The 72,089-nt window shown below is 41.9% G+C and overlaps 1 protein-coding gene across 1 annotated transcript; it reads left to right on the top strand.

Moving 5' to 3' along the window:
* The first annotated feature begins 209 nt into the window (after positions 1-209).
* TAFA4 (TAFA chemokine like family member 4) lies at positions 210-40,677 on the top strand. The gene is made up of 4 exons (XM_041462154.1): positions 210-332; positions 3,269-3,384; positions 37,338-37,493; positions 40,526-40,677. Exons 1-4 carry the CDS (start codon positions 253-255, stop codon positions 40,675-40,677), a joined length of 504 nt encoding a protein of 167 aa, XP_041318088.1. The 5' UTR covers positions 210-252.
* The last annotated feature ends 31,412 nt before the right edge of the window (positions 40,678-72,089 follow it).

Raw genomic sequence — 72,089 nt, forward strand, 5'->3', positions numbered from 1 at the left:
GGTTAATGCAGTGATACCTCAGGGTGCCTCACCACAGCCTCTCTGTGATCTCAGGAAGAAAAGAGAAATAAAACTGCTGCCTTTTGCCTCGGATTGCACTGTAGATGGCACTGTGAAACTAAGGTTTTGGTAACAAAGATGTGTTTTACAGCACCTTGCAGACATTAATTGCAGTGTAATGTGGTTTTCTTTCTAGGTCCCCAAAGTGAAGGAAAAATTCTGAGATGCAGAAAGGCTTATTTGCTGCTGCAAATGGGAATCTGGAATAACTATGAAAAACACACTGAAATAATTGTGTTTGACTGGAACAAAATTCTTGCAAAGTCCCCAAGGTAAGAGCACTTTTTATCTTTCAAATGACACTGAAGATTCTCTGTTCTGGTTAGCAACAATATCCAGTTGAATCCAATAGAGAATGAAGGCTTGACATTTCTGAAAGCAGCAGCCCACTGACGCTGAAGGGCTTGGCACCCCTTGCTGCATCTGTCTGCCAAATTTCATTTTTTCTCTGCCTTTTCAGAGATCCTCTTGTATTTCTTTACATTAGCAGGCTGAAAACTTGTGTCCTGTCTACCTGCAAGGCAGACTAAAGCCTGCAGATGTGTCCCTTGGATGGTACTGGATGCTTTTAGCATCCTTTCAGTTTGGATGTGACCAAGTGGATGCTTTGTGGTGATACACTTATGCCTGGAATTTAATGTCCTTACACAGGGCTGAGGTTACCCTGTTAACCTGATGAGCCCAGGTTTCACATTCCTCGTTTAATGACTCAAAAGAGTCAAGCTCAGCTGGGGAAAACTTTTGAAAATAGGTCAGTACAAGACTATTTCCATGGAGACCAGTTTTGCTGCTGCAAAATGGTGGGAACACCTGGGTCCACTAAAGTGCTGAAAGAGCAGCTGTTGAGCACATGATGCATGATCTGGGACCTGTCCATCATCACACCTGCCCCTTCCACCAAATCCCACCAGAAATGGCATGTCCAGAATGCCTGAGCTGGGGTATTTAATTCCACAGGAAAGCTGGAGGAACGTTTGTGCCTTCATGGTGATTCACCAGAGTGACACCAGAGCTGGGGTGATGCTTGGATCAGATCTGAGTGTTTGCATTTACAGCAGCAGAAAGATGGGATTGGAAGCTGAGCAGATGATGGCATCCTATTCATGAGCTCTAACCTGTGTGTTTCTCATGGAGAAGCCAAGAAAACTAAGGTTAAATTCAGCTCTCTCCTAAAAAAAAATGATAAAAAACAAGTTCAGTCACCTAGGAAAGATTGAGATGACCAAAATCAGAAATGGTACAGTGATTTTAGAACTTACCAGGCAGTTTTCTTAGGCTAATACTGGACTAACAGCAATAGTGACATTTAAGCTGGTTTCACAGTGACTCAATCCCATTAGCTGCAGTGACATTATGGGTTCAGCTGCATGCAAGAGGTGAATTTGGTTCAGCTGCTCTGAATTAACCTGGGAGAGCTCCAGAAGAGGGTACTTAGAGGGTGGGTGAGGAGCAGTGATGTCTTTATCTCTGGGCCTGGTTCATGCTCAGCTGTGAAAGGCCAGCAGGGTGTTTGTTCCTGCATTCAGGGTGGAAACAGATTGGGCTCAAAACAGAGCATCTTCTTAAAGCCAGAAAAGGTACCCTCTTGCCAAATCAGTGCTTAAAGCGTGGCTTCTTTACATATTATTTTCATTCTCTGAAATCTGTAGACATGGTGAGATTTTTTTTTTTTTTTTTTGCAATATTTATGTAATTAAAAAAAAAAAAAGTAGGCTGAAGGTGCTGGGGTTTTCACTAATGCATTTCTTTGTACAGTGTAAACAAGAATTTGTTGCTAAAATATATTTACATGTAGCAGGCTTCTGGTCTTTTAAATTTTGTTATTAATAAGCACATTTTTTATTTGTTTGGGATTTATCAACATTTGCAATTAGAGAAAAAATATTGTTCTGCAAAGTCTGAAAAGGGAAATTGTGTGAGCAATTTTGAGTGAGAAACCATGGCCTCTGTTTTGGTTTCATTGGTAGATGTTTATAAAATTTAAACAGTGTCCAAGTGTGTCACCTGGTTGTGACAGTAGAGTTGTTTCAGGCATGTGTTTCTTGGGATTTCTTTTTTAAATTTGTCTCTTCAGCACTTGAACATTGGATTAGCTGAATAGTCTTAGGTATTTTGAAGATATACAGATAATTTTGCTTTAGAAAATTCTTGGAAGGCTCAGAGCTGGACTCTGCAGAGGGAAAGCAGTTCCCAAAGGACCTTCTGGTGCAAATAAACTTGTGGTAGGCTTGCCCAAATCCCTGCGTGCTGATTAACTGCAGACTAATGTCACTGCCATGAAAACAGAATTTGATTCAATTTATGCAAATCTATAAATTGCCTTTAATTAATTTGATGTATTCCTGCTTGCAGAATTTGCTGAAATTGTGGAACACAGGGTTCAAGTTCATAATGCCCATTTATGTATCCTGCAAGCAATAAATCATCATAACCAAGTTTAAAAAGATGATTAGATTCTCTTTCTATATGATGAATGGCATAACATAAGCTATTGAGGGATTTAATTCTAGATATGTGCAGAAAAATTATGGAGGATTTGGGATTTTATTTCTAAGAATAACACAAATAGGAGTAACAACATCTTCTTTCGAGCAAATGTTTTCTGAAATGCAGTTTTCAACACACTGGCAGAGAAGTGAGTCCTTGCATGTTTGGCTGAGGTGCTGTTTCATGAATGTTTTACCCTCAGTAAACCAGGTGATCTCCAGGAAATCTCCCAAATATTGTGTGTTTGGGAGACCCAGCCGAGTCCTGTGCAAGGCTACAGGGGAGTTGGTAGCTTTAGTAAATATGTCCTGAAAAGTGTTAAGTAAAAATGACATTTTTTTTCTGTCACTGGGGGAGGTGCAGTTTAAAAATAATAGCAACAACTCATGAATATGTATATTTAAATTTAAATGTGGCTGGATCTTGATAAAAGACAAAAGAACCCATCCCTTCTCTCAGATTCATAGAATGGTATTGCACTCATAATGTGTTATTGTAAACACGTGTTTGTGGGTAATGTGATGTGTGATAGACATTGCTTCTAATTATAAAGTGTCCTTAACAAAGAATTGATCCCATCCAAGTAATGAATCTGTTTTTATGAGTGTTGCCTTGCAATAACCCACATCAGTTATTCTTCAGCTTTCCCTTCCCCACATTGTTTTCGTTACTCCCTACTTGCGTTGTTCTTTCACTCAACTGCTTCCTTTTCTGCCTCCAGGATGAGATTCTGTGCCAAATCAATGCTTCTGTCTGACTGGCTCTTTCTGCTCTATGTGTTAATGGTCTGCTGTAAATTGTTGTCCGCCTCTAGTCACCATCCCCGGGGGCACACAGGTAGGAGCTTTTAAACTCATTATGTGCTACTGAGACCAATTAATACCACTTGCAGCATGTGAGAGCCCACTTTCTAGCAATGGATAATTGATGAGGCTGTTGACAGTATGTTATAATCAGTGCAATAGGTTAAAAATACACCACCAACAAGGAAAAAAACAAAAAGAGTTATTGTACATTTTCATGGCTTTTCTCTAGTTATTTATGTACTGAAGCTTGCCAGGAGGTTTTTGGAGCGACTTCATGACTGCTAGGTCTTTGGCATTTGTTTGTGTCATTTTGCTTTATCCTTATCCAAAAGCATTCTGAGATGTATCTTTATCTTCACCCTCTTAATCCTGTTGTTATCAACTGACTTTACAGCGGTGGTGGGCAATAAATCGAAGCCCTCAGACTCATGTTAGCCAGTTCTTTCACTGACTGACACAAATTCTGACCTGTGCTTAGATCAGCCTCTGATACTCTCCTCCTTTTCCTAACTGGCATAATGAGAAAACAAAGACCTTGCATTTAAGGGGAAGTACTATTGTAGTAGGGAAATATCTACCAGGCATGATGTGTTATCATTATTATAAATGTCAGAAAAACTCAGAACGAGCTGGATTGACTTCCAGACTGGATTTTTGTAGCAACATCTCTGTTAGGATCATGCAGACATCGGCTTGAAAGCAGAAAGAGATGAAGATGTACCAGTGCTAATGTGAAGGTATCTGTGCAAGTCCTAAATAAAATGGGATAGCTGTGCTAAGACTGTGCCACCTTTGATCCCACTAGAGAGAGAGATGAGGTAACAAAATACCCTTGTCAGTGCTGCTTTTCAGGAGAGGACAAAAAGTCTGCCTGCAAACCCCACAATGGGTCTGTTCTCAGCACCACAGTCAGCAGCATGCTGTCTTGGGGACTTCTGCAAGTGTTGCTCTCTGTGATGTGCCCCTAAATCAGGTGTTACTCCTCAAATCCATATGCAATGTTCTTAGCTCTGAGCCAGACTCTTGTGGGTCCAGGTCTAATGTTAGCATCCACTCCCCTCAGGGCTGGGAAGTGAGGATGCATTTGGTAGAGGCTCCATCCTCCATAAGAGACAAACTATTGATCTCTTTCCTGGCTGCTTCCAGTGGTTGTCTAGGTGGGAGCTGAGGGCTCCTCCCGTGCTCACCAAAATACCTCCAGAACTGGCAAGCAGGACTGACTGACCTGCACGTAGCTGCTGTGTCTCTGAGAGCTACAAAACCTCCTCCTTGCCTTCCCCCATCACCAACTCTGCTTTCCCTGGCTGTGCAGCACTTGTGTTTGTTGTAAAACACAGCCACACTTTGCTGCTCTGGGAATTAGTTTGATGCTCTGGGAATTAGTTGCATCCCTTCCACGAGGAAGGAGGTCTGTGCACAGTCCCAAGTTAATAGCAGAGCATTGCAGAGCTGACTCTGCAGACAAACCTGGAGAAGAGCAGCTTTTGTCATCTGGGGTGTGGTCTTGTCAGAAGAAATGTTATTTTTGTCCTTTCAAGATGCACTTTGCCTGTGTACCTAAGGGAAATACCCGTAGTAAGGCAGCAGTGATCTTGTCTTGTGAGTTTGTATGATGAACACAGTATATTCTGTAAATCATGACCATATTTTTTACATAAAATTCCAGAATGATTGAGAGCATACCTTAAATTGACACACGGAATTCCTTCCACCCTGTCAAAGAGGTACCACAACCACAGTCAAGTGTCTTGACTTTGAGTATGTGCTGTGATTTCTCTGGTGAGCTAAAAGAAGGTTCTGCTCCTCATCAATAGCTTGGTCCAACTATGGACTTGGTTCAATAGCTTGGACCAAGCTATTTTCAAATGACACCCTTGAAGCTGGAGACTTCATGTACTTTTTTTAGACTGTGGTGCCCCCTTCTTCCCCAAATGTGAGTTTCCCTCCTTTGTACACTGAAGTGAGCCCCATCCCACTTTGATTCCATGTGGTAGATTGTCACCATGCTGTTTTCTGAAAAATCCCTTTGCCAGGATTCCTTCTCCTGGGAAGTTGAGAAGCCTCAGCATCTGTTTTTGCTGCTTTGGAATGTGGTCTGGAGAATATTTATCCAACATGTGAATTGTTTTAATTTAATGACCAATCATAGTCCAGCTGTTTTGAGGTTCTGAGCAGTCAAGGGTTTTTATTATGCATTCTTCTGAAGCCTTCTGATGTATCCTTCTCTTTCTTTAGTTTTAGTATAGTATTCTTTTAATATTATTATTATAGTTTTAGTATAGTATTCTTTTAATATAATATCAGGAGATAATAAATCAGCCTTCTGAGAACATGGAGTCAGATTCATCTCTTCCCTTGTCCTGGAGACCCTCACAAACACCCCAGTAGATGAAGCAGTGATCCCATTTTTGATTCTCCAGCTCCCTACATCTGACTCTTGGCACCACAGAGGGTTTAGGGGTCTGTCCTCAAGGGGCCTGCATTTCCCAGCCTCATCTTATCTTTGCTGCCTGACACAACACATAGATTGACCTTCTAATGGAAAATCAAATCTCTGATGGAATCTATTATGTGAGCAAGGTGCTGCCTTGTTCATCAGGAAAACAAATAATTCAGAGCTTTTAGCAGAGCCTGTTTTGTGGAAAGCAAATAATTAGCCTCATTTATTTCATACAAATTAGCATGTTCTTGGATAGCAATTGAGACAAAATTTTTTGCAGTCAATAGGCAGCATTCCCATTTTTCAAAGTAGAATGTCCTGAAGCACATTAGAGGGATGAATCCAAGCTTTGGGTTCAGCAAAGGCTTTGTCCTTTAGGTCCAGCAGCTGCCATCTGACAGGTACCTGCTGAGGTGGGAGGCAGTACCTGCTGCCCAGCCTGGGATGCTTTGAGAGGAGCTGGTTTTTAAGGGCAGGTTGCGTCTGCTCCTGACAATCAGTGTGTTTCAAATGATTTACTTGACATCATCAGCACCTTTAAATAAATGTGTGCTTGCTACAGCCAAGAAACTTTATTAACTAAGAGCAGACAAGAGAATTTAAGATGAAAAGTGGGAATTGACTTCTTCTTTTCAAAATACTGCCATTTTAAAGGAGCCTAGTCTGGGAAAAGACAATTATTGACCTAGGTGATGCTAGATGGTGCCTGAAAAAAAGACATTTGTCAGCTGTCTGCCCTATTCAGGCAGGGACAGAGCCTGGATCTTATGGACCAACCTGCCCCTGAAAAGTGGGAGAGAATGGCATTGAGAAATCCCTTTGACAATGGAGGCCTCTTCCCTGTAATGAAGTGTAAGACAGACCTGGTTCTTTCTTTTGCTCTGTGAAATATTAATCACAAATATCCCCTGAAATACCTGTCAGAGGAGAGGTGTTCAATCCTGCCTTGCTTTGGAGCAGTTTGGATTTGAATCCAGCTTGGAGACTGCAGTCTGTTTTTCATTGGAGCAGTGATTGCCCTGACTGACCGAGGCAAAAGGCAGAGGAGGAAATTTCCTTCTCATTACCATTAGATCATTAAAGATGCTGCTTGTGCAGATTATTTTAGCAGCCTCCTTGTACATCTATGTGGAGAAGAAACATGAGAATGTTCATCTGACTTTGTTGCTGTGAATGCCCTTCTCAAGAGTTTCCCTTTTGCCCTGACAATAACTAAGGGAAGCATAAGCACCAATTTATTTTTTTTTTTTAATGGGCAGTATTTCAGGCTCTTGAGTGCCTAACACCAATACAATGATCAATTCCATGCTGTGCTGGATGGAACAACATACATTTAGTACCAGAAAAGCTTTGTTTCCACCTCACTGCTCAAAGTCACAAATGAAGAAGCATTGAAAAGTCATTTTGTCAGGTCAGCTCGTGTGGGGGCTGGCCCTGCAGCCCTGAGCTGGCACAGCCAGCTGAGCAGTTTCTGCCATGAATTACTGGTGCAGCCTGGCTTTTTTGAGGCTGTTTTGTGTGATGGTGCTCACCTACAATGCTTCCAGCTTCGCTGAGGGATCTAAATTTTTGGGCAGAATGTTCCACATCAACTGCAGTTTTTCACAGCTTTAAGGATTTCTTTTCTCTACTTTCAGGTCTTTATGGACAGACTCTGCTCCCACTGGAGTCAGAGGAAAAATTCCTTACTTACATGGCTCCAGGATTTAATCTCCTTAAAGGAGAGCTGAAAAATGAAGCTTTATATTAAAAGTATTGCTGCTTTTAAGAAAACAGGGAAAACCCGTGCTGCTTGTTCTCCCTTTATTTTGGGGTTGGAGCATCATTTTTCCTGGCAGCGTTGTTGGGCAGCCATGAGATGGATTCCTGTTTCCACCAGAGGGCCCTGCAAGGCTGTGGAAGAGGCTCCAGCACTCAACCACCATTGGCTTCCTCCTGATTTAAATCCCAACTCTGCATTTTGCTAACTAGAATTATGGGTCCTTTGTATTTCCACGGGTCAGGCATGGTTATTGCACAATAAGCTTTAGCCCTTTGTTCTATTTAACTCCGTTTATGTCTTAATGTTTTATTCAGTGTGCTATTTATGTGGTTTATTACCCAGCTTCTAAATACAGGGTAGCTACAATATACAACCCTGACTGTAATCTCTTCAAGTAATAAGGTAGGGAAGGCAATTCACTTGAGAAATAGGTTCCCTTTAAGACAAAAAGGAGCAGAATTCTGTGTGAAGTTTGCTGGTGCACTTATTTTTGTGGAGAAAAAAGTATAGTAAATATCTATTTTCCTTTTTAATTTTTTTCCTTAAATAACAATGAGAGCTTTGATGTTTATGACAGACTTTGAAAATGATTTCAAATTAGATGCATAGCCATGTTACCAGTAAGTAACAATTCAGTGTTGATTTACTCTTGTATAGGGTAAAGTGTAGCTTCTGGTGTCATTTTCCAAGAATGCACACTTTAACTGTGTGGAATGGGATTTCATATGAAAAGATTTGTGTATTCCTAGGAGCTGATGGGTGGGAGGGGGAGAATTACAGACAAACTTTTAAATGTGCATGTTTGTGTTTCAAAAGTGGGAGGGAAATTCTGTAATAAAAAGGAGAGAGTCTCATTTAATACAGATGGTCAAGCCCAGTGAGTCAAACTGTCAAGCAGGAGGCTGATACCAAGCTCTTTCCTGCAGCATCAAAGTAACCTTATTTTAAAGCCAGAGAGGAAAGCTTGTGAAAATATTGTCTTTATTTTATTCATTTTACATTGACACCATAATTTTTTTTTTTTTTTTTTTTTTACATGGCTGCCACCTGCTATAAATTATAATCTTTATATCCCATTGACCAAAATTCTAACCAGGAAAGCTTTCTTTACTCTCTTTTCTTTTAAATCTACTTCTCCCAAACTTAGATCTGATAACATAAAAAAAATATTACATTGCAAATGGATTGTCTTGTGCTAGTGTGAGACAGAAATGGCTGGATAAGTGTAAATCCACAAATAGAATGGAAGATATCTTGTCCTTGGTGTTCGCTTGAGTGAAGTGATGCAACAAAAAGCTCTGTTCTGGGTTTCCATGGAGGTCAGCGTGCTGAGTCCTTGGGAGGATGGATGCCAGAGTGATGAAGGCAAGAGATTGAGATGAAAAGGACTTGCTCTGAGTAGTTCCTTGCTCTGAAATGATTAAAAGACCTGCCTGAGATGAAGTCCTGACCCCACTGAAGTGGGAGTTTGATTCTTCTGTGATTTAGTTTCCAGCCCACTCCGGATATGTCTCAGCAGAAAAGTTAAACTTCATAGTTATGATTTTATTAGAGCTAAATCCAGTCACTCACAGAATTCACCACTGGCAAATCACTGCCATTTTTGAAGGATGGAAACTGTTTCAGGGTCTGTCCTTGTATTGATCCCCAGTCTGTGCTCACTGGCTGGGCTGCACTGCCACAGCCTCCCAGTGACATTGATTGTGACAGCAGGGCAGAGCCTGCCCCAGAATTAAAGTCCCATTTCAATGTAATTGTGAGGCCTTTCATCCCAATGGGTGGCTGCCCAGGCTTGAATTAATGCCCATGGAAGTGGCTAGCAGTTTCTGGTGATTTAGACTGTTTTTGTCTGTGCTATGAAGGGTGGTTCAGAGGCAGCCAAGGGAGGGCTGACTCTCCATGGTGCCTTTCATTTGCCCACCTGGCTGTGGGTGGGTACAGAATATTCACCTTGTATTTAAGAGCAGGAAATCTGTTGTCATCCTTGGCTTGTAGCATCAAGCATGCCCAGCCTGTGCCTGCCCCACTCACACCCCAAGGAGTGCCCAGCTCTGCTCTCGTGCCAAGCACGTTGCTCTCCCCTCCAGAGAGTTGCCCCTCAGCTTTAACTTTGAAAGTCTCTGGTGTTGATGTGCCTGGTTTCAAGGACATCTTTGAGCAAGCACTTCTTGGAAACCAGAAAACATTTAATTAATAATGGAAGAACCTGGAGATGGATTTTTTTTTTTTTACTAACATTTAAGTGTTTTGTTGGCAGAGCACCTCGGGATTGCTGCTGGTAGCCCTTTGCTGCAGCTGTTTTTCAGTGTTTGGCAGCATTCTTGCATTCCTTCAGGAGAGTGACAACTGATAGCAGACAATGGATTCTAAATCAGGAGATTAAAGATGTCTTGTAGGCTTCAGCAGGGTAATCTCTCCTCATCACATTGGAGATGGAAGCTACACCTGACATTCATTATCTTCCAGGGTGGCAATCTTTAACAATACCTCCAGAAATGTCAGAAGTTATGACTGGAAAATTCTAGGATCAACAGTCCTGTTGCTTAGTGTTTGGCCTGCCTTTATTTATTTATTTTCTTCCTTTATTTCCACCTATTTTTTCTCCTTATGGATATCATCCATATGCCTTGCAGTCTGTGAATGGTCACTAGTTTTCTGATTTATGTTGCTATTTTGAGAAATAATGACCAGGAAAATGACAAGAGGCAAGATTTCTCTTAGCTTTGTTTCCTGCTTGCATCCTGTACCATTTCCTTCAAGCAGCATCTTAAGATGCAGTGAACATTTTGGAATAAACAGATTTCTTTTGATGTCATTTTTTTTTTTTTTTTTTGCACAAACTGTCACAAATTAGCTGGGGTGGAATGGCAGGCTCTGTGTTTAGCAGACCTGGGATGTGTTAACAGCTGTTTGTAGGGTGTTGTATCATGTTGGCTGGTTTTGCCTGATAGCAAAAAAAAAAATTGTGATTGTAAAGCAAAAATCGAAATGTACCAAGGTGTACATTTCCTAAATGAACCCAACTTTTGGGTTCATTTTATTTTCAGATTGGGCGTAAAACCTTAACGTATCTTTTATGCTGTGTATATCCCATCTTCTACAGCTCCGTTTCTTCTCCCAGATTTCCTTCTGCATAACAGAAAATAAGGCTGATAGGGAGCAGACACTGACCTTCCTTGTTCGTGGTGTCCCTGCATTGTCTCTGAAAGGGACATGAAATCTCTCCTGACTTGCCATGTTGAGGAGATCCCTTTTCAGAGGAGATCAAACAGGAAGACCTTAAGACTGTGTGTCAGCACTGACACTTGTTACTAAACTTTCTTAGTTTTGTCTTTAGAAAACATAATTTATTGAAAATATTAAAATCAAGTCAGAATATAACTTGAGAAAAGAGCGTATGATGTCAGTTGGCTTAACTCACCCCAGCAACACGAGTGTCTGGCATGAATTGTGGCTGTGCTGATGATTTCTGCCCAGTGAGTCCTTTCAGCAGATGCTGGTATTCTTCCTAGAAAAAATAAATCAAAACCAAAAAAAAAAAAACCCAACCAAAATGAAGTCAACTGAAATTTCTCATCTAAAAGAGTTTGAAAGAAAGAGGTCCTTGCTGTTCTCTGCAGGCACTCTATTAGAGTCAGTACTGTTGTGTCACTGAGGAAAAAAATGTAGCTGATAATTTTATTTTCAGTGTTTCTAAATGCATATTGTTAAAAGAGTCTGGTTGCTCTGCAAGGATTGTCACTTGCTTGGCTGGGTGTCCAACTCTGTTGTCTGTTTTTAGGAATGGCTGCTGACAATTGAGTTTAATAATTTACCTGCATAGAGTTAATTTTTCAGCCTTTGTTCCTCTTCCAAGGTTTCAGAAATATGGAGACAACATAATGGGTTTTATTATCAGATCTATGTTCAATGTTGTTTGAATTATATGGAAAAAAGCAATAGTTTGATATTTCATTCAGAAATACTGTGACAGATGGGCTATTTTTCTCCCCCTACCACACAATATTTTTAATATTTTATTTGGAGATACAAAAGACCTCGCAACTTTGTGTTGACATTCTTTAGAAATTGACTAAAATTGCTGCCCTCAGCAAAATGCAATTTACTGCAAGGGATGCCACAGTCCCCAAACAAGGAGCCAAGATAATTAGTCTGCAACTGACAAATAAGTCTGCTATGCTAATTTAATGAAACATCCTCTTATCAGACTGCATCACATGATGGTTTGTGCCAAGCTAGAGAGAAAAGAGAGTTTATTCTGAAAACATGTCCTCTTCTGGGGCAACAAATCTAATCCAGCAGTGACTTGAAAGAATTTTCCTGACCCTTCCCTGGAATCAAGGGATTTGGATTGACTGAATTCTGGATCAAACCCAAAACCTGAGTAGGGTTTTTTTGCAAAATAATTTCCATTTCTCTTTTGGCTGTAGCCAGGACAGCATCAAAGCAGGATTAAAAAGAGCTTTGGCTGCAGCAGGAGCAGTTTATCAGGGAATAAAGGTGATTCAGCATTTCCTCTGTATTGTCTCTCCAAAAAAGAGAAGGGTCTTTGCCCCAAATTCTGCAGCCTGAATAAACAGAGATCTCTCCTGTGGCAGCCAAACCAAAGCAATGTAAGGTGTTTGTCAGCAGCAGGAACTGCTTTACAAGGGAAGTGTGGTCATTCCCATTTAAGAGATGGGGCATGAAACCCTCGTGTGCATGGTGAGCACTTCATGTCTTGGAGCCAGCAGATCTCAGGTGCAGAACAGAGCCAGGGGCAGGTTTAGATTATCCTGCCTGAGACTTGGTGGCTGGGCTGTGATTTATGCAAACAACACACTTAAATGCCAAACACCATCACTGCACTGTGCTGGCCAGAACAGGTACCCCCTGTCAGAGCTGGAAAGTGACTGGGGAGCTCCTTCCCAAACTTATTTCCAGCGTTTCTCAGTCCAGAGTCTGTTAGCTCAGTTGGTCAAAAGGCACTGCAAAGAAAGGACATTTATTCTTATTTATTAGGTTTTGCTCACTATATTTTTTTGGTGAAATACGACATGACCTTTCAGTCTGAGATCTGTTAGGTGATAAATATTATTAGCAGGGTCACTCCTTGACCAGGGGAAATCTGCCTGTTGTGCAATGATGAATTCAGTCAGGGGGACAAGCTGTGGAAAGATGTCTGGTTTGTGGCAGCCTCAGCAGATGGTTGTACTGAGTGAATATTGCTAATTGCCACTGCTCTTATATTAGCATGGTGATTAGGAACTGGTTTGCTACTTGGCTGTGGGAGTGTGGAGAGAAGAAATGGGGTCCTTGTGTTTCAGGTGAGGAGGTGAGAGCACGGGTGCTGTGTACCCACTGGCTGACCCTCGTTTCATGCAGAGTGAAGCACAGGTGGCACCAAGGTACCTGGAGCTGAGGGGCAGCATGTGCTGGCCTCCAGCAGAGAAGGGATCAGTGGTGTTATAAATAAAGCATTCAACAAAGTAATTCTGAATATAAAAAGAAATTGGTATGAAAATCACAAGGATAAACACCGTGCTTCAGTAAGAGTGAGTGTAAAAATGGCATCCAATTGCAAAGTGCTCTCTGGGGCAATGAGAGTTACTTAGTCTTTTTTGCATAAATCTGGTGATTTAAGCTATCTGCTTTGTGAAAGGGCTGCATGAGAGAGTGAACAGGATGCGAGTCTTCAAGGAAGAAGGAAGGCAGAAATCCCTTTCACTGGAGACAGGATCTCATGATGTCATTGAGCACTTGATAGGCCAATTAAAATTCAAAAATCACATTTAAATTTCTGAATGCTGAAACGAGAGGGAGATAAATAGGTCTGCACTAATGATTACATAACCTCTTGGCTAGAATCAAATAATATAATGTACATTTTCAGTTAAGCCTGCGGTCCTGTATCCTAATAAGCGCTAAAGTTTAAAATGCATTTGAGAAGTAACATGGTAGAAAGGTGCAAAGCTGAATTTATTCTTCATGTTAGGTGCTGTGCAAGTCTTGTTTGTAGGGGTGTGTGTATTATCAGGGCTTTAATGCTCCAGTTAACTTGTTTAACAGGTGAATGGATTTATTGTGTTTTGGTGTAGAGGCAAATCAAGGATAGCTCTTTACTGACAGAACACAACTATCCTAAATGAGTCCTCCTGAAATTAATCACTGGGAGTGTCCTGGGCTGGTTGTCTCGCTCAGACAGAGCTGAACTGAACACAAGGCAGTAAATCAAAGCAGATACCCTTGCAGATTCTCTGTGAAAGCTGACTTGGTGCCTGGTGCAATGTACAGTCTGTAATCACAGGGCAGCCCTGGCTTTTGCCTGTGACTCCAGTAGAGTGATTTTTACAGCACTCAGGACTTTCTGGAGAGTGGAGGAGCTCTGCCTGTGCCCCTGCTTTTCTGGCAGGTTGACTGTACAGGGAGGACAACATGTCAGGCTTTCAAATGGTTACAAAAACCCCAAGATAATCAAACCAGATGAAATGTGGATGATGATTCTCCCATTCTGCCAGTGGTGTAGTTGAATATCAGGTACTGGTTTATCAGTCACCGTTCACCTGTTTCCTCCCATACACCAAAAAACAAGCATCATCCCATTCTTTGTTGGCTGCTACCCCACTGCCACTCTTTGGGAGAATTCTGTGTAGTGGGATTTAAAGATGAGTTAAATTAAAAGTGGACAAATGATCATTTCATGTTTCTTGTAGCAATTTTACAGGAAATATGAAGGTCTGAAAAATACAGAGACTGACACTTGTTTCTCTGTCTCAGCAGCATCTGAGTCCCACAGAGCAGAGCACTGATTGTGCAGCTAAGCTGCTGGGGAAAGCTCTGTCTTTTCCTCGTTCCTGGTCCCATGTCAGCCAACTTTCCCCCTGCTTCCTTCCCATTCTCCTTGATTTGGAGGAGTTTGTGCCATTGATGTCTTTCTGTAGTCTCCTATTAGCATCAGAAATTTATCTTCTTCATAAATTGCCCTGTAGACGGTACCCTGACAATTTGTGTTGGCTTTAAATTGTTGTCACTGTCTCTGCTTCATCATCCACAAGTAATGATGTTGATAATGAAAATGTTATGCTATCATTTACAAATTCTTAGCCCGTCTGTTATCTTTGAGGAGATAAGTAGATAGCAGAATATCAAAGTCTCATTTTGCTCTAGACGTATTCTGAGCTCCAAAGTACTGAAACAAGGCAGATACAGGCTTTTAAAGCTAGATTTTACAAGATATTTAGATACCTATCACAGCAGATTAACAGCCCGTAGGATTTTTCAAGAGAGTTTATACAAGGTATGTGCTGAACATCCATTTTAAATGCAGTGAAATTCTAGGTCTGAAGACTTGGAATTTGTGCTGGTATAACGTAGATAAGATCCTGTTTGTTACAAAGCTCTGTGTCACCACTCCTCTCTCAGCTCCAGCATCTTAAACACCTCAAGAGCTGCAGGGTCGAAGTGGATCGAGTCCGTGGAGTGATTTCTCAGGCAGCACCAGGAGTGGTCCAGGCAGGAGGTGCCTCTTTGTTCCCCTTTGTGCAGAAGGATCAGACTCTTACAAAGGCTTCTCATTCACTCCTGCTTTATTTTATTTCTCTGCAAACCTTGGCCTTGCTGGGCATTGCCAGGAGGTGCAGCAGGAGCATCCCTGTGCCCGTGGCTCGTTCTCCATCCTCTGCTCGGTCCCTGTGTTAGGGCTCAGGAACACATAATCACAGAATGATTATGTGCTGGTGCTTTTATTGAAGAGCTGTGGTTGTCAGGGGTACAGACCCAAATCTGACTCCACATGGGTTCAGGATGAACACATTTTTATACCCTCATCATTATATAACGACATATTAATTTTTAAACTTATATTGTTCTATTGTATACATTGATTTCATCCAAACATGGATATTTGTAATTTCCATCGAACTCCCCAAATATAGTTTTTCATTATTCTTGTTACAATTGAACAATAATTATATCCAATTACCAAACAATCATCATTTAACAATCATATCATTTATCATAGAACAATCATATCGTTTATCACAGCCATTAAACGATTACATAGGTGCAGTTTCGCATGATCCAGTAAAGCCTAACATTTTCCCAGGCCCAACCTTTCTTTCCATCTCCCCTGAATACCCCATGATTTTAGGAACATTTTATCCCTGTGCTGTCACCTGTGCTGAGCCCCGCTGGATGGCAGCAGCGCGACAGCCACAGGCTCTCCCAGATTTCCATGGCATTTTCTCCCTGCTTCACCTTTTATTTGCCTCTGCGTGTCCAGGAGAGGCACAGCCCGGTGTTTATCTTGCTCAGTGTCCAAGCACGCGTGTTGCTGGTCCAGGTTTTCCAGGAGCAGGGGCCAGGTCCGGCAGTGACACGGGGACGTGTCCCTGGTGTGGTCACACTGCAGCCAGGACCAGCCCAGCCTGCTCCTGCTCAGGCAGATCTGGACCTGGGAAGAGACATGAAATTAAGCCTGAATATTTCCTTTCCAAGATTTATTAGGCTGTATCAACAGCAATTAAAACAGGCAGGTATTTGGTGCCTGATAGCGCTGACAAATAATTTAATTTTGCGCTGCTTAAAAAATGATCCTCATCTTAGCAGGTGTTGTAATTAGGTTTGACCTTAAGCAGCCCCACATTCCTCATGTTGGTATCCTCATGTTGGCAGCAGGATCTGAATGTTGGAGTCTATTTATAATGTAAATTATGTTTCTTAAAATTTGTAACAACATCTTATAGAGCATCAAGATGTTTAGCATTTATGTTATAAAGGTACATAATAACTAAATGTTTCATAACCAGATGTCATGATTTTATGCTGAGTGCTTGGACCTGCAATACTTTATGTGTGCTAGTATTTAAACAAGATCCAGCTCAGCTCCAAGGATAACAATCTGTTGGGATGAAAGTGTGGGCAGTTCATCTCAGTGTCACTGCTGCTATTTGTGTGTGGACTGTGTACAGTGGGAGGAAAATATCTTGCTGTCAGCTACAGTATTTACTAATTAGCCAAGAGCAATTTAAAGAAATGTATTGACTCTCAACGTTTATTTGCAGGAGACCAGATGTTCAAAACTAAAAAGCTCTGTTTTGTTGATTGAAGTTTGGGCTCTACCTAGGTATCCAAAATGTGGCTATCATTTGAATTTGAATTTTTGTGGGACTTTCTCATATTGAAAAGAGACTCTTGACTGTACAAATCTTTATTTTAGATCACATCTGCTTTCTTTGGAGGTGGTTCTAGGTTTAAAAGAAAATATTTGTTTTTACTAAGGTATGAATATGGCATTAAGTGGTTGCAATAAGGATAGTGCTGTTTGTTGCCAGCAGGAAATATGAGATCAGAACAGACTATTTCCCCAGAACAGCAGTGCTATAAATGCTGAATTATTAACAGTAAATCCACAGTATTTCCTTTTGGATATGTAGAAGAGACTTAATCCCAGCCACAGGTCTTTATGATGGTTTTAGGCAAGAACATGGAGACAATGAAGTGAGGAAAATTGCTATATGGAAAAAAAAATGCAAGCTTGGAGCTGGTACAGATATATGACCTCTGTTTTAGCCCTTAATCTTGGAATGAAACAAGATTTTGGCAACTTGTTCACCTCCTTCAGAACTTGCTTGCAGATACAGTGACACAAAACTGTTTCAAACTTATCGACACCAGCACTGGCTGAATGCATTATCTGATGCTGCACTATGGAAATTGGGGCTGTTTGATTTACATGCCTCTCCCAGCTGCTGGATTTATCTGGTTGGAAAGGAAAAATTGCTTTGAAGGAGAATTTTTTTAAAAGTAAAGAGATCCCTAAGTTTTGTGTTAATTGTGCCATCCAGGGAAGATATTTCATTAGCATTATTAATCCAGGTCTGTGATGGCCCTGTGGGAGTGTGCTGTGCATGCTCCAGGTGACAGAAGATGGAATATCCGTGGAGAGGACAGAACAGCTCTAGCTGGAAGACACATAAAATAATCCATATGAAACTGGGGAGTTTTAGGGAACTTTGGAAGTTTTAAGGGCTGCACTGCTTAGAAGTGCACTGGGATTTGGTCCTGTACATTCATTATGCAATGACACAGTTTAATCAAGAGATGATTTATGCACCTGTAGCAGTGGTATGGACAGGCTGCTGTGAAGTTCATCCTGGTGCTGGTGTCTTGTTCCAAGTGCTGGGATTGGCTGTAGGTGATAAGATCAATACTTTGTTTCTGTCCTAAGCAAATTATTTATTCTCTTTAGTTCCATTTCACTTTGCTCTTGTTTATTATGATATTTGTCAATCCAACAGTCCAGCATGTTCTGAATTAATTATGAAATGCTTCAGAGTAAATGGACCTGGGGCTGCTGCAGAGAACAGGAGATTGCTGTGGTTTGCTGAGTTTAGTGAGACTCTGTATTTCACAATGCTTCCCTAAAGGGCAACCATGTGTGCACCTTGAATTTCAAACACTTCTTAACCCTGAAGGACTCAAAGTTCTAAAGTAGCAGGAGAGATGATATTTTACATTCCTCCACCTGTCACTGACTCCCCAGTAATTTTTGAGAGTGCTGGGCCAGCAGAGGTGGTGTCAGTGCAGACTGTGACCCAAACACTGGGGTCCCTCCCTCCCAGCACAGCCTGGGCTGTTCCCAGGTGTCAGTGTCCAGCTCACACTTAGATTTTGATTATTAGATATCATCCTTTGAGATATCATCTGTTAGATATCATCAGCAAATGCTGAACAGGAAAGGTCACTGTTTTCAGTGCTCCCTTAAGACTCTTCTGAAAATCCCACCTGAAAAGTCTCTTATTTTTCACATTTGTTACACAAACAATGTCATTCCTCATCCTCAAATGACAGGGAAACACCAATAGTAGCTCACCTTTAATTTCTTTAGTGTTGTTTTGTGTTCAGTGACAAAGTTATAAAATATGTTTAGCAGGATGCCATAAATAACTGCAAGCTGAGAACAGAATAATGATGGAAAGCAACTAGTTAGCCAGATCATATAACTGCAGTGCTTTGTACTGCCAGGAAGGACTTACACCAGGCTGCTTGCAGAGTTGCTGTTTTGAACCTTCTTGAAACCGGGAAGGTGTGTAATTTGAGAACTTTTATGGATTTCTTTATATAAAAGTTCCAAGAAGCCTTGCCCCCTGTGACCTAATTATGTCACCTGCATGCTGCACAACTTTGTGCTCAAGCAGACTGCCACGGGCATGTGAGCTTTGTACTGAAATTTTTTGTAAAATTGAACTTCATCTTTTCTTCCCCCCTCTCCCACTACAAGCTGCTTGACTTTAACATTTTACCTTGGGTTGGATGCTCCACTGTTTTTTTTTTTTTCCTTGGTGTTTTTCTTATGTTTTTGTTGTGTGTGTTTTGGTGTTTTTTTTGTTTGTTTTGTGTTCTTTTTTTTGTTTCCCCCCCCCCCCCCCCCCCCCAAAAGGCCAAGGATGCAATGATATGACTAATTTGTATTTTTAATCTGTACCTTGTAATTAGAGCTAGGAGGGGCTGGAGGGAGATGCCAAATGAGTAAGAGCTTTTCCTCTAAAAGCTCTCCAGGCACATAACCGAGTTTTGGGAGAGCTTTAAAGGAAAGCACTAATGAAATTCCTGCAGAAAAGGAAAAATAAGCCAACAAAATGAAGACTTAACATGCTATTTTTATTCAGAGCTGGGGTTAAAAAAGACTCTGGTACCCCCTGGGTTCACTCTCAGATAAAACATTTTAATCACTAATTATTATTTTCTTTTTGTGTGGATGAGTTTCTGCCCCATTGATTTCCCCAGTACTGAGATTTTTAGGTGATTGAAGATGATGTTGATGTTACTTGGAGGATTGGCATCATTTTACCTCAGCTTTGTTTGAAAACCAGGCTGTTATTACTGGGAGATCAGTAATTTTCATGAAGTTTTGTTTTTCTAGAGGGCAAAACTCCAAAGCACAAGCCCCAACTTATTTAAATCTTGGAAATTGAATAGCTGTGGAAATTGCGAATGTTTAAAAATGCCACACCTTTCACTCAAGCAGAGCAATGAATTAGAAACAAAACAGAGTCCTGGTTATAACCTCCAGGAAGGTGCTGGTGGTGAGAAAGGTGAAACTGAAATAGGTGCTTCCCATCCTTTTGGGCAAGGTTCTGCAGTTTTAAGCCAGTAGATCTCCAATGGTAGAGCAGCACAGGGCTTTGTGCATGGATCTGCTGATGGGATTGCTCTAGCACAGAGGATTCTTTGTTTCTAGGAAACACATGCAAAATTTTCATTCCACGTTCCCTTCTGAGTGCATGTGACTCCATTAGCACAGTGAACCCCAATGCCTTCCTGCTGCCACTGATCCTCTAAGGGTCCCCTGACTTCTGCTCTCTGTGGCTTTTCTCCTTAGTCTGTCACAACCTTTATTTAAAAATACCAGTGTATAGAATCGAAATGGTGGCTGTGAACATTTCTCTGAAGCAGAGGCATTGCAGAGCTAAGCCATGTTGCTCATTGGCACGTTATCCTGTGCATGAGATTGAGGATTTTGTATTCTGTGTACAAGAAGGAGCATAAGCCTCAGCTTGTGCTGGCATTCCCAAGGACAAATGAAAACAAATGTTGAACAAGATTTCTTTTGATAAAGAAGATACCCAGTTAAAATGAAACTCAAGCCTTTTACTTATGCAAGACTAGCTTTTAGTCTGTCTGAAGAAGAGATATCCAGGTGAATACACTGGGTCTTATCTGGCACTGCTTAAAACTGGATTATTCCCTCCCTTCCCTGGTGGGGGCCATGGATAGTTGCCTTTCCCTCATCTCCTTATTTTTGTATGCAAAGCTGGTTTTCTCTCCCTAATATTTAGCACCTATCCTCTGTCACTTGAGTTTTCCAGGCTGGTTTGGGTTATTTCTTTGTGTTCTGTGGTTTAGTGAAGGCAGCTTTCTCTCCTGTCAGAGCTGGAGGACCAGGCTGAAGATCCAAGTGAAGTATCATCCATAGTCTGAAGAAAGAGAAGGACCATTAGCTATCAGGATTTGGGAATTGAAGAGTAAATGATGGGGATATTTAAGTTTCTAAAACTGAATTTTGGAATCGAGCAATATCCCCCATCATCCATGGTATTCTCAGCTATACCTCTAACTTCAGTTTATTAGTTTTCCAAGTGATGTAAATAAAACTAATGGGCCTGACATTGTTTATGGGCTGTGTCTCTGTGCAGGCACAGCCCTGGTGCAAACACTCCCATCCTGGTGTTAGCAGGCAGCTGTAAACCTCTATTCCTTATGGCTCCCTTGTAGCTCTGTGCCCTGATGCAGCTCAGCATGCAGATTTTTGAGTAAGGAGAAGCAATAGTTTTCAACATAAACAAGTCCACTGGGTCACATTAACCTCCTTCAGTCTCTGTGTTAAATAATTAAAATAAACTAGGTAATGTTTAACTATACGTATTTAGAAGCTTTCTGGAGGAGCTTATTAGTTCAATATTCTAGCACAGTGTCTTAAACCTTCCTGAGCTCCAGGATCCCTTATTAAATATTTAGTGCATATTGCTGAAAAAGTCAAGATTTGCTTTATTTCTTAGAAGAAATGTCTATTTTAAAAACTCACTCAGTCTTTAAAACACTGGCCATCTATAAATACTACTTTTCTCAAGTTGTCATTTCTTGCCAGCAAGGGGTATTTTTTATTTGTAGCAATCTTAATAGCACCCCAAGAATTAATACTTGCAGGAGGCTCTGCAGTGCATCCTTGCTGTATTCTGTGGAACCACCTCAAATACCTTTTTAAGCAATTCATTTGACAGCAGCTCCTCTGGATAGAAAGAAGATGTGTGTCAGCTGCTGACTGTGCTTAGGAGACATCAATATTTCTCCTCTTCTGCTTCTAAAACTGTCAAAATGAAATTAGTTAATTGGTAGGTACTTTAGTGTAGTTGCTGTGGGATAGTAATTATTGGTGACAAGAGCTGCTGGATGTGCACTAATACAGTACAGCAAAACCTAAAATTTGGAAATGTAAGGCATTATCCTGCACTGCTATTATGACTAGTCATTTTGCCACAGTCTGACTTGCTAGAGATTCAAACCTTCAAGTTCAAGGACTTCTTGCCAGGAGAGAGAAGGTTTTGCTTTGTGCAGAGCGGAGTTTTATAAGAATTGCCACATAGCTAAGCAACAGCAGCTTAGTGGATTAAAATAGCATCAGTGATATCTCCAGTCTCTGGGGTAATGAGTTCTAAGCGAGGCAAAGACCTCCAGGAAAGGATTTTGTTTCTGTGGAGTCTCTATCAGATGTTAGTGAATAATAAACAAATAACAAATTGTTTCACTGAGTCCATTCTCATTTGGGCTAATTGCCTGTCTGGGTTCAGTACTTCTGAAGACAAGACACAAACCATGTTGCATTTACCTTTTCACCCAGGCCTGATTGCTTACTGGAAGCAGCACAGGCCCTGTGTTTTCTCCCTGCCTCTAGCCAGAAATGGTCACCCCCTGCTCCAGGATTGTCCCTCAGTACTTTAATTCATCACTTTCCATGTTGTTGTGTGGTCTGAGGTGTCAGCTGAGAGAAAAGGGTCCCTGCTCAGCCCCCATGAAAGCAGCACCTTCCAGTGTGAAGGTATCTGAGGAAACCATTTACAGAATCCTGCAAACAAAGCTGCCTTCCACTTCTAACAGACTCCCCATAAATGGTCTGTGTGCCATAAAACATAAACTACCAATAATCCACCCCTGTACAGATGCTTAAAACGACTCAGAAGCTGACAAAGGCTAATGTGTTGGACTGGCAGCATGCTGGATCCCTAACACAGAATCTATTCATCCTGGTAATTGCCATCCAACTCTCATATGAAACTCACCTGTGCTTTAAGCTGTGAATCATGATCAGTCATAGCTCTGTTCTCATAATGCTGGGAAGGAGAAATACGAGGTGAGAAACTCTTTAAAAGAGGGTAATCCCAATTTTGACAAGGTGTTTCATGCACAAATATGTCTGTTTCTTCACTTGCAGTATTTTCAGGTTTTATGGGGTCCAGATTAACACATTTTTCTTCTCTACTGACTGGAATTTTTTTCTGAAATTTGGTGGACATGTAAAAAGTTAACTTAAAAATATATTCTTCTGGTTTGAACTGACAGGAATGTTAGAAGAAATAGAAACCTATTCTCTCTTACCCAACTTCAGTGCTTTTTGAATAACAATGTATTACTGAAGTTCCTGATAAATTGTCAATGATTTTAAATAAATAAAAGGGGAAATGACTTATGATTTTCAAAAGACTGCGCCTTTTAATCTTAGAGAGCAAAATGCATTCCTGAAGGAGAAATAATGCTGGGTGGTTTTTTTTCCTAGACAATTGCAAATAGCTGACAGGTTTGTTGCCAGATAACATGTCTGATTTCATGTCTAATAGTTAGTGGAATTTAATGAGTACGAACTGAAAAGTGGAATAGTTCTCAGTGGGAAGGGAGCAGAGTTCTTCTTTTGACACACCCTGCTGTTCAGTGGCTTGTAAAAGATACCCACAGGTGGCAATTCAGTGCTCTCAGTGCCCTGCCTGTGTGAAAGAATAAATGTGAAGCCAGAGCACACAGGGAACAAATCCACCCTGGCTCACAGGCTCAATGGGTTTCAAGAGGAGTGAAAAAGGGCAGCCTTTTAACTAAGGGAAGGTGTTGGTGGTCTGAGATTTTACTATTGATATTTCAGGTACTTGATATTTAAGGTAATTATACCTAAAACTTTTGTAAGGAGTGAAATTTATACTAAATTCAGTGGTTCAGGCCTTCAGGTGCCTCACTGCTAAACTCCTCCAAGTTCTTTTCTGGAAATATTTGCCAGCTGGCTCCATCAGAACACTGTACCTTGGGGTCTGTGGAGAAACAGCAGAGAAATCCTTGTGAGGACTGAAGACAGAGATGGAGAGGGACTAATTTACAAGGGCCTGAAGTGACAAGAGAAGGGGGAATGGCTTCAAACTGAAAGAGAGCAGCCTTAGATGGGATATTGGGAAGAAATTCTTGACTCTGGGGGTGGTTGCCCAGAGAAGCTGTGACTTGCCCCATCCCTGGAAGTGTCCAAGGCCAGGTTGGATGGGGCTTGGAGCAGCCTGGTCTATGGCAGGCAGCTTGGAACTGATTTTCCAGGTCCCTTCTAATCCAAGCCTATCTATGATTAGATGATTTTATGATTATCACACTTTTCTTCCACTGTCCCACCCACCAGCAGTGCAGAATGTTTGGCTCAGGGACTCTCATGTGGATGTTCCTTTCCTTGGGGCTGTCCTGGTACCTGGGGAATCACATCTTTGTGATGGTTCAGTTGTCTAGCTCTTGCCTCTAGGATGTGTGATAGTTAAGAGCCTCTGAGGAGCAGGTGATGCTGAAATGTGCCATTTACTCACCCCATGTGAAACTGGGGGTGCTGGCAATGGATGTGGCTTCTGGTTCTTCCCTGTTTTTTCAGGAAACTTGCATGGCAAATTTCTTTCAGGTTAAAGTAGGACACTCTAAGTGAAGTGTCAGATGTTTTTAATATCTGAAGGTCTAATTCTCTCTGGTGCTGAGCCTTGTGAAGCAGTGCTTTGTATAACTTGGAGTTAGGAACACTCTATTACACCAGGTCAAATTATGAGCATGTTTACTGTCAGCTCATCAGTCTGGTTTGCTGTGTAGTTTGGAATCGTGATTAAAGATAAATCATCATTTTGCAGCCTCACAGAACATAGAGTGCTTGGAACAGGATAGTGAGAAACCTGTTTTCTTGTTTGTAAGTGAGCTCTTCTGAGGTTTTGTTGCTGAAGCTGGATCCCTTCTCAGCTAAGGCTACTTCCAAAGTGTACATATTTATGATAACCTCAGGGCATCCACCACTGATTTCAGAATTAATTAAAATATTCATTCTAGATGTATCCTGCCTTATCACAGACACTGATTCACAGTGGAATGTATCTTTTGCTGTATTTTCTTGTTTTAAACCTAGTAAGTTTTTAATACTCATTTTAGAATCTTTTAAGTCTTCCACATTTTTTTGTCTGTTCCTTAACCTTTGCCCAAAACAAAGGGGAAATTTTACTTTAGAATCTGTGCTGCCATTTTTGCATTCTCAGAAGCAATTTGTTGAAGAATGCTATTAAAATTATTACATATTTCACCTGTAATTCAGGAGTAAAAAGTAAATGACTTTGTTAGTTTTAAACAGAAATCTTGCAGGCACTTAATCACATATGAAATAACAAAAGACTTTTGAAAAGCCATTCTATTTCTGCATTGTCATGTTGAATACCACCATGCCTGTTCCCTAACAATAAAATTTTTTAATATTTGTTAAGCAAAACTCATGTTTTTTATTAAATGCAGAAATGTAGGTATTTTTACATTACAAGACTCAGACTATTTCATTATAGAAAAGTCATGGCAGTTCAAGTGGGTGAGTTATTTTCCTTGAAAGTTCTGTTTGCCAAGGTAGAATTAAACTGAGCTAGCCAGCACTATCAGTGTGCTGACAATTGAGTTCTCTTCAGGTAAGTGGTAGTGCAGAAACCAATCTGTTAATTAAATTGTCTAATCTCAGCTGGTCAGGTTTGCATGCTCTGAAGGTGGGTAGTCACTATAAAGAAAGTCTTGTAATTTCTTGTGCTCGAAAGAGGCGCCTGCAAATAATTACAAGATGAAATCACATAGGATCAAGAAGCCTTGATGGATTGGTAATGAGATATAGAGCCTTTCACCTCAAGGCTGTTCCTAAGCTAGATCTGCCTGCTGCAGTTGGGAAGTGCCCTCAGACAGGTGCTTGGTTTGCAGTGAGCTGGGGCTCTCAGGGCAGTTGATAAGTACAGATTCACTGAAGAAAAATTGCCGTGGCTGTGGTTTTCTCTCTGGCTGTTTCCTGCCCTCTTATCCAGATAAGAGACAGAATTTCTGCAGTTTTCTTGGATTGTGCAGACTGAGGGAGATTGATGTGATTCTGGGCAGGTTCCTGCTGCGGGAGCTACCTGCTGGGCACTGATGATGCTGCTGGACACGAGCGCTCTGGCGTGGGCACTGGAGGGAGCCCAGCAGCAGGAGGCAGGACAGCAGCTCGTGTTTAAAGCAGTCTGCTAGAAGTTCATGTTCAAAAGCTCAAAAAACAGTGTGAGGGAGGCTGTCCAACCCCACACAGCATCCTGAGAAGCTTTGAAAATAACAGGAGTTGAGCAGGTGTGAGTGGAAGGGAAGTCTTTTTCCATGGGCTATCCAGTGAGTGCGCTGTACAGGGCTGTGGAGCGCCTGGCAGCTCCTTACGGACCGTGGCACCAGCTCTGTCTCCTGCTGCTGCCATTCACTGCAGATTAAACTGACCTTTTCTTGGCTTCTCAGGACCTTCAAGCAAGGGGTCTTGCAGAGGAATGTGCCTTTATGGAGCTGCTGCTGTTCTGTAGGAACAGCTATTGCAAACAGGGGCTGCTTCCCACCCTGTCCCTGCTGAGGCACTGAGTTGAAGGAAGCATCAAAAGGACACTGAATATAATCTCCCAATGTCCATGGATTTTCAAAGCTATCTACTGTTCTGACAATTTATATTGCAAGGCAATGTGTGTTTTGAGATCAAGAAAAGCCAAACACGCTGGCAGAAACTGTTTTGTAGTTAAAGGCAATGCAACTTTTAAGGGTAGAAAACCTCCACATAAACTGTGAAATTTTTTTTTAATTTTTTTTTTTTTTTGAGAATACCATCAGAAGAAACCTGTTAATAGTTTCCCCTTTTTAATGTGCTGACTTCAAGAGAAAGACCTAACTGCTTTATTTAGAGTACCATCCTTGTGGAAAGAGTGTGAAACTAATGACAACTGTGCCAGGTCACCTTTAACTTCCTCAGACAGGAGATGGTGGAGCAGTGCTGTTAAAGTCAATGGCTCTTGGGGGAGCCTCACCAGCACTGCAGAAGGTAATGACATGTCCTCTCCTGCCACCTATGGCTGCTCCATTATCCTTGAAAGCAGCCATGAAATTTGCACAGCTTTTACAAGAACATCTGCTTCTCTCTCTTGGTTGTTTCCTCCACATCTGCAGCGGTGGTGACAGGGCACGTGCTCTTCTTCATTCACCCTCATTGCTCTGACCTTTCCTGTGGCTCATTTTTTATGCTCTGTCTCCTTAATGACTATTCTAATTCATCTCTGCATTTGCTGATAGTCTTATTAGGGCCAAGGGAAAATTCCCCAGGTGAGGAAGCCTGTTGTTTTCTGGTAAGAATGCAACTTTGTCAAATCTGACAAGCTGGCTGGGACACTTTCAAGGGACAATTTCACTATGTTGTTTCTGCAACTTGCCCAGTTGTGACAAGTGTTCCTGCTAAAAAGAGCAATCCCTCTCTTCCATGGTGAATGAAGTAAATCTTCTTTTCAGAATTACATGCATGATTTACTTTTTTTCTGGCCAGTATCTAGAAGAATATCCAAGTGTCCTCCTGCTATTTAAACATCTAATTGCTGTTATTTCAAATAGATTTCATTGCCAACATAAGAGTGGGACATTCAAAAGCCCTTGGGAATTTGAGACTTCCCCTTCAATTCTAACTCCTCTGAGCTTCTAATCCAAATATGCTTTGTCAAGTGTCCTGGAGCTGAGCCAGTGTCTGTCTGGTTTCCTACAGGCGCAGGGAAATGCTATTATTGCATCTGCTGCATCACAAAAGAAATGTGCTCAGTTATTGGGGGGCAAATTTCCATCTCATGGTCAAAAAACCCCCTTCCAAATGCAATAATCTGCAAGAGTCAAGAGCTCTCAATCCTTTGAGGGATGGCAGTGAGGATTGAATTTGATTCAAGGATCAAACTCTCAGACTTCCTCTCAGAGTTGTGGCGTCAAAGCTGTGACATGGTCTAGGGGGGAGGCTTTTGATGCTACTCTCCAGTTTGTTCCAGTGGTACATATTGCAGGACATGGTGGCTTCTGTGCCATGATAAAGTTATGTTTTAACTTTTCACTTCAAGCTGAATGGCTTGATTGAAATGGAAAATCTACCTAATCGTTGTCAAGGACTGCCAATTTTAGTAAGAATGGAAGGAGAGCTGGATTCTTGGGTACTTGGAATGGGATGTGTGGAACAAAAAAATAATGTTTTAACTGGTAGTTCTTTCATTTCTGAGAAGGGTCTGTTAACACTCTGTCTTTACTGATTTGAGCAGTAAAGACAGTGTGTTACTCTCTTTGTCTTTAACACACTGTAATAATTCACATTTTAAGCCTGGGTGGAATGTCTTGATTGTTGCTAGTTGCCAAATGAAAAAAGCCAAATTTATGTAGAACTAGCTGTACACTGACTTCAAAATCAACTTTTTGCTATTAATAGGGCTAATAATATAAATGGCATGGAGGAGATAAGGTGAGAGATCAGCACAGTTTGTGTGTTGTGGCAGCACCCACTTGTGCATGGCCAGTTACTGAGCAGAGATCTTCACATTTGGCTCTTTGAACTGCACCTTTCTGGGATTTTCTTGGGTTACAGCCTGCAATTGGAATGGTAAAATTTTAGTCTTGCACCTTTATTCTTAGGTAAAGAAGATTAAAAAGTGAGAGCCTCTCCTGAGGGCTCAAGAGAGCTGCAGAATCTTGAAAAGAAAAAGTATTAATGGTGATGCTTTGACAGAGTCAGTATAAAAAAGGAAATGTACAGACCCTGACAACTTCTGAATTCTGACCTTTATGTTATTATTCTGTCATTAGTAGTGTAAGCTGGGGTCAGGAGTTTAAATGTGGGCCTATGGGAAACAGTTACCAGGTTGATTTTCACTTTATTTCAGTGTGATTATATTTTATTGTGTGTCTGTTAAAGTGCAGCATGAAGTGGTGGGCAGTCTGCAGTGCAGTGGTGTTTGGTTTTTTTGGTTTTTTTTTTTTTTTTTTTTTTTTTTGTGTGTGTGTAAGAAAACCCCCCATGTTTCAACAGTTCTGACTAAAAAAAAAATGTCTGTTGACATTCTGGAAACCTCACTTATGCTTTGCACTTCTGGATCTAGCAGTTAAAACAAGTTCAATTAACTTTCAGCCAGGTTGGATAGAGTCTGTACATGCTGAAATCACTTTGAAGTCCTCATGCCACTCAGAGTTAAAAATGCATTTGTTCAATTTAGTTTTATGACCTGTTATTGCTTAACTGGCAGCTGGATCTTATATTTGGACTGCTGTGATGCTTTCCTTGTCTATTCCATGGGATAAACCCAAGGTAATCATTACAGCTGTATAAAACCTGATATAAAATGAGACTTTGAAACTTTGAAAATAATTAATCAGTGGTGATCAAGACATAGGGCTTTTCCCAGGGATTAAAGAGCAGCTGAGGAGCTGGTGGCCTGTGCCCAGTGCATTAACTGGTCTGATTGCTTGTAACATTCCTCAGAATTCCATTTGCCTGATTTGCCTATCACATGAAAACTTCATACCACTTCTGCAGTGGAATCTATCGTTCAAATTCAGTCTTATCTGCTGTTTTTGCAAAAGACAGTTCTTCCAGTGGCAACAAATGCTGGTCTATGATTTAATAAACACAGAGCAATTAGAGGAAAGAGGGATTCACAGCCCATCTTTTAAATTAAGAATGTCAAACAGGACAAGCAGAAATGTTTCATAAACCACACCATTTAATGATAACAGTTATGTCTAGATCTTTCTGGAACAGATTGCCAAATGAGGGTTAATTAATGAATAATTATTTATTTGCCTACTTTAACTATCACATTCAGGCGAAGTCCTCTTATTCTGTAGTCCCCTCAAAGTAATTTAAGGAGGGAAATATACCTTTGCATTATAAAAATAAACCCTGGAAAAGCAGTTCTTTATGCCTTGTAAGTGTGAGCTGTTTTGAGCAGTGAAATGGAGTACAGTACATGTTTCCTTGGTTGCTCTCCCCAGTTTTACTGATTCTATTTGGACATGAGAATAAAAATTCAATTTTCACTTGAAATGAAGAGAATGCTTTTCCCCCAAACATCTACTTTGTTTTCTGGCAGCTTCCATTTACTTAATCTGCAGAGCCTAATGACTTAGATGACAATTAGTGTTTCATATTCTCTAAACAAATATCATTCTTTTCTGATGAACGACCTTGAACTGAGTTAAAAATACCTCTGGTATTTAGTAGATTACAAATGTTTGTTTTACACAAGTAAGACTGAAATGATCATTAGATATTTCAGGTGCTGGAGGAATGCTCAGAAAGGCACAAGGCTTAATCCTCAAAATGTATTTTGTTGCATGCATGAGACAGACTTAAAAGGTTTTGATTTTTTGTTTTTTGTTCTTTTATTTTTAATTTCTTAAAGATTATGATAGTATTAAATGAACTTCTGTCATGCCATAGATGAGCAGCAATAAGCTGCTCTGAGACAACAAGCACAGTCCTGAGACTGGGTGTGGAGAGCAACTGCAAATGGCAGTGAGCTCCTGGTGCCTGCAAGGGCTGTGTGAGTGACACCTTGGGCAGGGTGGCTTCATTATTGATGTGGATGGGACTGCCTTTCTCAGTTTGTGGTCCCAAATATGCAATTTTTGCTTTCCTATGGCAAGAACAACCCTTTTGTAAGAGGAAATCAGCTCTCACTTGAGGCAGAAAATTAAATTTTTGCTTACAAAGTGGTAACCATAAGCCTGGCCTGTATGGATGTGTGTGTACCTGCTTTCTTCAGGCAAGCAGAAATCTCCCCAGGGAACTGGCTTCATTCTCTCTCCCTTCTCTCATGATAAATTTGTGAAGGAAGGAACAAATGAGAGAAAAATAGTGGTCCACGTGTAATAGCAGGAGTGAATGTTAATGGGACACCTGGGAAATTCTTCTATATTAGAGAGCACAATGTTGCTCATTTGCTACAAGTTATGATTGAAAACCAAATCTTTCCTTTGCTTTTTCTCCTGTGCCTCACCTAAAATAGACCCACAGCAGGAAGCTGCCTGTAGGAAATTATTAACACTGCTTTGCTCTGAGGAGCCTTATGAGGTTTTAAGTCTTGGATTTTGTCTGTACAAATGATGTGTGTGCTTGAAGCAGATGAATTGGTGCCCAGCTGAAAGGCAGCAGTCCTCATTGATCGACTTCAGCGAGCCCCCTGGCAGATGGAGACACTCATGTTTTAATTTGTTTTTGCTTCCAGGTCACCCTTCGTCCACCTTCCCATTTGCAGCAGTTTCCCCCCTCCTCCCCCCTGCATTTCCAGCACCTTCTCAGCTGTTTTGATTTATTGACCACTCAGATTTAATGCTTCATTCCTTGGAGAAGTCTCCGTGCTGGTGTCTGATCTAAGGTCACCTGTGCTACTTATTCCAGGGGACTTTAATCTCCATATGGATGTGACCTGTGACACTCAGCACAGAATTCACTGTGTTACAGGATTCTCTCCAGCTGTGTCAGCAGCTTCCTCCACCTGCTCTGAAGGGTTATGATTTCATTAACTCTTTGGGTCTCATTATCAGGGTTTGAGGTCACTCACCTATTTTCAGATATAGAGGCACACCCACTGTACCCCTGGTGCTTCTATCTACTTAGGTGCTTGTTTTGAGAGTTGTTTGGTTTTTTACCCCACGTGTTACCTCTTACCTGAAACAACTAAAAGTGGTTCAGGGCTGCTTCCCTGATTCCCTAGTTAAAATCTTGATTAAAATCTTCCCTAGTTAAAATCTTGATTGTGATTTTGCACATACCACACTGCTGGTTTCCACAAGGAAAAAAGCACAAATGTCTTGATGAGAACAAAACCTGTAACTTTATAAATGGTGAGAAAAACTCTTTGGTTTGAAACCTGCACCTTGTGGAAGCTCCATCCTCTATTCCTACACCTGTTCAATGGCTGTATCTTTGCCTTCTTTTTCCTTACAGAAGTTAGCACTAGGAATCACAGTCCTGCAGTGTATTTGAGGATTGTAAGAGTAATGGTTAGCAAACAAGATTCCTTTCTCCCTTTTTTGTTTTTGTTTGATTTTTTTGTCTGTTTCATCTTACTTTGCCTACTATCATGGGCAGATTATAGGAAGATATTTCTTGTCTATTTATTCCTAAAACAGCTGAACTGGGCTTTTGGGGCAGTTCTGGACTATCTCTGAGCACTCCCTTACTGCCCATAAGTGAAAAGGTTGAACTTTAAAAGTGGAACTGAACTGATTTGTGTATTCAGAGACAATTTCTGAGAAAGTGTGTGTGTATACATATATCTGTACTGTATACCCTTGAAGGAGGAGAGCATCTAAGATAGAACCTTGTGCCATGAATGTGAGATTATGAAAAATATCTAGTAACTGATGGAATGGTAGTAAAGAAAAAGCTCTGCTGATATTCTCAGCCTCTAAGATGGTGTGTATATTTTACTTTCCAAGTGACTTTTAGCTTCTTTTCTTGAGAAGAATTTTCATCTTTAGAAACAGCCCTTTTCCACTTTTACCCCTCAAAAAACCCTGCCCTGTGAGCTGGGTTGGTCCTTGTAAATATGTTTGGCAAAGAATACGAAAAATAGCAAGTGTTATTTCCTCTAATGTTTGTGTTTTTCTAACAATATTTGCCTTCTGGTGTGTGCTTCCTATGCTCATGTATTTGTAAGCAAAAGCCAGCATGAGATGAAGGCAGATGATAAACTGGCACCAAGCTTCTTAAAGTGCTTTCTTCTTCCAAACAGCATCAGTGCTGACTTCTAAACTCATTTGTTTCTCTTAATGCTGTCTACAATATTTAGTTCCATAGCTGTTCATCCTCCTATTGACATCCATCCTCTTACCCTTTAAATAAATGATGCAGTTGATTTTGTGCAGACCAAGCTTGCTGCTTTTGAGGCTTTCTGAGGAATGTGCTGAGCTGGGCTCATCCTACTACAGATTTGCTGCTCTCCACAGCATAGTAGCTCTCTTCACCAGAGGTGGCAGATTACGAAACAGAGATAAAAACTCCCTTGAAATTTTTCTTTTCCTTATGTTTCTTAGCCAAGAAATGAGAAGAAAGAGGCGTTTGTTCAGGATTTCTGGTAGAGGCGTGCTGCCTGCATGTATATTGCATTGAGACAGCACTCCCAGGGAGTGATCAGAATTAGTCACAGAGATGAAATGCATGTGGACAGAATTGGTTAGCAACCTTCTGAAAGCCTCCTTCTTTCTTTGATATGTTCCCTGTGGTTTTGAAGTGCATCACTACCATGTTTGATATTTTATTAACAACAATTGTATTTCCCTCTTTTCTTTTGAGCATTTCAAAGAGTTTTAGAAGTATTAATTGGTATCTGCCCTCTGACTTCTGTGAAGAAAGTGAAAATAAGGTCTTGTCAAATATGTTTGTTGGAAAAAAAGTACTAAGAATAATACTGAGAATATTAAGAATACCACTGAGAATAAACAGTTCAGTAGTGATTATTGAGTCATCTCTACTCACAACACTTGTGTTGGCTTGTAATGTCCAAGTCCAATAAGTTGCTGGTTTGTGCTTTCTTCTTCTTCAGAGATGTCTGTGTTCTCTGAGATCCTGGGGAGCTGCCTTGCAGCTCTACACAGCACATTCTTCTGGGATAAAAATCCTACAGATAACAAATAAATGGTCACAGAAACCTTCATGAGGCCACTTCTTGAGGTCATTAAGAAGCATTCTAGACCAGGGCTACTATCTTACTGGTATCTCATTGCTGGTATCACTATGGAAGGCAGCAAAATTCCCAGCAGAGAGGATCCTGGAGGTTGCTTCCATCAGGGAGTCTGGGCTCCTGAGGGTGCTGGTATCTGTAGGTATTTCACTATGGAAGGCAGCAAAATTCCCAGCAGGGAGGAAGAGGATCCTGGAGGTTGCTTCCATCAGGGAGCCCTGTCCCATTGTGTCTGTGCTCTGTACTGGGAGACAGAGAAAGTGTCCTTAGTGAACCAGAGCAGCACTGGTGTTTCTGGGGAAGAAAAGCTGTAAAGAAGTTAGGATAAGGATAGCAGCACACGTGCCAAATTGCTGATCAGAGGAACAGAGAGCTGTGTGGTTTTCAACACCCATCCCCTGTCCTGCTCTGTGCCTGCTGGCCCATGCTCTCCCTTCAGCATGCAGAAGGTGCTCTGTGACAGAGACCTTTCTGTGATGGTGCTGCTGATAAAATGTTTCTCCCTCTGGAGAATTTTTTTTATTTAAAAGGGAAGATGTAACCGAATTTTGACCCCAAATACCGACAGCCCTGAAGTCACAGATCTGAATAGGTTTACAGGTGACGAGCTATGAATTTTATGGACTTTGCTCTCCACAGCTTTTCTCCCTCTCTCTCACTGCATTTCTCCCTGAAATGGCTTTCCTGATGTGGCCAGCATTCATTTACTGTAATCTTTACATTTTGAAAACTCTTAATTCCCTGCTCTTCTAATGACTTGGCTTCTAGAGGATCCATCAATTATAAAATATTTTAAGGCATTTCTCGAGTGTTTCTGTCAGTATAATCTCAGCTGCATGTTATGTGTACTTTAAACCTGAGGTGAAGGTTTATTTAGTGCAAGATGAATATTAAAACATGCAGGAGAGAATTCTTATATTCTTTTTTTTTTTTGCTGCTGTTGGGCACCTGAATGCAGATACAACAGGTTTCAGTAGATCCTGGGAGGAAGAGATTGAGTTAGGTTTGGTTAAGATTTTCTGTGAGTTTTCTTAAATGTGAGAGCCACTCTGCAAATGAGTGTTTATCCTCTATATTTCTGAGCAGTGGCAAAAACAGGACTGAAAGGCACCACTTTAACCCTCAGCATTTGTTCAACACCTGCTCACAGATGTGTCTGAATATTAAGGAGAAATTCATATGGTGCTCAACAGCATAAAAAGTGTCAGGATGTGCGTGAACAAGCAGGAGGAAATATCGATGTGAGCGTGTAGGAGGGAAAAGACTATTACAAGGGCAATCCAATTAATGCAAATGATGCACGCAGATGTCTGTGGCTTTTTAGAGCTGCACTCCATAAGAGCTGTGCATGAGGGGTGAGGGATGGGAGTGCTGCCTTCCCGTGTGTGGCAGTGGTGTTTCCAAACCTGGGATCCTGCTCCTGCCAGGAGATGAAGAGGGGGCACCTTCCCTCACCTGCTCGTGGAGCTGCCAGAGAGGAATGTGAAGTAAAACAGCTCCTAAACCAAGGGCTGCTTTCAGGGGGTGTCTTTATCTCAGCTTCTGCAAACAGAGTGTGTCTGTTGACTCCTGGCACTTCAGGGCATCACTGTCGCTGCTTCAAAAGTCAAACGAGATAATTGAAAGACGGCTCCAGGTTTTTGGGGCTGTGTGCTCAGGGCCAGCGTGTTTGATTTCCTTTGGTATTGGCTTAACAGGACTGCTCACCTAAAGGAAGCAGGATCTGAGGTGGAAAATAGACATCCTTGCAGCTACATATTGATCCTTGGAGCTGGATCTTGTCCATCCTTATGATGTACCTTCTGGAAAAAAGACTTCTCTTATCTCAGCATCTGATGTCTGGTGAATTGTGACTTTGCTTAAGGACAAGGCCTGGCCACTTGTTTTTTCAGATGATGATACATGGCAAACACAAATATGTGGCCTGAGCAGCTCAAAATTTTTGCTTTTTACTTCTTCCTTTATAAAATCTCATTCTCAAGAGACCAAGCAGACTCTGACCTTGCTTTCCTGGAGGGAATAGAAACTTTGGTGTTGATTCCAGTGAATGTAGGACCACCACAGTGGGCACTGTAGGAAACCAATGGAAATTTTCTCCTGTTTACTCCAAAGGATATTGATTCAGGCTGTAGCACTAAAAAACAGATAATGAAAAAAAAATAACATTTATTTAATAAATATATTAACAACCCCATTAAATTAACAACCTCTCTTAAATAACAATCTCATTTTCAAAAATCTTTTCTGTCAGAACTTGTGCCACCTTTTCTCCAAGCATTGTCATGTCAGGTATTTTGAGGAACAATACTTTGGGATAAAGTGGCAAATTTGCTTTCTCTTTCGTGTGTTTTCCATATTGATTTACAGAGAAGCTGCTGTTCTCCTGACTAGTAGGTGTTTTCATTTTTTTTCATGTTTGTTATTAGGTACTTGCATGAAAAGTCAGAGTCTGACAATAAACTTATTACAGTGGTTCTGTAAGGTACTTTTATGTTGTCTTCAGCATTTTGCCAACTTGCTGTAAAATACCTTATACATTTTTCCACTGTAGCACATTTTGCTTAAAAGTAGTGTAGCTTTGTCCTCAGGGAAAAAAAGGAAAAAAAACCCCAAAATCTCTGTATATAATTTTTTAAAAAAGTTGAGTGCTCAAGTAGAACACCACATTTCCACTCCAAGATTGAATATGCATAGTTTCTTGTCCATTGAGGTTGTTATGAATACAAATTTGGCAACAAAATTCGGGCAGCCAAGTGTTTTCACAAGTATTTCAGCTGTGCTTGAAATACTTGTGAAACCAAAACATACACAGGAAGGAACACTGCCAAGACAACTTTTTAAAAAAAGTTATATGTATGTATTTAATAATTTTTTTTTTTTTAGGAACCCCCCATAGAAGGCTAAATTGCATTGCTAACTGTTTTTGAAAGTTAAGATTTCACACCTAATCAAGTCATAACATTTTCTGCACAAAAATTACAGTGATTTTTATCCCTCAGGAAAATTTCATTTGCAAAGGTGTGCCTGATGTTAGTTAGCAGCAGATACTGTAAAAAAACAAAAAACCCAAACCAACCTAAAATATCCAAACAAAAACCTCCAAACAGGGCAAACACGGAGTGTGGAGGAATATTCTGGATAATTCTCAGGTTTGTCACTTGGAGGATTGTCTGTTTGTGGAGAGCTCTCTGCCTTCCCCCTGCATTTCTTTATTCTCTGTGCCTTTGATACCAGCCACACCTGCACCAGTGTCTGGGCTGTCTCTCTTCTCATGCTTTGTGCTGCTTTGATGGTGACTATTTTTGTTATTCTCAGTGTTGTCTCTGTCTCTCTCTTATGAAATAACTCACCCTGCTCTGTAGTGCTGTTAATTTACAAGGTGCTTTACAAACACAGATAAGAGCCATCCAAGGCTCTCCTCTAAATAAGACAAGACAAATGCAAGATGAAGCACTTGAAGGCTGTTCAGGAAAGTGAGGACATGGAAATAACTTGTGCAAGGAGCTGAGGGGCTTGTGAAGTGGAGTTGCTGAGAGGAGGTTTAGGCAGGATGGAGAGGAAGTTGGGCAGTGGAGGAAAATGATCAGCTGCAAGGAGCACTGAGGTGAAATGTGAAGTCAAGAGCAAGGAAGAGAAAGGGAGGGGAAAAATTAACTTGGAGAAACAGGGGATAGTGAACATGAGAAAAGCAGGAGGACACAATATTTATGAGAGGTTTATTCAGAATGATCTGGGAGGGAACTGAAGAAATCCATACACTTTGGGTGTATTTTTTCTTTTTCTTTTGGACAAAACTTGACTATGACAGCTTTACAGCCTACCTTGTTCTCAGCCTGTCTGTGATGACAAGCATAGCAAGCAGTGCTTATGTGTGGATGTGTTAAAAAGTTTCCCTACTATTTAAGATGTCTCTCTTGTATTAAATATTATCCTATCCACTGTGTCTATTTATGAAGGGAAAGAATTAAATAGAAAACCTGATGGATGTCAGGAAGGCAAAGGAAGATGGGTGTGCTCTGTCTTTTTGCCTTCATCATCTAACTGATTACTCCAACCAGTTTAAATGTAATGCAATATAGTATAAAATAATACAGTATAACAAAGTAATTAATTAACCTTCTAATATGATGAAGTCCTCCTCATCGCTCCCCCCTGCCACAAGAGTCATCCTGTTCGGACAGTTTCTCACAGGCACTGATGTGTTTTTCCTCTCCATCCCTCACCCCTGGGACTGTTAGGCCAGCACCAAGTGAAGCAAGGGACGTGTGAGGTGGTGGCCGTGCACCGGTGCTGCAACAAGAACCGGATCGAGGAGCGCTCCCAGACCGTGAAGTGCTCCTGCTTCCCGGGCCAGGTGGCCGGCACCACGCGGGCTCAGCCCTCCTGCGTGGAAGGTGAGAGCCTCCGCTCGCTCCTGGCTCCTTAATGTTGTTGGAGGAGTTCATTCTCCTTGATGTCTGACTTCCCACTGCCGCAAAAAAAGCGTAATCCTTCCTTTTGTTCGTTTCGGAAGCATCTCTGTGCCTTGATGATAATGAGCCTGTGCATAAATCTTGGTGTAATTAATCCTCTTAATGTATGTACTGGGCCATTTCATGTCTGTGCCAATAAAACTTCTTAATTTTTTAACACAAGAATTCTCCTCTAAAACTAGTTTGAAAGCAGCGTAAGCCAAGAAATTCAAGCTTATGATATTAACTCTTCCAGATGTCCTAAGACTTAGTGGCTTGGCTAAAAATTCCCTGGATAATAAATGCAACCCTAAGACTGGGCATGCAGATGATGCTGGACATCTGACATGGAGAGCTTTTCTCTAGATCAATATTTCACCATTTAATGTGCCTATTTTTTGTAGGGGTTGCTGCTCTTGTTGAGTAAGTAAATCTACTCCAAGACAGACTTTTTCTTAAAGTTACCAAAATCCCTCATTTCATTAATTCATAAGGAAAATCTTGTTTTTATTCTTTTGCACATAAAATTGCAACCAATTCACTTAAACATAAAAACAAAAAGCTTCAAAGTCCAATTCTAATCTAATATTCAGAAATACTTAATGTCAGACATAGAACTCTAAATACATGTGAATCTTGTTTTTGATTTTTTTTAACCTATTATGAAGCTGTCAAAAAAGATATTTTTAAAAAGGAGATTTTTAAAAAAGATTTTTAGATGCCTAGTGTTTTTATGCTTTATAATTCAGCAATACTGTTAAGTTTAACAGTGCATTTTCTTAGGGAGTTTTCTTGTTACATCAGAAGTGTCTTCTGCATTCTTAGGTGACACATCAAATAGCAGAAATACTTTTGCATATAACAGATAATAGAAGTCAGGCATTATTTTAAACTCACTTAAAGGCTGCAAAGGTGACACTGTCATTCTATGGCAGAAATATAAATACTGCTGAAGCTTGATTCAGCCAACAGTTACTGAAGGAATTTAACAGCTGGTTTTTTTTTATTCAAGCATAGCTGCAATTAAGTGCAGCAAAATATTATGAATGTAAGATTTTGACTTTTCAAGTGGAAGCCTTTGATTCCCCCTCACTCCTTAGGGTAATGCTTTAGCAGGCTTTGCTTATTTTTGCCAGCATCTGGGGCTAGAATGAGTTGCTGCAGCACAGAAGCTGAAACTCTCTTTCCTCAGTCTCAGGATCTGAGGTGTTTTCTCCCACTCTGTACATACCCTTCAGTAGACTCCTACACTGTGAAAGCAAGAAACTGTTTGAGTCTTCAATTTGCATACTACAGGCTGACACAGACATTTAGGGGCTTTTTCCAGCACGTTTGTCCTGAGTGCAGGCTTGTTTAATTTGCCTGAGTTTAAAGGGAAGGATACACCCAAATCATAGAATTATTTTTCCAACAAAACAAAAGCAAACCAAAAATTTATAAAGCAACTGGCTTGTAGCTTTTCTTAATTTTCCTTGAACTTCAGGCCTGCTTATCCAGCAGTGGTGATAATTTGCAATAGGGCAGCAATTCTCTCTGCTGCTGGTCCCTGGTGCTCCCACCCCAAATCCCCAGCCCCGCTTGCCCCAGCAGACCTGTGGTTGCCACTCCTCATTCCCACTCCTCCAGGAAGGATCATGGTGCCTCCTTCCATCCCCTTGTTTTTTGTTTTTCTCTGTGCCCTGTTGGGCACAAATATTTATCTCTCACCTCCCTGGAAGCACAGTCAGGTTTCACCCATTTTTTGTCCACGATCAATCAGTATCAATGCAAATGATCTGAGACCCAAATGACTGGTGAAAGTTCATACATTTATTCTGTAATGTTGTAAGACTGAAAGATTAGTTTATAAGAGCCATAGCAGTGTTCCAGAAGTGTATTTTTTCATAACATTTTTCAGTTAAATGCGCAAAACAAAAGTAATTGAATGAACATTTCAGCAATATCCTGATGTCAGCTTCCCTGCTTGACACCCCAATTTAAAGGTTGCAGAAGAACAAATATGTCTTGAAATTAAAAGGAAAAAAAAGTGCTTTACAAGAAGCAGACTCCATTATTTTTGTTCATCTCTTCTGAATGTGTTATCTTTTAAAGCATGTGATTCAATAGTTCGTGCACATAGTAGCATAATGCAGACTAGCTGAATCCACATCTTAAGCCATATTTTATTTTGAAATCCAATATAGATTATGTAGGATTGTGTACTGATATATTTCATAATAATTTTCTGGGATTTGAGTGCCATGAACAATGCAAAACTGATAAATGCGTGCAGGTGTTTGTTTGTGCTGTTGTTAACAGCAGGTTTATAAGGTCATGAATACATTTCTAAAAATAACAGGCATGGTCCTAATAGAAATTGGCTTAAGGGTAGAAAATTAATAAATTTGTCCAGTTAAGGTCTACAACTCTAGCCTTCCAAAACATATTGCAGAAGTGGCAGTGTGACTGCAAATGGATTTTTAGTCAATATTCTACTGCTTGCCAGAGGTTTCCCCATTCTTACCTGCAGTATTTGCTGACACACCTCTGGGGTTTACATCTCTGTGCAATTCTATTTTCTCACCCAGTGAAGGAAGAAGCTGGCATTTCTCTGTCCAGTCTCCCATATGCATGTATGGCTTAAACAAGAAGCCTCAGCTTCACCCCCCCCTCACAGCAGGTTCTGGACTGAAGCATGCAAATGAAGGAGGCAAGTAATTTTTGTAATCTGTGGAGATGGAAAGGCAACTTCGAATGTTGGAATCAGTCTCTGGTGGTGCCTGCCTCTTTATCATTTGGGTATGGCATTTACCTTCAGAGGGCTGGTGTTTAGCCACTTTTTTACCTCAAACACACTCCATGTAATTCACTGTTAAACCAGTAATTGTTGATTTTACCTTTTGAAATCAACTAATGGCACAGACAACCTTCGCAGCAAAAAACCACAAGGGTGATAAAAAAGATATTGTTTCTCTTCCTTGCTGCTTTTTTTCTAGCTTCCATTGTCCTGCAGAAGTGGTGGTGTCACATGAACCCCTGTTTGGATGGAGAGGACTGTAAAGTACTACCAGACTATTCAGGTTGGTCTTGCAGCAGTGGAAATAAAGTCAAAACCACAAAGGCAAGTACAGAGATCACCTGTATTTAAAGATGCCAGTCTGCTGATTGCTCTTATTGCATTGTGTCTGTGGGTGTGAGCCCCAGTCTTGGCCTTCTCAAAGTTTTGGAAAGCTGTGATTAATTAGTTGCTCTCAGAGAGGAAATATTAGGTCAGAGCTGCCCCTTCATTCCTGCAGTCACACTGAAAATGCTCCTGATTCAGTCTGCAGTGAGCCAAAGAAACTTTTGTTGTGCTCAGTGCTAGAGGGATAATCATGTTCCAGAACCAATTCTTCAATTTGCAGACTGAATACAGGGATCCAAGATCTTTACCACTGTCACATGAAGTTAGATTCTTGTGTTGGACAGCCTCATATCTTTTGAAAGTACCAGTCTGGCTCGGGAGTTGTTGAGAACCTGCACTGATGTCACTGTGCCACACTGAGCACCCCTGGAAATCAGGCTGGTTCAGAATATTTCTAATTACAGACCACCCTGTAGCTGGCCTGATTTTTTTTTTTTTTTCAAACCAGACCTTTGCTATGTCATCTTATTTCTTAATTAATGGAGAGAAAATATAATGTCCTCTGTCTGCTTGGCAATTTAAAATTATTTCAGTGCATTGAAGTTCAACAAGTCACAGCAAACTGCAGGTCTAAGTACATCATAAACCAGGAGTCTTTAGCAGGCAATAGCAGGGAGAGACATATGCTCAGCTTTTCCCTTTACAGCCTCTTCTAGCTGGGAAAGAATGTTCTTCATTAGGTTACAGTCTGAGTTAATAAGCAATACTGTCACCAAATGCTGTTTAGTGAAGGCTGTTCTGAGGAGTGAAAACTGCACTGATTTCTGGATGGATGAGAGGAAATGGGATGTTTTGGGCAGCCATGGTGTGGCACTGCTGGTCTGCAGTGCACAGTGGCATCCCTGCTCGTGGCAGAGGGGTTGGAACTAGAAGACCTTCAAGAACTTTTTCAATCCAAACCTCTCTATGGTTCTATGGCCAATGGTATTTATCAAGTGCCAAAAATGTAGTCTACAGCATGCCTGGGTCCTGCTGATCTCCTGTGGTGGACACTACACCTGGAATCAATGTGGATAACTGGGACTCAGTTATTGCTAGATAAAGATCAGCCTCAGCCTTTCAGGTTTTTTTCCCAGAGCTGATTTTTAACTACTCATTTGTAGATAAGGAGTAGCATTGTAGCATCACACTGAAGGGTGAGACTGGAGAATCAGGAGTTCTAGATATTGTACAAGACAACTTCATCTCTGGACACACCAGAAGAGAGCTGACAGTTTATACCAAAAGGGCTTTATTGGAGAAGAGCGAGTCAGGTTAATTATCCTTTGAGTGATATCAATTATCCTTGATGCCTTCACGGACACTCGAGGGGTGGGGGACAGAACAAAGACTTTAGTGTTGGCACTGATGAGTGAGGTCATGCAGCTGCCTCTTCCTTCCTCTGGACAGCCATAAGGAAGCTAGAATGGAAAGACAAGTTCCCCTGTCACAGGGAAAAGAGAAGTATGGCATAATATATATTTTTATTTTGAAAACGAACCAAAGATTTGTCTCAGATCAATAAACAAAATATTTCTTAGGTATGTTATTAAAATTTTACACAAAGGGCTATTTGAACTGTCAGACCCATAGCCCAAACTGTTCAGCCACCTGTGAGCCTCAGCAATGGGATGCTCAAATCAGACACAGCAAAACCCTTTGGGACAATTACAGAAAGTGTATGCATCCATGAATTTTTTCCAGTTTAATAGTTGCCTTATGTCTAAAACACAATAGTTGAGATCCATTCCATGCTAATTTTTTTCTGTGTTATGCACCAGAGATGATCTCATTACCATTTAAATTTGTAATCAATTTTTAAAGCTTTTTAAGACCCTGGGATCAGTGCTACGTGGGACAGTGGCTTCCACAGGTTAATTATACACTGAAAGAGGAAATGTCATTTAATCAACTTTAAGGCCTCTATCTTTTCATTCCATGAAAATAAGCAAAAATAGTGTAACTAAAATATTTGAAGCAGAGGAGACTGCTGACACTACTCAGCATTTAGATGAATAGTTCGTGTCTGAGTGGGACAGTTAAAATGTGCAAAGCTGAGGAATTTGCATCTTCTATCAGTTCCCTCAGGGAATTAAATAAAAACTTCTCAGTGCTGAGTGTCTGTTTAGTTTTGTGGCACATGTAGACACTGCAGAGCAGAGCTGACAAAGCTCTCCTCCTTCCAGCTGCCTGTTCTCGTCCTTTTCCAGGACAGGAAATCCAGCAGGACTCTCCTCACTGTGCACCCAGAGCTGCTGGGTTTATGCCCTGTGTGTGCATCAAGGCTTGAACACATCCCTGCAGCCCCTCCAGGGTCCTGTGGGGGTTCTGCTGGCTGGGGGAGATTTCTGCTGCAAGAACAATTTATTCCTATGTGCTGCCTGGTCCCTGATTCCCTCCCATAGGATGGAGCCTTGGGAATGGGCAGCAGTTTGCATGAATGGCCCTTTGGGATGTAAATCCTACACTTGTGCTGGAGGCATTGGTGTTGGGAATGACACGAAGCAAAGTAAAATAGGAGATGTCCGGGAGAGGTTGGTGGCAAATTTAATGGTGAATTGCCAAGCAAATCCCCCTCATGCTATCAAATAACATGTAATTAACATTTCTATAGAGATTCTGCTTCTCTGTGCGCTATAAAGGTGTGGCTGGGGCAAGTTCATTCTTTGTCTATTTGTGTGCACAGTTCTTTTGCAGTAACAATGCACCTGATATCATCTTTTTTTTTGGTCAATTCTATATTAGTAACTCTTTCCTCTTCTTTCATAGGTAACACGGTAGCAAAAGCTAAACCTGTGGGTCACTCCCAGAACTGTGGCGTGTGGAACTGCTCCTTGGCTGTTACACAGACTCTTTTTTTTGTCATGCTGTTATTGACTTCACCCTTTGAACTTGCAAAGGATTTGGGAAAAAGGGACAGCACTTCTCCTTTCAACTGTGGCTGCAGCTCCTGGACCTGGGTTTTGCTATTCAGTGGTACATTACAATCTCACAAGAAAAACCAGGGAGATTTGGTTCTACCTGAAATGCACCTTGGATTCCCAAGGATCTGAGACCTGGCTGAAAATTGTGGAAGAACACACCTGAGCTTCTTGTGGTGCACCAAGGATAAGACTTTCCTAACGACACAAAGATATGTAAATGAGTTTAGGTCATGAATGTAACTTAGGGGATCATAGAATGAAAATGCTGATGTTAGAACTGGTACAGATGATCTCTAAGGTCTTTTCAACCTATATGATTCTTTGGATTTGTCTGAGGTGTTTCTTGCATACAGTACAACATAAAAATACAAAGCTGATCCCAGTGAATTGATGGGACTGTGTTAGTTAATTATGTCTAAGTGTATTTTAAACTGTAATTTAGTACCTATCAGGGTGGTATGAAGGTGAAAAGATGGAACTTATAGAATTAGTAGCAATTATTGTAGGGCAAACTTTGGTTATAGCTGTGCAATTAGATTTATTTCCTTAGATAGTTCTAGGTAGTTTAACCTTTACATTCATAAGTGATGGCAGGAAAGCATGAGGAAGAGATAAAATTTGAAAGCAGGCATAGTTATTCTTGTCCTAAAATAAATCCATTCTCTAGGGGAATAGCAAAGTATACATATTCCTTGCCTCTTTGAATCTAGATATGGAAAAGAATTTAGCCATTAGCTAGAAATATTCATTGAGATGCCTCAGAAAAAGGAGAGCAGGCTTGTACTGCATAAGGAAGGCTTACTGGAAGGGGAGTAATTTGTTTGGATTTTCATTGCTTTGGTTATATCCTAATAGGTAACATACTTAAAATTCATAAGCAAAATTCTAGATAAAAGTGAATCTTCAGTTTCAATTAGTCCTTGTTTAGAATGATTATAATAATTAAATGTCCAGTTCTTTGACAGACTTGAATTTCCAAGTGGTTACATTTTGAGACACATAATTGTTCCCTATTATTGTAGATGTATTTCATGCTCTTTTTCTTATTTGCCTGTTAGAGTTTTTTGTCATCAATCTTCATAAATAGAACAGAGGGTAGGGGTGAAGCTGTAGCCAGTCTGCTCCCCCTGACATTGCAGCAGACTGAAGTGCAGATGAACTGCTGGTGACCCAGAGACAGAAGTCATTGTTATGCTTTATGTAAATATTGGGGTAACGATGCACATCCAATTTTTATATAGACTGAAAGGTGAAAAAAAACCCCAAAAAACTGTCTAGTACTAATGTAACTCATTGTGCATAAGCTCTCTAGTGTATGGGAAAGATCCCATCAGCAGTGGGAAGCTGTTCAGGGTCATAATTATTAACTTCTGATTTGCTGGAGTGAGTGGGAGCATTCAGCCAGTTAATCCCACCAGAGTCAGTGGTGGAAGGATCTGGCCCTGTGTGTTTTTTTGATTTTGATTTGATTGGTTTAGGTCACTTTCAATTATGTATTTGATTACAGCTGGGACCATAGTGGTCACTCTACTCAGTTATAAGCAAACAAGAGATTTTCTGCTCTGTGCTTGGACAGCTGAACAGACTCTGCTTGCCCTAATGAGCTCTGCATTCCCAATGTTTTTCCATTGTTTTGATTTTCTGATTAAATTTTAAAATTACCTTTACTATTTCTATTGTTTCTCTGCATATATATTCGTGGTGTCATCAAGGAAGATCCTTTTCATTTGCTATTTGTACAGTATTGGCCTGTAACTGGAATTTATTTATTTTGGTAAGTGTTCTATGGCGATGTTTAGTTAAAACTGTTGCTGAGATGTTCTAAGTGGGAAAAAAAAAGAGTTTTAGAGAAAAGTTGTCTATTTTTGAAGCTAAATACAAAGAAAATAATTGACTTTCCAGTGGTCATACACTGGATTTGTGGAGGAATTGAGGACAAAACGAGAACTTCTCTTATTCAGTCCTATCCCAAATGGGTGCAGTATGAAATAGCTCCCTGGAAGGTGCTTTTGCTGTCACTGAGGAAGGAGAAAAACTACAATGTAAATTTGGTAGCATGGGATGATGAAATATGGCCCAAATGAATGGCTTGCCCTCCTAGAAGCCCAGCCCATGACAGAGATTTTATATTCCTAAAGAAGCTTTGCTCCAGAGGATCTTGGGTTGGTTTACAGCCCTTTCTGACTCGTTGCACAGCTGCTGTGACGTGTGCCTGCCTCTCCTTGTGGAGCATTGCTGCTGCTTCCAGCGCTGTTGTCTGGCACCTGACACCAGCTCTGCCCTTCTGCTGAGAGGCAGCAGAGTTAAATCCGTGCCAGCTGCTCTGTCAGTGGAAGAGATCAGTGCTCAGGTCCTTGGTGTGTTCTCCCTGGAACATTTTGTGTTTAACTCCTGCTTCTAGAAGAGCAGGTTTTGTAAGCAGCAATCCTCCCCATCTCTTTGCAGCCCCAGGCTGCTCCCACTGTTGAGCTTCTGGAGGCTGAATCCTGTGGGTCATCACACCCAGGGTTTTGTTTGCACAGGCACTCTCCTGTCCTGGTTCAGAGAATAATCCTCTTGCTCTAAAAGTGGCAATGTCTTTCCATACAGTTTCAAACAAGGATTATTGCAGACACTCACTTCTCTGATGATACATTAATATCTAAGCTGAACTGATTAATATCTTGATTATGCCTTTATCCTGTTTCTTAACTCTGTTCTTTTTGTCCCTCATCAGGATGACCCTGATGCCTTTCCTTTCCTCCAGGTGACATTTGAGTAGGCATAAATAACCTTGGCTTCTTCATGGCCTTTTTTCTCCCCTCTGCCTGTCTTTGTAACCCTCCTTGAAGTTTAGGTGAATATTTTTGAACACAGATTGCCAGAATTACGTGCTTTATTTGGCATCTGCCATTGCTGGTTTTTGGGAGTGTTGAACACTGCCAGGACTGACTGGTGAGGAGCTCCAGCTCCATCCTGTCTCACTTTGAGCAGGAAGTGCCACTGCTCACTCCCCAGCCATTCCTTGCCACCATCCTTGTCTTCTCCAGCTACAGAAGGAAATATCTGTGGTATCAAAAGAAATGCTTGAATATATAGATTAAATTAGATATATGGCATTTTATTTATCTAGAAATTCAATTATCATAATATAACTCCCTTCAAGGTTTTCCTTGCATCCTACAACTGTGTTAAATTCATGACAGATTTTTTCCATTTTCCATTTACCTCTAAGTCTTATCTTCAAGGATTTTTGTTCAAATCGGGATCTAAAGAGAGTGGATAAATTTTTTACACTTGCTGTAAATTTTCTCAAGGGTTAGTTTATGACAAACCTACAACAATAGAAAATGTCTTTGAAGACTCTCAGTTTGCTTGCAGACTGAAAAGACCCTGAGGTAAGAGAACAGTTAAGACTTCTGTCATAACAATAGATGCTTCTATATCTATTGAGATAGAAATGATCCTGTAACAAATATTTGGGATAAATTAGTACCTCTAAACTGTAGTAATGCCATTTAAAGAACTGCTTTTTGCAGCACAGTGTCTCTCAGCAATGCATTGGGGGTAATAATTCTGGACAAACTCAGAATGGATGCGCTCACCTTGGAATTTGGATTATATTGGTTATGTTCAGGAGAGTGGTTTTTTGAAGGTTAAGGCTGCAGGGATTCTCACTGCCTGGAAATGAGAATCCTACACCTGAAAACATGAAGTATGTACTGTTTTTCACTTCAGTTACCTTAGAGCTTCAGAATCTCATTTTCAAGGGCAGGATTAACTAAACAATGATAAAACTGGGAGCTTTTTTTCCAAATAGTGACTTTGCCTTTGTGAATAAGCAGCATATCTCCCATATATCTCTCTTCATAATTTCCTTTTTGTCTTTTGCTGTTAAAATTTCTTAAAAAGACAAACAAAAAAGTGCCTGGGCAGAATTAACAGCTTGTATTTTAGAGTCTAGAACTCTGCTGTGTGAATGTGTCTCAGTTATCGGATTTTGCTAATTTGGATGAAATTTCACAAATGGGGTTTAGAATAACAGCATGTACCAACCTTCAGGAGACCTCTTCCATTTTATAAAGCACCACAGCTTTATTATGGTTATGAGGACAAACTCACCCACCAGGAGAAAATGAGTAAAACCACTTCAGGGGCCATTCTGCTGTGCCCTGTGTGTATGATTGTGACATTCCCATTAATACCTAGAAATCACATGCACTCAAAAGAAGAGCAGTTTTGGTATTGTGTTTTATTGGTAGCATATTTATAATCATTTATGCAAAACAATAGTCAGTGAAATGTTGCCAGAAGAATCACTGCAGGCTGCTCTGAATGTGGAGGCGGTAGCATGTTTTATTGGTAGCATATTGTTATTACAATCATTTATGCAAAACAATAGTCAGTGAAATGTTGCCAGAAGAATCACTGCAGGCTGCTCTGAATGTGGAGGCTCAAGCCTGTGAAAAGCCACTGTTGCATTTTACCAAGATGGGTCCTGGAAATGAATACATATTTCTGGTCCTTTGAGATGTAATGATTCGTAAAAGGTGCAGACATGAGGGAGACTTAAGTGGAAAATCAGCTCTGTTTTCACTCTCCTGTCCCATTCCATAACAGAGAAGAAAATGCTTGTACCTTCAGTCTTTGTACACTTTTCTGGACTGAAGCTCAGAGATTTATAAATCTCTTCTAGCCAATGTAAGTTTTCCATTTTGGAAGGTATCTAAGAGCATGGTCAGATCACAAGTGGTTAAGCAGTGATCTTATCATTATCTTAGGACATTGATAAGCTGAATTAAGCTGATTTAGCTGAAATGCTGGTACCCTATTTCCTTGTGGAAATAAAGCAAAGTGAGGTAACTCAAGCTGCTGTGAAGGTTGCAGCTTTTAAAGCTCTCTTAAATCTGAACTGTCTCAGGCATAACCTGCTTTATATCTGCCTCATAGGGGTTATTTAGGGACACTGGACAATCCAGCACTAGCAGTGACTTCTTAATGTTGGTGTATGAAAGGTTTTTATCTTTGTGAATGAAATTTTGCAGAACTGACCCCACTTACATGCTTGGTGTTTATGCATTGAAGTCTCCAGCAGAGAAATAGGAACACAAATGTTTTGTTTGCTCACTGGAGCTGTGCTTCACTTGATCACAATCTATGCTGCCATGAGGTTGCATGGGTTGGTACAGGAATTTACACAAAATTGTATAAATCATAGTAATTCAGCATCCCTTCTGCTCTTTGGTGTTCTCACTGGATGAAGGTTTGGGGCTCCCATTCATGGCTCTTGGCTACAGAATCCTGATTTTTGTTCTTTGCAGTTCAAGGTTGTGGGTGGATGTACTTTTTTGTTCCATTTTTATAAAGAATTTGAATCATCAGAGAGGTTTTTCAAAGAAATGCCTTCCAGTCAGGAAACTTCTTCTGAGTAGAGGGAATGGCTGGCTGAGACATGAAAAGAAATCTGTGAGGGGCCAAGTTCATCCAACCCCAGGGATGCTCTCAGTGAGCCAGAAGAGTGGCAATGTGACATGGGTAAGATAACTTTACCTCAAGACACCTCACGTTATTGATACAAAGCATTATTCAAGGCATTTCAAGGACTCTTAACCTGTGGCCTTCATATGGCTGAGGCCTTAGAGAGCCACAATAAATTGCAAAATAATTTTCATGCAACTAAAAGGAACATCTATGAGGCCATCCATGAGCCACCGTGAGAAGGAGATGAACATTACAGCAGTGGAAAAACAGCCTAAAAGGCAACACAAAATTAGGTACAGAATATATTTATCTGCTGTACAGTACTTTGCAGATCCACCCAAGCTCATCGTGCACTCGGTGATTTTCCAGTTTACAGAATCATGATGATTTTTTCTTTACCACGTTTTTCGACAAATATTCCCATTGCTTAAAATTCACCAGAACAAGTGATTTGCAAGCAAAATTGTCAGCTCTTTCCTTACCCTTTAAATTAAGTAGCTCACAAAGTAATCTACTACAGTGGTAAAATCAATGTAAAATGCATTACTCTAACTCCCAACAAAATAAAATCAGTACTTTGTAAAACAGCCCTGCTATTCACAGGACTAAACTCTGCTGTCACTCGGATTCCTGTGGAACTCCTGGAGCTGATGAGTTCACACGGGTCCAGATGAATGCACAATGATGTTCTCTACCTGCCTTTTGAAGATGTGCCTGCAGTCAGCAGGAGGCATTAGCAAATCCGTGAGGAATATTGCAGGAAGAGCAGAGGAATGTACTGCTGCCTTCAACAACTTTTACAGGGCCTTTGGAAAGTCATGGGAAAACTGCTTCCTCCTGCAGTAGCCCATGGCTTCAGAGCCTGAGGATTAGGTCCTACCCCTGCAGGGAGCACGAGTGCCTGCCTGTGGTTAGCAGTGAGCTCAGGGCTTCTCGGCTCTGCCTAATGTGCATTTTTTACACAGGGCTGGTGCAAGCTGTAACGTGGCTGTGCTGAGCGTCTAAAGATGAATTCCAGGTCGTGTAAAGAAGAGACCATGGGGGTGCTCACACCCTCAGATGGATCAGGGCGTGTGTGAAAGGACTGAGCTCTGCCCCCACATGGGGCTGTGTCCAGAGACATTCTCTCTGTCCATGTGCTAAGAATCCAATTTCTGACAGCAGGAAAACACAAACAAGTGCAGAGGGGATGCGAATTCCTTCAGCAAGGGCTAGAAAGAACGTTTTTTGTCACTTAAAGCAAAGCAGACAAGGTAGCACATCCCACAGGACACTAATGAGCCACCTGATAACACCGAGTGCACACCTGACCTCTTGACACGGGGAGCGAGGATGACAGATGTACTGTCAAAATACAAATCTATCAACTTCATCATGTAAATCTGCCCACAGATGCTTTACAGTAGAGATCTGAGGGCAAACAAACATTTTAACTTACAGAGTAACCTTGTAAACAGGAACTTTTTACAAAAGACTCCACTTAATAATTTATGAATTGTAACAGTGTCATGAGAAAAGGATACAGAGCATTGATTTTTGGCATTGAATGACAACAAAGCCAATTCCCCAGTTCCCACAATAATGATGCACTCACTCTTCTAGTGTTGGGGTGTATTGAAATTCATACTGCATTTGCATAAAATCCTGTGTCTCATCTTTTATATTATTCATTTTGTGCTTTCCATCTCTTTCCCAAATGTGTTGAGTTGTTCCCTTAAACACACAAATTTCTATTCTGCAGATTTCTGTTCCGAGTCACTTCAGGATGCTGAGTTTTGCTCTTTAATTAGGTCTGTAAAGAATTTGGTGCTTAGATCAGGAATTAATTTTGTTTTCTTGTTTATAAGTAATTTATTGTGACCTCTTGAAATGATAGCATTTGCCCTGTGTGAAGACAGTTAATTTTCCAAGATGTGACAAGCACAGTTTTTAATTAGATTAGGGTAATCATGTCAAAAAAGGAACTTTCTTTTATGCAGCACAAGGATATTTGCATTCTTTTAGCAAACCCTTCTTTTTTCACATGAATGAAAATTAAGCCTAGCAACGAACAGATCTGGAGTGTTGGAGCTCATGCAAGGAGAAATTTTTGAGCTGTTTATAATACCTTTCAGGCCTCTTCTTACAGAGCTGCATTTGTGGTACATGTTTATTTATGATTAATGTATCAATATTTTAGTTTCTATTTTAAAGAGGCTTTATCCAAATATCTGTAAGCATTTTTGCAGAGAAACCTTTAAAATATGGATTGGGTGTAGCTCTAAATGTTGTGTCTTTCCCCGCCTATACCCTTGAGCAGTGATGGCACAAATCCAATCCCTTTTGGATGTTCTCTCTTTGGGGAAAGACCCCGATGATGGGGAAAGCAGGCTGGGCTATGGGAGGAGGTTTTTCTGTGTTGTTTTGACATGAATTCATGAATGGAATCTTTGTCCACTGGAGTTCTGGATTCACAGCATGCAAAAGGTGTGGGGTTTTCAACAGGATCCAAAGCCTCCATAAGCACCTTTGAAGGTATTTTAGTTTATAGTTCTGATGAGGCTATTTGAGTCTGCCAAATCAAATCGGATTTTGCTGCTCCTTTAGAGAGAGGTGCTCCTGTAGATCTGTGGTTTAATGGGCTGATGGCAGTTTCAGAGATGCTACAGTTTCCTAAATTGCTGCAGGTGCACTGATGGGTGAGACCCTATAGGCCTATTCTGAGCCATTAATGCTCACCACATCAAGAATATTTCAACAGAGTTATGTTCCTGGATCATTGATCTGCTGATCCATAGGTGTGCAGAATTATGTTCTGTCAGACAAGCTCAAAGAGGCAGGAATGTTTTCTGTATTCTCCAACAATGTTTTTTAATTTCCCTTATGGGAGGCCCAATTCAAGGATTGCTTTGGAGATTCTAGAGGTGCTTTTGATGAAGGAATGACATTATTGAGCCTACCAATTGTGTTTTACCTGCTGGATAAGTAGATATATATATATCTATACATAGATATATATAGATATCTGCTATTCATATATATATATATATGAATAAATAGCCTGTGAAATGATGAACTATTTCCTTTCTTAATGTTTTTTTCCCACTGCACATTATGTTCTGGAGTGTGATTCCTTGTGTCCTCAGATCTAGGACAAATCAATATTTGATGACTGATGAAGTCACTCCTTTAAATTTTGTTTTAATTTTTTTTATCTGTCAAGTTCATTAATGTCCTGTTCTGCACCTATGGGGTTTGGCTCTCGGCTGATTTCAGGGAGTGCCCAAGCAGGAGGCTGGGGCCAGACTGAGAGGAATGCTGAATTTGGTGCTGCTCCTAGCCAGAGTCCTGCCACAGAGATTGTGTTTGAGATCCAGCTGCAGGCTGTGACACACAAGCAGTGCCAAGCTGGTTGAATAAGTGCAGCTAGGCTGGAAAATGCAGTGGGTATCCTGGTGTGCACCTTTACCCACAGAAATCCTTCATGAGTGATGGAGCCCAAAGGTTTTCCATCAATATTGGAAAGTAATTCTATCCCTCTCTGCTTTATTGCTTGTGGCAGTGAGAGCTAAGGAGCCAGGGCTGTCCCCATCCTGTCCCCAGGGCACAGGTCCAAGGGAGAAGCCAGACTGGTGTTTCCCAAATGTGGATTCCTGCAGCCCAACTGCCTACAAGCCAGTCTGCTGTGTAGCAAGCAGGTAATGTGAGATGTAAGAGCTTTGCCAACTTGTCTATCAAATATTGACTGTGTGCAGCTACTGTGAGGCTTTACAGGCAGTGAAAAATCTGGCTGTGTGGTAAAAGCTGCTGCTATGCTCGTTCAGCCTGAGATGCAGATCTAAATTTTCCTCATTTCTGTCCTCCTTTTCCTTCCAGTCCTTATATCCAAACTGTGCATCAACACACATTCAAAAGGCAATGGAGGGATACTCATTAAAGCCTCCTGCACTGCTCTTGCATGGACAGAATTAGATGAGAGTCATTTATCCTTTCAAAACAGCACAGTTTGTTCTTCAGGAACATTTACAGTATTATGCAGCCAGGGAAACTCTCCATAAGAGCATTTGGTTCTTACAGACAGGTGCTGCAGAATGGTTTCCTCTAAAGGGCTAAAGGTTTGCCAACTGCTCTGTGGCTGCCACCCTGACACAGCAGAGCCACCCTGAGAGCTGTGGGAGGCTGGTGGCTCACTGGTACCCTCTCAGCAGTCTGTGAGGGAGCTCAGTAGCTCACAAGGAGCCACTGTGGAACCCTGGAAGGGTTTCCTTTCATGCTGCTGGCAAGGCTGTTACTCTGAGGCTGCAGCATGCATGGCACAGCAGAAGTTGCATTATCACTTTTGCTGTTGGCCCTGTTTATAGCTCCTGCTGGGATGGATTTGCACCAGTGGTAGGTGAAAGCATGACTGGCATGTAATGGGGAGACAGGTGGAGATTTTCCAGTGGCAGAGGAATCAGCTGCTGGCATTCATCCCTCTCCAGCACTGGCTTAGCCAGTTGGGTGCTGCAAAGGAGCAGGGAGAATCCCATTTATCAGTATTTTGCTTATATGTGTGACAGGGAGGGATTAAATGCACAATGCTGTGCTGCCATCAGGTTGCAGGATGGGAGAGAAAGACAAAGCTAGATGAGAAACAGTGGAAAGTAAACACTATTTTTTTAACCCCTTTCTAATTTTTCTAAATTACCTTAATATTTAGAGGAGAAATCATAGAATAACCTGAGTTGGAAGAGACCCACAAGGATCATCAAAGTCCAACTCCTGTACAGGACAGTCCCAGAAACCACACCATGGGCCTGAGAGTGCTGTCCAAACACCTCTTGAATCTTCTTCAGTCTTGTAGGTTAGTGTTAACTGAAGGTGAAATGTAATACTTTATTACATATTATGATTGACAACCCTTTCATTTTCATGTGTTTACTAAATAAAATGTTGGATTTGCAGAGGTATTACTTTATAATTGAGAGTATTACTAAAAATCTGAAATTAATTTATTCAGCTTTATAAACCAACTTTTCTTACTTTGTATTTGGTTTCTGCAACCCAAGCAGACTGTCTTCTGTGGCCCTGGAGATGTCTCTGCAAATCTTAATAAATCCTCAAACTTCAGTTAATGTCTTACGTGTATTAGTCACATGTGAGTTTAATCGCCATTATGAGAGCCTATCCTGGGTCATGGAGCCATTTCCCTTGGAAATAATTACCCTCAGTTGCAGCATAATGCGTTAATAGAATTGCTTTAAAGCAGGAGAGCAGCCCCATTAGCACTTGTCAGTGCTCTGTGTATTTTCAGGATGTCTCTCACTTCTTTTGTGAGCCACTAGAACCACAGGGCTGGGATGCAGGAAATAGTCTGGTGCACCCTGGCAGCTGTGAGCGGTGAACTGACAAGTGAATTATCCAAAAGGAGACACCTGACACTCCAAAGGGGGCTGTTTCCTGGCGTGCTGGCTCCAGCTCTGCAGCCCTGGTGAAGTGTCTGTGTAACTGCTGGCTCCTGCTCTGCTCGGGGTGTCAGAGCTGCTGAACCAGGCAGTGCAGCTGCACACACCAGCAGTGCTCTACAGCGAGCTTTTCTTAGCTCAGATCACCTCAGAACCAGGAAATGGAAAGGAAGTGTGAGCAGGAGGCATCTCAAACACATAGGGGAGTGTGCAGTGCTGCCTGTGTCTGCCCCAGCAGTCCTGGACCTGCCTGAGCAAGGTGGAGCTGCTGCAGCTGGTTGGAGTGAGGATGTCCCAAACCTGCACCAAATGGCCAAAGGTGTGTCCTGGGAGCTCTGGGCTGAGCTCCTTCACATGGAGAAAGTGACTGACCCCATGTCCCACACCCTGTGGGAGATGGAAGGAAATGAACAGTGCAAGAAAAGGGGAGCTGGCAGCTCATTTGGCTGCTGATGGTTTTACTCAGAAACAGCATTTGTTTTCCATGGCATCTGCAATCTTCCTTCACAAACCCCTCTGTTCATTATGTTAAATTGGAAGCAAATGTAGAAAATACGTGACAATGGTTCAGTATACATTTTCATTGCTTTGCTTTTGCAATTAACTTGTTGGCATAAAAGTCATTATCTGTTGACATTTGGGAACAAAAAAACCAATATTGTCTGGGGCAGAGGAATCCTACTCATCTTTGCAGCAGCCATTAAGACAAACACTTCTCTGGTTTTGTGCAAACAACCTGATCACTTTTTTGGCAATTTAAATCAGCTGATATCATCACTATGCTCCAGACTCCATCCCAGTGCCAAAGGTTGATAAGTAATAAATGTTCAAGTCAAAGCTGACCCTATGCAGGCCTCCCAGAGCTTTGAAAAAGCTCACAATATTTCAGCCACAGCAGGTGCATTCTGTAATCCTTTATTAAAAACTCCTGCCACACATCTCCCCAACATGCGGTGGGGTCTTTTGCAGATTAAATCTGACATGCTATGAAGTCACTGCAACCTTTTCCTTACTCCTAATTAAAGGAAAGAAAGCCAAGAAGAGAATGAAATACTCCTAAAGAGAAGTGTGAGGCAGGTGGGTAGAAATGATTGTAGTGTGTGGCAATCACCAGGCTTCAGGTTCACAAGATGGGGAAGGTGCTTGACCTGCTGTTCTTCCTGTGTGTGTGCTTAAATTAAATCGTAGGCTTTCTGTGAGAGGTAACTGACTTTGTTTAATTAAAAGCCTCTCTCCTGTTCTACCTGGACTTCTAATTCCAGGGCGATGTGTAGGCACACGGTGCTTTGTCTTCTCAGGGTAATTAGAGTTAGTAATGCAGCTGTCCTGTTTACAGTGTAAATCCCCCTAATGATAAATGGAGTAGACTTTTGGAGAAACCCTGATGATACTTCAGACAGGGAGAGTGGATGATCTTTGCAAATAACTGGTGGGTAGAAAGTAAATCATTATCTGCTAATAAGCCTCTGATTGCTGGGTGTTTTACACTGTGGAAGATTAGGGAACTTGACTTTGCTTTATTTTAGTCCTGTCTGTGGAGCTGAAGCACGAGCAGGAGTAACTGGTTTGTATATGGGTGAGAATCTGACCTTGGGTCTTGAGAATCTCTTTGAGAGCTCACATTATGGCAGAAGCTCTTCTCTGGTGCTGGTGAGAAAAATGTGACAAAAAAGCTTTAGAAATGGATAGTCTGCAGTAATATGGGGGCAGATTCTGTGTTGTGAAGCAGCCAGTGACCTCTCCACCAGGTGAGAGGACCTGCTTAAACAGTCTATAGCCAAATAACAGAAGACCTCTGTGTCCCAAAACCCCCACAGCATCAGGAGAGAGAGCTGATTAAGGGTGGAATGAGGACGTGCTTTTACCCTTGTTTGCAGGTGTGTTCCTGAGGAGAGCAGTGTGTGCCAGCTGCAGTCCCTGACTTCTGCTGAGACAGAGCTGGGGACCAGGACGGGGAGGTCACTTCAGCTGTCAGATTTCAGAGACCAGAGACTGCTCAGCAGGGAAGAGATGAGGAACATATGGTGTGGTGGGAGGAGGTGACAGTGGCAGTGAAGATCAAGAAATATAATGAGAAGCAAACTTTTTGTGGGGTGCTGCCTTTAGGAATGTGGTGTCAGAGGGCAGGAGCTGGTGAGAAAGAGGCTGATTGTACAAAGGAGAATGTAATAGGGTAAAGACTCAAAAAAGAATCAAATAGGAGCTGTGAACAGGGATGAGCCTTGGGAGGGAAATTGCCCTCTGTCAGGCATGTTCTTCCCATGGCATATGTCAGCCTGGAGGCCACGGGAGCTGTGGTGTGAATTGGAGGAGCATCTTAAAGGTGGATGTTCTGCGTCCATTGGTTGCTCTCCAGGGGAATAAATCTGGGCCCTCTGGTTATTCTCCAGGTCTGGTTTTGGTTCAGCAGGGGACAGGAGGTATTTTCCTGGCACAGATGACTGTATGAATACAGCCCTGGGAGGAGGGAATGGCCATGGGAGGAGATGTGCCACCAGCCCATCGTGCCTGGGGCTCACTCACTGGGACCTTGGGAGCAGCTCTGGGAGGAAGCAACTGGTGAGGAGTTCCTTCAATTGGACTGAATCCCACTTCTCCTTGCTCTATTGTATTTCAGCTACAAGGGATGAGTTAGGTGGCATTACCTTTGCTTGTTTTGGGTTGTGTCGTGCTGTCATTGCAGCTGGTGTGGCCTTGCACAAAACAATTCTCTCTGCAATGTCTGGTGCTGATCCCAGGTGTGCTCAGCCCACCAAAGAGAGCTTGAGGAGCTAATCATCACCCTGTCCACTGACCATGCTCAAGAACTTCCAGACATCTGAATATCTGCTACAATTTGTCGTAGAGTTCTTGTGGCTGTTATGGCACCCTGGGAATTGTTTCCTAACTACTGAGAAATTCAAGGTTTGAAAAGTGCTGCTATCTCAAATTCAGACAGCAACCCAAAATCTTAACCATTCTTATTCATCAGCTGAGGGAATTTAAAGGAAGGAGCTGGCTTAGTTGAAAAAACCTGTTTCAGTAAATTGCAATTACTGCAGTTTGAGTTCAGACTTTTTAAAATGTAAATTAAGTATTTGCTGATAGTTAAAAATTTCAAAGGAAGAAAGCAGGTCTGTGTGAAATTCAGTGTGTTTCAAGTAAAAAAAGTATATTAAAAAGTAGTTCAGGTTACAGATTTTTTTCTCCCCAGCTAACAAATTTTTGAACAGTTCTTCCTTTGCAATGTTTTGAATTAGGTGAAATGGCATTTTCTGATGTTTCCTCAAAAATTCCCAGATTGTTTTAATGATCTAACCAAAAACACTCTTCTGTGGCTTTTTGCCAATAAGTTGGTTTATGTGTAATTATACTGGAATTATATTAAAAGTTTATTTCATAATGAAAATAACCTCAAGAGAAATGAAAATGGATATAGAGTTGCAAATGAAGCACTCTCCAAAAAGTGAAATTTTCTCTGCAAGGAAATCCGTGCTCCACTTTCAGGTCTGAGAGGGTAATAAATTGAACACAGAATGTTTCACAGACAGTGTCAGATATAAAATATATTAATCTTGTCAGAGAGTGTACTAACTCTCCCAGATTTATGATCAGGTGCACTTAAGTGCTGTTCTTCTCATTAATCTTGATTTACAAACAGTAGCCTTCGGAACAAGGGGTCAGAAAAGACAAGAGACTCAGGGATGTGTTGCTTGGATAACTCACCTTCCCCTGCTGCCCTGTGCCTTTCAATGACACCCTTCCATCTTTAATTACTGAAAGGTCTTTAATCTTGTCTGAGTAAGGGCAGAATGTGATGAATGTGAGGGGTTGCCTGTGCTACTCTGGGTTTGTTTTTTAACAAGAGATGTCATGGACATTGGTGGGAACAGCAAGATAATCACATCTACCACTAGCAGGACTTGATGCTGAGAAAGTTCAAGAGGAGAGGGATGCACTGGGAAGCAGAGGGGGGGAAACAGCAGGAGAATTATTGAGTGAAAACAGCCATGTAGAAAAAATACAGTTCCTGAAGAAACTGCATTTTAAAGTCTGCTTGACACATATACTCCGTATAAAATCCTGTCCATCTGCAAAAGAATGTCCCTTGGTAATTCTTAAAATTATGGAGATGGGGAAAACCAAGCTTTCACAGGAAATAAACTGGTAATTCCACTAGGTGATACTGGAGAGAAATCAGTCTGCCTGCAGGCTGGTGTGCTAGGTAGGATAACATCACCCTGGATTCTTGTCAAGGTGCTTAACCTGGAGGAGTAAATAACAAACCTCCCAAATCTACTTGTGATTCATAATAGGAATGGAAGAAAAGAATTCTTCTGATGAAGCTGCAAAACTGCCAGATGTGAGAAGGTAGGTGTATTCCAAATGGAAATTATTTCTAACTTCCTCTCTGGTATGGTCTGTCATCCAAAAAAATATCAAGGATGGGTTGAAGCATTCAGTACATTCTTCCTGATCTTGCTTTTCTGTACTTTCTCTATGGGTATTAACCTGTTAGAGCATCTGTTGTGGGCAAGGTCAGTGGCTGTGTGAACTAATGGACTGTGTAGTTCTTCCAAATGGGAGCAGAAACTCGTGACATTTGGTATGATGAGGGCTTTGGAAAGAGTTTTGGCATGAAACAGTTATCTGAGTTGTGAATTTAGGTCAGGAAGTAAATCCACCTTAAAGAAATATGCCTGAAGTGTACCAGAGTCGGGACTTGCCTGATACCCCCTAGAAAAATATTCCACAGCTATTGATAAAACCCACCTTATTTCTTCACAGCTCCCCTGGAAGCTTTGTTCTGAGCTTTAAGACCTCTCAAAGGCTCACAGATGCCATGGGGGTTCATGGATGAGAATTCAAACTTTGATGTGGTTGGAACTTGAGACACTAATTGCTTTGAAAAATAGAACCAGGGCCTTAAGCTGGCATCAGATACTTGCTGGGAGCCATGGGAAAGACTTGAGCACAAACCAGATATGCCCTTGGCAACATAAGCCATGAAATAAGCAGTTGTTCCCCATTCCCAACCAGCTGGAGCTGGTGTACAGTTTCCACACTGAGTTTCAAAACACATTGAGTTATTATAATCCAGCCCAGAGGTGACAAATTCATGGATTACTGATGCCACCTAAGCAGCCAGACTTTGCAAGGTGTCAGACCCAAGGCACAGCCCTGACAAATGTGAGCAGAGTGCTTTTCCACAGGGGGGGAGACGATGTTTCCACGAGCCGTTAAAAGAAATCCTTCCCCTCATCCTGCATTTTGGCCGTGCTTGGATTCATTCACTTCAGCCTCCTTGGATGCAGTTCAAGCCATCTGCTCCTCTCCAAGAGCTGTGCTCCTGGAGGTGCTCTGGCGTGCTGTGAGTGCCAGTGGTGGTAGCTGTGGGGAATGAGGGCACTGTCCTCTGCAGCACCTTCTCCATCTCTCCCAACCATCCTTCCTAGTCAAAGAGAGGAAGAAGGGTTACATGGATGTCTGTGGGCTGTTCAAGGATGGGAGAACAGAGCCTGCCTCCACACTTAAGTTTGCTGGGCACCCCTGACAGCAGCTATGTTGGGGCTGAACTCTCCACTTCTACTCTTGTTATGTTATTGTGTTATTGTTATGAACAGTTTCTTCAAGTTTTGTTTCAAAGGCTGCAGACTAATGTAGGAGTGGAAGGGAGGTGGTGACAAGACCCCTCTGTGCTGTCTCAGGGGCTGCATCCCTGTTCTGTGCAGGATGTTGGCCAAAGCGAGACAGCTGGCAGGGAGCAGGGAGGTGTCAGCAGCAGAACACATGTCAGAACCTTCAAGGTCAAGGATCAGCTTTTGAAAAGGTTGAAGAAATTATTTATCATTGAAAGAAGGACTTTGAAGACTTGATTTCTTGAATATTTATTTTGAATTCTGGCCTTTTTTGAGGGGGGTGGGGGGAAAGAACTTTGCTGGAGCACAGAAACACAGACATCAGCTTGGTTGTAGGTGAAAGTTTCTTTTCCAGGGAGAGCCATATGTACTTGATTAATAAGCTGACACTTCTCCACGACTTTTTGTTTTGCTGGTTTACAGATTCATGGAGTGACCTTTTTGGTAGGGATAAAGGGAATAGGTAGAGTGGGGGCATCTAAACAGTAGAAGAAAATACATAATGATTTTTTTTTTTCTGACTGGTTTGCTCACTTAGAACAAGCTGAGGCTTCTTTGAAAGGCAAAGCAGTTTCAGTGGTTCTAAGCCATGCTGGTCTGTAGTTTAACCTCTGATCTCTGCTCTCATTAGTTGGTAAAAATTCCAAGAGTCTGAAATTCCTAGTGCTTCCAGAATACAAGATTTCAGATTTTGCATTGAAAATATGGTGCAAAATATGTTCATCTCATAAGAAAATCCAGATAATAACATGATAACTGAACATCTTCATATAAAGCTTCCATGTGTTGGAAGGCAGCTGATCTATAATTTCATTAAGAGAGTCAGAAGTCTTTCTCTTTGGAGGAGAACATGCTGCTGATCATCTTATTTTCTTGCTATATGGGTTTTCTTCATGTGTTTATTTTTAATTCTGGTTATTCAATGCAGGAATACTTTCTGCATCTGAAACTGAGGAACAGTTAACCCCTCCTCTTCATTCGTCTGGTATGTACTAAAATATATCCAGAGTGTGGAATGTGTCCTAGACTTGTTGATGAGAAGGAGCAAAGGTGAGAGAGGTGTCTTTCCAAGAGTCTGTAGCATCAAGTCACGTCTCAGTGAGGCAGTCACGACTAAATGCAGCAGCCAAATTGAAATCCTGCCTAGTCTGACTTGGTTTATTGGCATCTGATCTTGCAGTCACCTGACAGTGTCGGGCTTCCCCCCTTTCTGCTCTGTTCAATGGTGTTGCAGAAAGAGCAACTGTTTTCAGGAATGATTCAACAAATGGTGAATTTGGAAGAAATATTTTATGCAGTTTGAGAAGGTTTAGGGCACTGCTATCACAGCAACTTCCTCCTGGTGGTTTCTATTTCCTGAGCCCTAGTGGGATTGGCTTCTGCTGGACTCTGTGCAAGATTTGCATTTCTTTTCCAACTGGGTGCAACTGGTTTAACAAATTAAAGTATAGGTCAAAGAATCTGATGTTCCTGTAAGGTGACAGAGTCAAATGCTCAAAGGCCTTCCTCCCACGAATGTCACCAAGGCCAGAGCTGTGGGTGGAAGGAGATGGCCATCTGTGTAGGAAAACCAATTATTCAGCAAAGCCCCATCCTTTGCTAAATTAGCAAGTGTTGGTAGTAACTGCAAATGCACCATTCTCAGTGCTTCTCTGTGTACTGCCCAAGTGTCACTCAGAGTGAGGTGCAATAGCAGGTTTCCAAGTTAAAAATTCAATGTTTTTTTCAAATATGTAAAGCATAAATTAACACATGTAATGAAAAGCTGGATTATTTTTATCCCTTAGAACTGCTGCTCAGAATGTTTCTTTGTTTTGTCAGATTGGAAAGGCATCAAATTGTTTTATTCATTATTTCTCCCCATAGGTTGCTTTCCAACTTCGTGTGTTTTGTGCTGTGTAGTTTGGAACCTTTTCAGATGGAAAAGTGCAGCCAAAGAGACTCCCAGCTTGTTTTGACAGTGTCTTGTGTATTTTATGCACCTGTTTAAAGCAAACACCACCCCTTGACACCCCCTCAAATATAATGATCTTTGATGTGGTTCACTCCATGGACCTAGAATTGATATGAAAACCTGTGCAAGGATTAAACCATGTGAATAATTTAAAAATTGTGTCTAAATACAAGTGCAGCAGGGTTCACCCCTGGCAACTCTCAAAAGAGCTTAAAGAAGACCTTTCATGAATAGTTTAAGAAGATATGGTTCTCTGTTGGGATTGGGGGAACAGGCTGGTAACCTTTTCTGTCCCCTTGTGGATCTGTCTTCTGTAATTACCTAATTCACTGCTTTGAATTTATTTCCAAATAAGGAAGGATTGTTTTTAGATGGAAAGCTTAGTAACACTACAGCTTATTTGGTCAGAGAAGCATGAAGACAGGATAAAGGAGAATATGTCTAGTGCCAGAGGCTTCCCAGGAGCTTCAGTCAGACCTGGGTTAGGCTCAGCTTGGAGAGGGATCAGCAGGACACGAGGCTGAGCTGGATTTAGGGGTGCACTTATCTAACATTTTGCCTCTCAAGGTCAGCCCACCCGAAGTGCACGCACACAGGGATGTTAGAGAGGAATAAGCCATAAAACCATAAAATGTACAGCAGACTGAGGAGATGTCAAGTGGATTATTGCTTTGACAGACTCAGGAGACCAAAGCACAGGTGCAGCCTAAAAACAGCTGATAAAGTAAGTGCTGGCTGCTAATGAGAGCTCCCAAATCTGGAACTGCTCATCCTCCAAGGAGGCCATGCCTTGGGTAGGAGCTGCTCCTTCCAAGGGTGAGGACAGGCTAAGTCACTCCTGAATGGTGGATAACCCTGCTAACCAAACACAGCCTGCTCTCTGCATCCTTGAGAAGCTGTGGGATTTTCACCAGAGCTGTGTGATCCCTGATAGGAGTGAGCATTCCTTAGGAAGCTTTGGAAGGGCTGAGGACAGCATCTTGACAGCATCCTTGGTGGACTTCAGCCATCAGTAATGGAAAATCTGTATTCCTGTGGGCAGAGAGAGGACTGGGGAGAGAAAAAGGTGCTGTGGCTTTTTGGTTTGTTTGTTTCCATCAATAGGGATAAAGGAGTTGGTGTGTTTTATGGGCACCACCATCCTGGTACCTGTGTGCCAGAGCAAGGTGGTGTCTGCTGAACCTTTTCCTGCACATTTTTTTTCCTACATCCCCTTAAATTAAAATTTGTCAAATAAAAAACCAAGACACTGGGAGATGGTTTTTCTGTCTTTGGTTGTTCCTAGGTGTAGGTTTTACCAGCAGTAACTGCACCACGTACCTCACTGACTAATTTGATGGAAGGTGCTTTGTAAAAACAGATTAAACTATTTTCCATTCACTTCAGGAAGGGATAATTAGGTGGGAACAGAACAGACAGGAACAAGTCACAACTACTGTGCTATCAGACACTGCCTTTGATCATCGTGTTACTCCCAGGTTTGCAGTCACAAATTAGGGTGTTCTATTTGCACTGGATGGGGCTTCAAGCACGTTGTGCTCAAAGCTGCATTTTTCCTTGATTTCCTCTTCAAATACCTTTTTCTCATGCAGAAATTTTCAGGCTACTCTGGACTCAGAGAAGCTGTGCTATCTCTGAAAGGTGTTCACAGGGGAAAAGGCAACTTTCCCAGTCTCCAGGAACATAAAGTTTGCCTTCACTGAGTTTGAACTAAAAAGTAGGCTCTCATTTGTGATTCTTTGAGGTGCTTTCTCAGAACCAAAATTAATTATTTAATCCTCTGTTCTCTGAGCCCTGTCTCTGCTCTATATACTAAGTTTCCCTTCTACATGGCTGTGACTGTGAAGGCTGTGTGGCTTGTGAAGGTCTAATAAAAACAGAAAATGCAGTAACATTCAGCAAATCCACTCAGTGGCAAGAGCTGGGAGTGGTGAGATACAGCTGGGAGTCCTGGAACTGAGCTGGACGCACTTACAGACCTGTCTTGTGTGTTTTGCTCTGCTCCCTCTCCAAGTCCTCTGTCAGTGGGATAAGGAAAACCTTCATTTCTGTCCTTTAGGTGTGTCTTTAGGTTTGTCCTCAGGGGAAGGTCTTGGGGACAAATGCAGTGAGTCCAATAAAGGAATGAAAAATAACCAACTTCCTTTTGTAGTGTGAGTTAGGAGCAAGGTGAAGGAGAGACTTAGGGGCTGCTTTGTCCTACTGCTTTTGAAACTGTGAAGCAAAAATCTGTTAAGTCTGAGTCTGTCTGGCAGACACATCCTCTGTTACTGAGTCTCTTGAAACTAAATGTGATGCCTTGGTTCCCTGGTGAGGGCCCTGGAGGGAAACTACTGGAAGGCTCTCGAGAAAAACACAGTGAGGCTGTCACAGGGTGAAAGTCCCCACAGCCTTTGAGAGAAGGCTCAAATAAATGCTTGAAAAGAAAAATTTAAAGGGAATCAAAGGCAGGGAGGCCTTCAAGTATTAGGGGAGATGGAGGAGAACACTTGTAATGCTTTGTCAGTCTAGCATATGGAAAATTTCCCACTGGGACCAGTGTGGGGGAGGTGGGTTTGAAGTATAGGGCTCAGCTCAAGCTGTTGGCATTCCTCCTTCACTGCTGGGTGAGCGTGATGATGTCCTGTGCCAGTGGCAGGTAGGTCAGCCAAAAGGATGACTTTCACGTTTCCTCCAGAAAAATTCTGACCTATGTGCCCCAAGCACAGGTAATTTCTACTGCCAGTTCTCACCTTAGGAGTGAAGACTCTCCAAAATATTAATTTGGTTTAAAATGGGGAATATTTTCTGTCCAAACACCTGGGCTCTGTCTTTATAGAAATTAAATCCAGGCACTTAGGCCTTAGCAACATAAAAAATATCCCCTCTAGGTAGAGGTGTGATAGAGTTCTTCATGGAATTTGTCATTTCACATTATTGCTGGGAAACAAGGAGACAGATTGCATTGAAACCGTGGGGAGATGCTGATGAAAGCAATTTGTGCTGTGGGAAAGTGAGATATTTGTGGTGGAAATGAGGGGCTGAGGGCAGGAGCAGGGGCCAAGAGGGGCACAGCAGCTGCAGGGCTTCCCCTTGGCCAGGTGCTGCAAGGAGCAGCAGGGCAGCTCTCTGTCCATGGTGCTTTCCATGTGTGAACTCCAGCCCCCAAGTTCTCAGCTCTCTGCTGGGTTGTCAGAGCCCAGGACATCCCTCTGGGTGCTCTGGATGGCTCCAGACCCGGGCAGGGGCTCAGGAGTCCTGTCAGGAATCCCAAAGACTTGGGATTTCGATCTTAACCCATGGAGCAAATTATCAACCTGATGTGAAGAACCACAAGTCACAGAAGGTTAAGTAGGGTAATAATGAATTAATCACCGGTTGAAAAATTGAGTTTTGGGGGTTTTATTATAGGGGGTCTAGGAGGCAAGATGGAGGGACATGGGCATTGTCCCATGCTTCTTCCTCCTTCTTCCTAGCCTCCACCTTCTTGGTGATGGTGGCACATTTGGATTGGTTTAGAATAGAAGTAGACAGTCCAACATAGATGATAGGTATTGGAAAATAATAAATAAAGTACACGTAATTCATAGTATAAAATGTAGCCACCAGCCCAGGGGTGGGCAGTGTGCCCTTGACAGAGCTGCAGGTCAGACCTCTGCGGGTCTGAGAGAAAATATCTTAGATAATAGATAATAAACAACATTGTGAACACAAGCCAAAGAATCCCAACTCTTTCTTCGGCCTTTCGGGTCATCCCGAAAGCAGGAAACCTGAGACTGGGTGACACAGAGAGCTCCAGGTGCCCCCTGCACACGGGGTTTTTCAGGAGCCCCACACCTTCCTGTGCCTCACCTTGCTTGGCCATCTTCCACTCTTCCTCGGGTGGCCAAATCCCTGGGTAGGAAGAGGGCCTAAGGCAGCAGGTTGGCTTTGTATCATTTTCCATTCTTTTTGCCTCTTTCCCATGACAGAGGTTGCATTAGAAACTGAGAGGCTTATAAATTCTGAGTTATAGCTGTAGGCAGTTCATGAAGGGGAAATTGGGACTGGGGAGGGTTTGAAATTTGCATATATACCACACCCACTGCTATTTAATTTGCATTTTGTTTGCATATATCATGGTTAAATAATACCCATGCAGTACTTTTAAGGGCTAAGGACTGTATCAGTTTGTCTGTGATTTATATAATTTTTACTTTAAGTGTAATTTTATAGTTTGGAGAGTATGCAGTATGAACTTAAATTTAATTTCACAAAAGCGATCAAATGACACTTATCAACCATAAATATAGAGTTTTCTTTGAAAATAATGTTGTTTTCATAAAGATCTTAGATTAACATCACTGCAGTCTGCTGATTAACAGCTGCCATGATCCAATACAATAGCAATTTTTTCTCTACATTGGGATTGAGGGGGCATCTGCCCTGAGCTGGGTGGGAACTCAGGACTCGTGTCTGCTCAGTGTGTGTGATTCCTCCAGCTTCAGGGACTGTGAGGTTTAAAGCATGTTCCTTCCTTGTTTGCGTTACATGAATGATTTTCCAGGATGAGTGCAGCAGCTGAGTCACAGAGTCTGTCCTTCCCAGGATGGCAAATGGCTGTAACATAATTATTAGATAATGGTGACTAGTGTCTCATGTGGGAAGAGAGAGGCCAAAGCCATCTCAAGATGCTTTTCATATTTGTTTTTTTACCATGAACTTGTCACAAATTCAAATGTAGGAAGTAAAACCACCTGATGCTCTTTGCTTTGTGCCTTTCTCAATGGCACAGGAATTCCAACATCCTATTTAAAATTTGTTTTCTCTTTTAGTTTCGCAACTGTTCTTCAGCACAAAGACCAGTTCTGCAGAGCTATTTCTGCAATTTTAAGAAGCAGAGAGGTGCCACGCTCCTGTCATTGCATTTCCATTGACTAGGAGGACTTGGAAATTCCTTTAATCCCATCCCAGGAGAAACCTTCTTCCCCAGAGATCTGGTCCCATATGTTTCTCTGCATTTTTAGCCCCCTGGTCATCTTTCAGCTCTGAGTGCCTCTTTGGTCCTGTATTAAAACCCTTGGACTGCCATTCACTGCCACCTCCTTGTCTGCATGAATCTCACTCTGTAACCACCCTCTCTGCCCCTTTTCATTAAAGGCAGCCCAGCCATAAATCCTCTCTGAGGCAGAGAATATTTCTCTGTGCAGCACAGAGATCTCGTTGTGTCCTTTTGGAGGCAGTGGCCTCCAGCCTGCAGGGCTCCTGCCCCTCGCTGTGTGCTGGGCTGCCCACAGGCTGCCTGCAGGGCTCAAGTTTGCTTTGAATGATCTCTCAGCTAGGAAATAACAACGTGTCACTCTGGCAACCTGAGCTTAAATTGGTTTGGGTCTGTAAAGAATGCTCTTGGTTTCTCTCTAACCTCCCGGCAGGGGCAATAATTCAGTTCTGAATGTGCAGCTTATTATTACTGTGGGCTTTTGACACATGGATGTGAAGCCTCCTCTTAACCTGGCTGAGCCTTGCCAGCATGATGGACATCAGGAAGGTCCATTCTGTTCTGATCAGCACCAATGTGCTTGGGAGCAGGTCCTTAATCGACCTCCTTTGGCAGCACCTGAGAGCTGCAGCAGGGCCTCAGGAGCCAGCCAGGGATCTCACCCAGCTCCCATTCTGTCCCTAACCTCAGGCACCTGCACAGATTTATCTGGAGGAGAGACTGGAGATGTGCTGTTTGATTTTTTTTTTAAAAATTATTATTATTATTTTATTTATTTTATTTAGCAAAATGGACCAAGTGTGGGTTTGTGTACTTGAGATCCAAGCATTTTTTTAGAACCTTATATACTTGTTGTTTTATAGCATTCCAATTTGAATTTCTTCTGCTTCTTGATCTTTCTCATAGTCTTCCAGCTCTGCTGCTTTGTTTCTGTGCTCACGTGTGGCATTGTGCACTTGCTGCTTCCCTTTGTCCAGGCTGCTCAGATGGCCTCCAGCCCCTCTGCAAATTACAGATGGATGTCTTGATGGGAAAACAGGTATGCTCATGTGAGCTCAGAACAAATCCTTCAAGTCTATCATCTGTGCTTGCACTTGAATGACTCTTTTTAAATTCAAGGTGTGAACTACCAAAGCTGTGGAAGAATACAAGCATGGGTTTGCTTGGTGGGCTGCTAAATAGGATTTCTGAGTAAAGCCTCAGCAATTTAGGAGCACCTCTAGAGATCTGAGCCCTTAGAAATAACAGTCTGGAATGCACTGAACACAGAGGCACAGCACTGAAGGCATCACCCCGTGCCTTTCTGCCCTGTCACTTGCTGGCTGTGGCGTTTCCAAGCTTGCTCAGGTGTTGCTACAACCTCAAAATCCCCTTGTTTACCTGCAAATGTCCTTTGCACCACCAGCAGCTGCCCGGCGTGATGTGCTCCCGAGCCCAGGGCGATGGAGGGGAGCTGCTGTGTGCCTCCAGCTGCGTTCCCACGAGGCTGAGGCCGGGGCTGCGTGGGCACGGGGCAGTCTGAGCCAGCCGGGCTCTCGGTGTCTGCTGAGCACCAGCCCTTCCACAGGGTCAGTGAGACAGAGCAAGACACCAGGCCAAGGAGAGACACGTGCGGCAGGGGGGGAAGTGGGAAAGAAATCCATAAATATTCAATGAAGGAAGCGGGAAAACACACTCTGATTACAACTCTGGCTCTAATGTATGCAAATGTAACAGTTTCCACCCCTACTAAGGAGTCATGTACTACATACATTACATGATGTAGTACTGTGTAGCAACACAGTTTATGACTCCTAGGAGAAGAAAATCATAATTCACTGCCATTAATAAAAATAATAGTGCTTTCACCCAGAGGAGCTTTCCTTGGAAAGCCTGCACAGATTCTATCTAACCTAATTTAGGCAATGTCATGAGTTGGAACGGATCGCTATCAAGTCTGTCATGCTTGTCATAACATGGCACTTGAATCGAAGACATCCCTTCCCAGGAGAAATCCCTGTGAAGGAACTGTATTATTTAATGGAGTTTAAGAAACCTTTTAAGTTTCAGAGCTTGTTTGTTTAAAAATTGTTCCAGCAAAACTCAGCTGTTAGCCAGGTTTCATTTAAAGAGAAATGAGTTTGCATGTCCATGATTACGGGCTGCTATTCCTCAAAGTTGTAATTAACTGGGGGTGCAAAGGGGAAGCTGCTGAAGAGGAGCAGAGCACACACCACGTGCTTTGCAGCTGGCATTTATTTTCTTAGGGACAAGGTTTTCTGGAGCCTGTGAATGGGCACCAGCATTTATGGGAAGAGACATTCCCTGGTGACAGCCACCTGTCTCTGTCACACCTTCCCTCATCCCTCCCGCATTTTATGCAAGCTGCTAATTAGCTTTCAGTTTTTAGTGTGTAACGAGGCAGAAAACCTAAGAAGGAAATGAGACTGTGGTCTCACTCCCCAAAAAATAGGTGGAGTCAAACAGCATCTTAATGAGTTTAAACCCTTGGATGGTCACAGGCGCAGGCTCATGACTGCTCATTTAATTTCTGATTTCAGGCAGCAGCAATGGTGACTGTTAATTCAATTTCTGATTTCAAGCAGAAACAATGGCTGTTGGGAGGTGTGGAAGTTGCCATCCTCTGCTCCAGTGCTGCTCCCATTGCCAGGTTTTTCCATCCCCGTTTGTCCCCGCGTTCCTGAGCGGGAGCGTTCCTGGCGGTGCCGAGGGAGGAGGATTGCTCCTTCATCAGCAGCACATGTGGGCTGTCCTCATTTAGGGAGGCTGCTCAGGAACCTCCTGTTTGCAGGAACTTTGGCAGCTTGTCACAGCGTGTCAAGATCTGCTCGTCTCCCCAGATAGCAGAGTTTATGCATAATGCAATAAATAGAGACGGGCAGGATTGCGTTCCGTGCATTTAGCAGATTTCAGGCTGTGTGAGAGAGGAGTTCAACTAATGCCTTCCTGTCAACCTCTCAAAGCATTTAATCGTCTTTTTCTGTGTTTACTTTCTTCACTCCCCTCACATTTATTTGTTTATTTATACAAAATCTTTTGGGTTTTACATCTATCTGTTAAAAATGAGTCGATGTCTTTTTTCTTTTTGGATGCTTTAGGAGATGTTGGGGAATACTTGAAAAGGAAATATATTGGGAGAGGCATGAGAAAGGTGTTTAAGGAACTGAAAGCACAGGGAAAAAGAATAATTCTTTTCTCCTTTGCTGCCTGTTCTCAAACTTCTGTGACCAGGCCACTTGGTGGCCTTTGGAAACTTTGGTGTCTGATGCTGAAGCTGTGTTCAAAGCAAAGCCTGCCCGGTCCTGTGTGAAGCACAGGGCTGATCAAACCCCACTGAAGTCAATGAAAAGGCTTTCTCTGAAGGCAGTGGGCTTTGGCTCAGATGCTAAAAGCATTATCATCACTCTCTGGCTGATCCTCTTGATACCAGTTCTCTCATCAAACCCTCTGACAGAAAAGGAGAGAAAATCCAGTCCCTGCTGGTTAAACCAGCAGCTAAACACAGAGTTTTGACAGATCTAAACCATTCCTATGGATAAATCAAAGTTTTTCAGCACAGAGGTACAAAACCACAAGTGTTAGACACAACACCAATCTTCAAAGCATCCGTGCCCCCCCAACTATTAAGGTGCAGCTTTTTCTTTTCACCAGAAGAGCAGTGAATGCCTCAGGGTATTTCTTTGCATCCTGCCCAGCCTGTGGGCATGAGGCTCTCCCTTGGAGACTGTGGCAGGGGTGTGGGAATGTGCCAAGACCCCAGGAACAGGGCTGTCCACGTGGGGGAGGCTGAAAGATGGGGCAAAGGAGGGAGGCAGGGGGGATATCAGCTTGGGAAAGGGGGAGACTGTGAGCTGGTGAGCCATGGCCAGGGAGAGGCAGGGAAACGGAGCTCAGAGCCCAAAGGGAAGAGAGGTTTAATGAATATTCAAGACAAAAAAATTACATGATTAATCAGGACTGGCCTTATTTCTAGTCCTGGGATTTTGGCACTAAATGAAAGTGTAGCAGAGGGAGCTTGAATCCTGACTTCTGTTCCTGTTCTTACTGCAAAGGCTCAGTTCACAGGTTCAGTCAGGTGGTGGATGCAGGGACACAAAACCTGGCTACACATTTTTATGCAGTTTCTAACTCAAACAAGAAGACAGAGCTAAAAGACCCTCCTGATTCAATCAAAGATCTCCTTCCAGCCAGCAGAAGTAACAGGCTTTGGGTGTTGGATGGCCGGTGTGAGTGGATTAATCACTCGCTTTTTATTATCAGCAGAGCTTCATCTAGAAATAAATCCTGTCTGATCTCTGTGAACATGACACAAGATTATTCCAGCAAGTGCAGAGGTTGGGATTTGTGCATTGAAAGTGGTGGTGAGCAGGGCTGTGGGGGGAGAAGCTTGGGAGAGGATCTGTGCCAGGAGGGCTGCACTGGGTCAGGGTTTTGGGAGCAGAGAGGGAGGATTGCAAAGGTCTTTCTGCTTCTGACCTGCAGAATCCAGCACACAACACATCCCTGGGACAGATTGCCCCCAAAAGTCCTATGAGAAGCAGCTGGTTGAGCTGGGGGTGTTGACCCTGGAGAAAAGCAGACTCGGGGAGGACCTCCTCACTCCCCAAAAGAAGATTGTAGCAGGGTGGGGGGCAGTTTCTTCTCCCAGGAACAAGTAACAGGATAAGAAGAGATGGCCTCCAGTTGTGGCAGAGAAGATTAAGATTGGATATGAGGAAACATTTCTTCGCTGGAAGGGTGGACAGTGTGGTGAGGTGTGTGGGAAGCTGGACTGAGAGAGCGTGGTGGAAAGAAGAGTGGGAGAGGATGTTGTCTGAGGGGGAGGCAGTTGTATCCTGCCCCGCTATCAGAATCGTGCTGCAAGGCTCAATTTCCATGATTCTTCCCATGGAAATTTCTGCACAGTGTTTTAATTAGCAATAGAAAGACATTTAAAGAAGCTTGAGGTTTCTTACTCCTTACTCACGCTTTACTCATCCACTAGACACCTCACAGCCTTTTGTTCTTGGTCTACATTTGCACTTTCTGTTGTTTGTCTTTTGTTTAGTTTTGTTTTTCTTT

Source organism: Pyrgilauda ruficollis, unplaced genomic scaffold (assembly GCF_017590135.1).
Source record: "Pyrgilauda ruficollis isolate IOZ18807 unplaced genomic scaffold, ASM1759013v1 scaffold10, whole genome shotgun sequence".
Lineage (NCBI taxonomy): Eukaryota > Metazoa > Chordata > Aves > Passeriformes > Passeridae > Pyrgilauda > Pyrgilauda ruficollis.

Coding starts and splice junctions, on each gene's coding strand:
- TAFA4 (XM_041462154.1), top strand. CDS start 253: ATGGGAATCTGGAATAACTATGAAAAACACACTGAAATAATTGTGTTT. Junction 333..3,268: donor ATTCTTGCAAAGTCCCCAAG/GTAAGAGCACTT, acceptor TTCTGCCTCCAG/GATGAGATTCTGTGCCAAAT. Junction 3,385..37,337: donor CCATCCCCGGGGGCACACAG/GTAGGAGCTTTT, acceptor TGGGACTGTTAG/GCCAGCACCAAGTGAAGCAA.